The sequence below is a fragment of the Patagioenas fasciata genome, chromosome Z, assembly GCF_037038585.1.
Source record: "Patagioenas fasciata isolate bPatFas1 chromosome Z, bPatFas1.hap1, whole genome shotgun sequence".
Taxonomy (NCBI): domain Eukaryota; kingdom Metazoa; phylum Chordata; class Aves; order Columbiformes; family Columbidae; genus Patagioenas; species Patagioenas fasciata.
The window spans coordinates 34,370,785-34,442,873 of NC_092560.1; the positions used below are offsets into that span (position 1 = coordinate 34,370,785).

A 72,089-nucleotide genomic window follows, 5' to 3' on the forward strand; every position below is an offset into this window, starting at 1 on the left:
AGCTATATGTATTGGCATTCATTTCTCTCTGGGCATTACTAATTCACTAATTATACTTGCATGCTCAGTAAAGGGCTGAACATGTGCCTTAAAGAGCGTATTGAAGACCTCAGTCACAACGCAACAGCTGAGGTCTAATACAGTTGCTGTTACCTGTGTTACCAGCAGGGTGTACTTACCAGTGATGGATGGTGTAAGTACAAACTAACTTGTTACCCAGGATAAACGTGTACTGCCGTCCTAGAGGAAAATAAATTCATATCTTTTTATTTGTAAATTGAAAGTGTTAGATATGGAAATTATGGAGAAACAAGAAATACTGGTTACTGTCACTTCTCAGAGTAGAATTGTACTTTGCTTTTATTTATTTATCTTCTCCCATATATCTAGCCTGTCTTAAATGCAGAAAAAAAATACCTTCATGAGAAGGATCTCAGACAGCAGATCTCACTTTGCACCTTATTATTTTGCCTCATGTCTGCAATGTTCAAATCACCGTTAGAAGAGAGGAACTTTGGCAAGCAAAAATGAGAACAATAAAACTCTATACATTCTCTTTAGCATCCAAAATTCTAAGGCTGGTTTTCATCCTTCTCTTCTGTTCTGCCCAACAGAGAGGCTCTGTCTAGATTTTATTCACAAGCACATTAATTCAGAATTTATTTTCCTCCCATAACTAATTTCCCAACCCCTGTCCGAATGTTTGTCTTTAAGTCAACAAGTAGGCTTGACAGAGTTGAAAGGTCAATGTAATCTTTGGCATATGCAGTCACTGCATCAGCACAGCTGTCATTGCTGACACCAGCACTTCATTTGGATGGTCCAAGCTTGTCTCCAAGACCTGTTTTGACAAACTATCCCAAGAAAAGAAATGCCATCTTGTCAAAGTATTATAGCTTGTTGTGGTATCTAATAAACAAAGAATTTGCTTCCATGCTGTTCAGAAGAGCTAGACAGCTAATGGTCCCCCATGGAGATATTCTATGTCACCTTTTACTAGTGTGAAAAACCTGAACATTTTCCTTCTGTAGTTATTTAAGTATAATGGCATATGTCACAATACATTTTACCTTCCTTTCTCATAGCATTCAATTAGGGGCATCAGGAATAAAATAAACCAATAAATGAGTCAATCTGACCTTTTATCCTGTTTAAAACACCAAGCCTTCTAAATTTAAAAAAAAAAAAACCTACTGCCAGCAGCAACATGGTCAGGAGCAACAAGCCCATGCCAGGCATCCAGCACTTGCCCAGTCCTCAGATGGTGATTGCAGGCCACTAACTGGGCAGCTCTGCATTCCTCTGCCCGCCCTCTGGCAGCCAGCTCCCCCATGACAGTACTAAACCCAGTTGATATCATAATGACAAACTAGTCATTACTCCCTTAACGTGCCAGCTAACAAATTACAAAATTAAACTTTGGTAGCTGAAGTCTCCAAACCCAAAGAGTAATTATCATATTTTTCACACAATGGGCACAAATCGTGTGCTAAAGAAAAGAAACTCAATGTTCAGCCGTGGTTTTGATTATAACTTGCATTGTGAAAATATGAGGAAATTTGACCTTTCCTGAGCAGTTCCCTGGCACTGCTCACTTCTTCTTTCCTCCATGTGCCTCCCTGGCAAGGATCCTGGCAGAGAACCACCAGCCCAGGTGTTCTTAGCTTCTAAACTGTTTAGTATATAAACTAAACTATATTGTTTGTGAAGTACATAGAATACATTCTGCAGCACCTGTATTATACATGACAGTAGATCATCCCTCGTGGACTGCGAAACTTCAGGCTTACATTTTGCACACACGTGAATTTCTTTGTCAAAACAACCTCACAGTCAAACTGGAGGTGGTTGGTGAATTTTTTAGCTGCCTTTTCATGTGAAAATACAAATGGAGGTTGCAGACCAGAACTGACTGGGAAAGACCTCCCAGATACAGGAGGCTTTGGGTAATCAAAGCAGGAGCATATGAGTCCAGAACAGCCAGCTGGTCAGAGCATCTACCTGGGTTTGGCAGTACAGGGCATGGATTCCTGGCCTCAATCAGGAAAAGCAGAATAACACCTGGGTTTCTCATATGCTACATGAGTGCTCTCTTGCGGACATCTTTCCTTCTGTTTTTCTGCAGAAAAAAAAAAAAAAACACCTTAGAAGACCAAGTCTTATCTCAGCGTAAAATTGCTAAGATAATAGATTTCAAGATTTTATGGAGTAGGAAAGAAAAAATATCTACTGTGTAGGTTTTGTAAAAGATGGTAAGCATTCTATGGGGCAGCATGGAAGTGTTTCAGTCTTAGAGAATAAAAAAATTACTTGGTATGGTTTCTAAGATCAGTTTATAGAATTTGTCTTTACTGTTTTATATTGGCTGAAGAATCCCCAGTATTTACTGTTTGGAATTGCTTCCACACTGATGAGTTATCTCTGTCGATGTTTCATCCTAAAACTGGAGTTTATAGAGTATTCTGTATTTCCTTTGAGGCTGGCAAGTGTCCCAAGGAATGATACAGTTGTGAATTCACTGAAAATAAAAATAGCACTAATTATTTCAGACAATGCTGCTCAACTTCAAAAACTCTTGACTTCCAAACTCATGCATGCACACAATTTTTTATGCAGAAAGTAAAAATATTACTTGTGTGTGCATAACTTTGTCTGACAGTACAAACCTCACAGATAGCATGCAACTCCAAATACTGAGATTACAAAAAATAATTGCATTTATAAGTTTTTAAGGCTGTATTAGCTCTGTATTAGTTTTCTCCTCACTGTCACAGATCCAGATATAGAATGAGAATCACTCCAGAAGCAGTTCTGATCCCACCTGTCAATAATAAGCACCATAAGCACCAGCCACAAGATGTGCTCCGCAGGTGAAAGACTGATAAGCTGTGATCTCGATGCATGAGTATTGCGTACAAGAAAAATGGGGTTTGAACAGGATTTTGGCAATATATTCTACAGTATACATTTCTGCTAAGCTTCAGCAAAGTACAAGAAATAAAAACTGAGCTAGAAAAAACCCAGGGTGATAACTGAACACAGCGAGAAGAGAGGGAAGATATGCAACTATCAACTGTTTAATGGGATTGTTCCATGTATGATAATATGAAGAATGAGAAAACCATATTCGAGCAAAATAGCTGAATGCAGTGCATACCAAAGACTTGGCTGGGTAATCAGATATCTTGGTAATCTAATGGCCAGAAGAAGTCAAGACCCAAAAGGAGACATGAGCAGAAGATCGCTAACAGATCATTACATAACAGATCACGCATAAAATGGTGGAATCGGAGAGCTGGTTTGAAATTCACTGTGCCTGAAGAATGGAGTTCACAGTTTCATTCAGTATCACTGAAGAATGGCAAGTTCAATCTGTAGTTGTTCCGCAGGTTTCTAATGGTTTCTCAAACATTTCAGTTTCTCCAAGTACACGGCTATTTGGGCTGTACAGTGTGATAAAGGGTTGTTCATTTCTTACACTGGGAATAGACCTTTCTTTCCAAATACCAGAAATATCAAGCAGATTTCTGGGAAATTATTTCCCTGAGAACCATCCATCTGCCCACTCCAAACTGTGAGATTTCAAAAGTTTTTCTGTCCTGTCCAGCAGTGAAATAAACAGATTTTTCAAATATTTTCTTAAAAAGCTAACAATAACAGACCACATCCCAACAGTTAGAGGAATCAGGTGATCTTTAGGACACTCTCATTCAAGTTTGGCCTTCCCATTCTCTCACATGTTGTCTATCCTGGAGTGAGATTCTTTCAATATCTTCTTCTTAGAGGCATTTCACTTTCTACAAGTAGTTATTTAATTGAAGTGAGATTGAACTTGAACACTATATATGAAGTATCTTTTCCTCTTTCTTTTTTGTGATTTTGATATGAAGCTGCATGTGGCAGACTGTACTTTCTGAAAGTTTAGTCACACCTGGTACAGTCCAACGAAAATGCATTTTGTCCAAAATAGTCCTCACCAACTAGCACTCCAATTAAGCTGTGCCTCACAGAGGTGTCTAAGATGCCTGATGGGAGCAAGACTTGACATGAAGTGAAATACTGAAGGAAAAAAAGAGACTCTGAAGAAAAGTACAGCATGGTGTTCTCTGATTCCTTTAAAGCAATTTCATCTTCTCTATTTTCCACTTAAAAGATGGGGTCAAAAATGTGGACATTTTTCTTTCTTTAGTGCCTTGCAGTCATACTTAGGTATTCCTGATTGCTTCTTCTTAGAGAGCTAAAGAAACACAGAGGAGACCTCTGAGAACGAGTCTCTCTATTCCCTTAGCAAAGATAACTATGTGAAGCTTTTCACATAGAAAGGAACTTATATAAAGTATTTCATGCTGATTTTGGAGAGTCATGCCAAGAAATAATAATCCATGTGATATTAGATTCCCACAGCCCAAGAGCAGAACCAAAAAGGAAATATTTTCCTGATTAGGGGCGAAACCTTAGAAACACATTAATTATCTATACCTCTCTCACATACTGCAGAAGTGCAGATGGTTTCCTCACAAATGGTCCGTGCTCCTTCCCTCAAGTGTTCTTCAGATTCTAAATTTAACATCTTCTGCAAGTATGAAGCCACCTTTAAATAAAATTGGAAGATTTTAAAAGAAAATTTGAAAACCAGGGGAGAGAGATTTAGCAGGTGTCAAACAGCCCAAAACAGACACAAGAAAGAAACGTGATTATACTGGAATTTACACTATGAATACAAGTACGAGCCATGTCTACAAACATCAAAATGTTCCAAAATGAAGTAAATGCTTTGAAATTACTATGAAAAATGTTGTAAAAAAATGCCAGAAAAAAGTTCTTTATTCATTAGGGGTCACTGTGATTTGGTACTTTCCAGTAAGACTATGAGTCCAGTTGACCAACATTTTTGCCAGAAAGCACACAGAAAATCTGATGTATGGAAATGTTCCCCTATTTTTACCTCCTCAGGATCAGATGTGAATTTCTGCATTTAACTTTTCATGTTCCAGGGTCTTTTTAGAAGGCTGTTTCGAGGCAGTTTCCAGAAAGGCTATTTCAGCTGAGAAATGTCAGTTTTCATATCCTGTGGATGATTCTGGCCACAAAAAGAAAAGAGACTCAGGCAAGAAAACACATTTCAGTCCTGACTGCATGTCTGTTGTGGTCTCATCAAAACCCAGTTCCAGGATATCAGATTGAAAGACTTCCACAAAGGCAATGTGAGACCCATGAGAAACAATGGTAATTAAAAATAAAGGGAACTATGTAACAACGTGTTTAAGGAAATTGGGGAGGTTGGGGGGGAGGGACACGAACAAACACTATCCACAAACAAACAAAAACACAAACAAACAAACACCTTTGTATTTCCTTAAAGTTAAAAAACTAATTAGAAATCACTCAGATTTTCTAACTAGTAACAAATAGGAGCATTTAGAATTAAAGCTGATCTTTTTTTTTTTTTTCTGGTGACAGAAAAATGCCCACCACTTTCCTTAAGCTCTTCCCTAACTTCCAGAATTGGAATTAATGGAAAGGGTTCACCCATGTGACAGGTAACAGAGCAGGCTCTGCCCACAAAGTCAATAGCTGCTTGGAGCAGGTCCCTGGAGAGACATGGCCTCCCTGTTTTGGAAGGATGATCTGGTTGCCACCGTGGTCCTGGAGGGCAAAGTTGGTATGCACGCATGGAAGCTGGCCACTTACAGTAGGTGAAGAAAACATTTGGTCTCCCAGTTTCCATTCACTTCAGAGAGAGCAGCTACATCAATCCCAGAATGCAAGTTTTTCCTTAATCACTTCCAAAAACAGCTACAACTTCTTTCTAAAGTCATGGACCTCCAGAAAAAGCACACTAATCAAAATTCGCTATTGGCTTAAGTTGCTACAAAGCCAGGATTTTCATTCTCTGAACAAATAAGAAAATCTCCCCCTAGATCTGTGTATGTTCTCAGGAAAAGAAAAATACCATCAAATTCACTCAAAGCAGAAAAGGAAAACACATCAGTTTTGATGTTTCTCACAGCTACAGTAAAAGCTTATTCCTGTAGATATCAGGCACAAAATAATCAATACAAAAGATACTCTGCAGTCTGGGAAAGACTGTGAAGATTGATGGTTTGGTGTGAGATTTATTCACAAGTATATTCGCTGTTGTTTGAGAATAAAACAAGCAGTAAAGAAGTACAGTTGATACACTTGCACTATGTATGGTGCATTGGTCACTTTGGAAGACAGTCTGTTTGGACCTGGAAAAAGTTCAAAAATCCCAATGTCATTCTTACTGTCAGTCAAATTACAATTTTCTCCAGGACATGCAAGAAAGAAGCATGATGGTCTCTGCTTTGTATCATTGTGCAATTAATATATATAAAGAACAGCTTATCAAAGAAGTCTAATTTGGAAACCAGATGGAGAAGATAGTTTATATGCATTTCAGTGGCTAGTTATTGTATGATTTTATGAAAACATACTCCTCAAAAATAATAGCTATGTTAAGTTTAGTTTTCATTATTAGAAAGATGAGAAAATTTCCATCAATTTTATTGTCTTTTGAGCCAACTTGCCTCATGATCTTTCAAAGATCCCAGGTTGACTAGAAAAGCTCAAGGAATAATTGGTTTTCCTAATCTTTGATGATGCTCAGGTTGAACAAAGCAGACCTTAATGTAGGCAAAAAGAGGTATTTTGCAGCTTCTCTGAACCTGAAGGTTGACAATAATCTCTCACAAATGTCATGACAATGCTACTGGAAAATCTACCCTGCAGATTATTGATCACAATAGCTAGAAGTGCAATTCTAAATTCAGCAGAAAATCTTTCTTCACTGAAAGGAAGAAAAGAATATTTTTCTCTGTCTAAAAGAGAAAATTATGAGGGACAAAGGGACATGCTGTTATCTATATTTTGTCTAAAAAACTTACATCACAATGACCAAATTCATCCCCAATTTCATTGAAATCTCGTGACGGATGAATGCAGTGACTGTTGCAGTTTTTAAAGCCACCTTTCCATAAAAATGTCAAAAAACTATGCATTGTAGATAAAGAATTAATTTTCCACCTAACTACCAAAAATACCTAAGCCAACATCAAAAGCAAAACAATTACTATTTTTACAATGCAAAATCAGAGAATTAATATTCATAGTTATAATAAAACCCAAAATGCATCAATATGTACAAAGCTATTTACTATTTCATTTCAAGATTAAGTCTGCCTTGCTCTCCTTTTAGTATATGTCTTGCACAAGGAGGAACAATATAAAACTTTCATCTGTAACAGTTAAAGATGCACACTGACAGGCAAGAGTCCTAAAATATTCATACTTTCACTCAAGATAATGACTCTGAGAGCTTGAGAGTTCAATAAAATATTGTTTGCACAAAATTTACACTTAAGTAAGTAATTAGGGAAATAGATGTGACCTCTGCATTGATTCCAACTGTGAATACATGACTGCATTTTTCTAGGCGCACTAAAGAACCAGTTTTCAAAACAAGGCCATGAAGAGTACCAGATATTTTGTAAGCAACAATTTCACATGTCCCAGGGTTTCCCAATTACAAACTTAATTGGGATTATTAAAAGTACAGAATATCTCCCCAGTTGCTCCCAAATAAATCAATGCTATCTTCATCATTGACTTCCACAGAAAGAGTATTAATTTAAAATAAGTGCTTCTGAAAATTCAATTTCCACAAGTAATAACCCTTAAATAATTACAGGAAATCCTTGGCAGACTAATAGCACAAGAAAAATACAAAACAAAACAAACAAACAAAACATCCCTATTTTACAAGTAACAAAAACAACAAAGACAGCATTTCCAGAATGAGATGGAGGAATTTTTGCCCTCCTCCTTATCATTACAATGTAGAACTGCATCTTTACCCTATCTATGTGAAAAACTTTTGAGAATGCTCCCCACCCCTTGTTCATTCAGAATTTTACCTCATGGTTGGCAGGAAGCCCAGATCTTCAGATTTTGCTTGTCACAATGGAAAAGCTATAAGTAAACTGATATTTTATTAATTATGGTTTTGTGTTATACAAGGATTAACCAATAAAATGGGATGGATTTGCCAGAGAATCCAACCCAGGCACCTGACTTTAATCAGCATAAAGCATCTTATGGATTCAGGTCACAGAAGGAAAACTCCTCCACTTAAATACTGCCACAGTCTCTCACATAGGATCCATCAGACAAGCTGAAAAGTTACCCAAGAAAAAATATGTTGCCTTGTGCTTCCCATGCTCCCCACACATTAGGCCGACACAGTTTCAAGAAAGCTTGTTCCTGCACCCTGCAGGTCTGTGCTCATTCCTTCATCATAACTCAGAGATGACAATAGCAACAGTCATGAGAAACCTGACCCTTACATTTAATAACTATATAAGTTCTCCTGGGTTCATATGGTTTGTGCTTTATGGTTCCAATCTGCTGACACAGCCTTTCTAATTAAGCAGCAGAAAAAAAGATTAAACAACTCAGTAAAATACATCCTGTCCCCACACAGTCCAAATTGTGGCTTCCTTTCTTTATTCTGTATATCACACTGTGGAAATGTATTTTCAAAAGTGCAATCATTATCAGCCCTTTAAAATTTAGCACTAAATAGGCAGTATTATAGCAAAAAAATCAGAAGACAATGACATATTAAATCTTATCTCTCAGTAGTGGAGTAGGAGTTTTATTCATGAGAAATTTTAGAGTAGAAAGACAGAAGGAAGTACTGCTCCAACCTTCTACATCACAGCATAGGCCATGAATCTAAGTTCTTGTTTGAATTAAAGTGCACCAAAAAAAAAAAATCTCAAACAAACCGAACAAAAGATTTACTATACAACCTACTACATTGTTCCAGTATTTTTTTGCCATTGATGACACTCTTAATTTCAAATCCAAATTTGTCTAGTTTCAACTTTCTACTTTGGCTCTTCTTTTATAACTTCAACCTCTGCTTCTCACATATTTATTAGCAGATGTCTGTCCCTTTTCAGGTGCCTGCAAATGATAATTTCTTCCCTTTCTTTTTGATAACCCAACTCTTTCCTGGAGTGTCTCAACTTACAGAAACACTTTTGTGACTCTTCTCTGAATCTTCTCTCTTTTACACTTTACTTGTTCATTTTCAAGTCTCACAAATAATAGTGAAAAGATAATAGGAGGAAAAAAAAAAAAAAGCCCGCTACTTTGGAGACTTGTTTTAAGTAGAAATAGTCTTACTAAGAAAAGAATGATTCAGGTATTCTCAAAACATCTCTATCATTAACATGATCTGAGTTTTGACCCTTAGAAAATAGTCTGATGCATTTTATAGAGTAATGAAAAATCTGTTATACTAAACAGAGTGCTGAGCTGCAAGTGAGAAACAAAAGACTCCTTAGAAATGCAAAGCACAAAGGAAATGTTACGTAATTTGAGTTGGTTAACAGATCAAAAATAAATAAAATAGAAACTAGGTAGCAGTATCTAAAGATATCATTAAAAAATCAGGTAATTTATTAGCTGGTAAGTTTTCTGCCTCGAATCAAGAAAATTACACTTTGCAATTCTCACATTTTCACATGTAAGGCAGAAAGAACAAGAAGAGAAATCTTATATTTTTATGAGGTACAGCAAACAGTTTAACTGCAGAGGAGATGCAAATGAAAATTTCTAAATAAGATTTTATGTTATGTTATACTCAGAAATATACTCAGAAAGTGATCAGGGGCAGTCAAGCAGAGTGTAGAAACGACAAGACCATCTCAACAAATTATATTTCACAGAAATGACAACCACGGTATCATTTTGTACATTTGAACTAGTTTGCTTACATAAACTCTGCCTACTGTTGAGGTCTGTTTCTCAATAAAACAAATGTGCAAATGGCATGATTCCTGTTAGAAAAGAGTCCTTCATCAAGTTATATAGCTGCACAACACATTAAAATCCAGCAATCTAGCATTCAACACAATTTTTGCATCTGTTTAAATTCTTGTTGCAGTAAGCAAGACAAAAAGGGCTAGAAGTATACACATAAATGAACTGCCTTTTTTTGCTTTTATTCTGTGATTTCTGTGCCCTTCCAAGACAATCTTTAAAATGAACAAAACAATAATAATAATAAACCCAGCTAATAAAGAAAACTGACTGAATCAAAAAATACAGTGGAAATAGAACCAGATTGATAGTGTGGATTCCTTTGAGAATGGCAGTTCTAAAGGACATCTTCTCTACGTTATTTTTATATTTTCTGGATGAACAATTCTCCACAGATTCCTGGACAAATAGAAAAGATCCTCATTGCCATAGTTCCATCATTGTTTTGTTTTGTTTTTTTTTAAGAAATCCCAATGAACATCCACAGAAGAGTGGAGCAGTACAGTTGCTGTCAAAACAGTACTAAACATTTATTATTAATAACTGTAATGGCAATCAACATTTGACCTCCATAATTCCACACATTTAGTTGTCTCTCTTTGCTAAAACTAAGCGTATCTTCTCTGCTAAATTACCCCCTGCTAACACTTCATTCTTTCAGCAACCCATCAAAACAAAGTTTTCTAATAACCTCCATCTTGACTAGTTCTAGTGTCACCATTTCAGAGAAGCCACTGCCTTGGAGAGATCACAGAATCAAATAATGATTTTGGCTGGAAAAGACCTTTAAGATCATTGGGTCAAACCATTACCCTAAAATTGCCAAGTCCATCACTAAACCATGTCCCTAAGAACCTCATCTGCACATCTTTGAAATACCTTCAGTGATGGTGACTAAACCAATTCCCTGGGCAACCTGTTCCAATGTTTCACAACCCCTTCCCATGAAGAAATTTTTCCTAATATCCAATCTAACCTTTCCTCAGAGCAACCTGAGGCTGTTTTCTCGTGTCCTCATTACTTGGGAGAAGAGAAAAACACCACCTCACTATAACCTTCTTTCAGGTAGGAGTAGAGAGCGATAAGGTGTCCACTCAGCCTCCTTTTCTCCAGGCTAAACAACTCCAATTTTCTCAGCTACTCCTCATAAGCCTTGTTCTCCGGACCCTTCACCAGCTTCACTGCCCTTCTCTGAACTCACTCCCACACATCAATGTCTTTCCTGTAGTGAGGGCCCCAAAACCGAACAGAATATTCAAGATGCAGCCTCACCAGTACCAAGTACAGGGGGAAGATCACTTCCCCAGTCCTGCTGGACACACTGTTAGCAATCAGGACACATAACCACGGTCCTGATTGCTAACAACACTATTCCTGATACAAGCCAGGATGCTATTGGCCTCTTTGGCCACCTGGGCACACTGCTGGCTCATGTTCAGCCAGCTGTCAATCAACACTCTCAGATCCCTCTCTGCCAGGCAGCCTTCCAGCCACTCTTCCATGAGCCTGTAGCATTGCATGGGGTTGTCGTGACTCAAATGCAGGACCCAGCATTTGGCCTTGTCAAACCTCATACAATTGGACCCAGCCCATCGATCCATCTGGTCCAGATCCCTCTTTATGGCCTTCCTAACCTCCAGCAGATCAACACTTCCACCCAACTTGGTGTCACCTGCAGCATTACTGAGGGTGCAGTCAGTCGGCTTGTCCAGATCATTGATAAAGAGATTAAACAGAAGTGGCCCCAACACTGAGGCCTGGCCAACACCACTCATGACCAGCCACCAACTGGATTTGACTCCATTCCTCACAACTCTTTGAGCCCAGCCATCCAGCCAGTTTTTTACCCAGCGAAGAATATACCCATCCAAGCCATAAGCAGCCAGTTTCTCCAGGAGAATGCTATGGGAAATAGTGTCAAAGGCTTTACTGAAGTCTAAGTACACAGCATCCACAGCCTTTCCCTCATGCACTGAGTGCGTTACCTTGCCATAGACGGAGATCAGATAGGTCAAGAAGGATTTGCCTTTCACAAACCCATGCTGACAGGGCCTCATGGCCTGATTGTCCTGTACTTATTTTGTGATGACACTCAGGTTGACCTGTTCTGTAATCTTCCCCAGCACTGATGTCATACTGACAGGTCTGTAGTTCCACAGATCCTTCTTCTGGCCCTTCTTGTAGATGAGTGTCACATTTGTCAATTTTTATTCAACTGGGACCTTCCTGGTGAGCCAGGACTGCTGATAAATGATGGAAAGTGGCTGGGTGATCACCACTGCCAGCTCCTTCAGTACCCTTGGGTGGATCCCATCTGGTCCCATAGGCTTCTCTGTGTCTAGGTGGTGTAGCCATTGCTAACCATTTTCCCTTAGATTATGAGGGCTGCATTCTCCTCCTCATCCCTGTCTTTCAGTTCAGTGGGATTGGGGTACCTGGAAAATAACTGGTCTTACTATTTAAGACTGAGACAAAGAAGCCACTGAGTAACTCAGCCTTTTTCTCAGCCTTTGTCACTACCTATCCCCCTCACATCCAGTAAAGGGCAGAGATTCTCCTAACCCCTCATTTTGTTGTTAATTTATTGATAGAAAAAAAAAAAAAAAATTTCTTTTATGGCAGTAGCCAGATTAAGCTCTGATTGGGCTTTGGCCTTTCTAATTTTCCCCCTGCATAACCTCACAACATTCGTGTTGGCCTCCTGGCTTGCTTGCCCCTTCTTCCAAAGAACTCTTTCCAACTATCCTTTTTTGCTGACTTCTAGACTGGTCTACAGTTAGTTATTTTCTTAGCAGTTGCAGTATTCTGAAGAGAAGCCAATTAGAATATAGGTATCAAAGGATGAATAGATTTTCTGTTTTCTGATGATATATTATAAAACTTCTCTAGCCTGTAATACCAATTTTTGCCTAGTGCATCACCTTAAGAGTGTAATTTGGGAATATGTTATTTGGGCTTGATCTGTTTGTGACCTTTTTCAGGCAACTTCAGAAAACCTGGAGGATCCATCTCACTTGTAAGTGTTGCTACGGTTTGAGATCATTAGTACAGATCTTCTCAGACATTCAGAATATAATGTAAGAAAAATCCCAGCATCTTACAAATGGCAAGGATTTTACCCTCAGGTACCCTGGTGTCAGAATAATCTTTGTAATTACTATAAATTAATCCAAACTTAATATTACAAATAGCATTATATTTCACTAGTAAGCAAGCTTTTCTGTCACTGCACTAAAAAGCATTACTACTTAATGAATACTTATTAAGGAAAAAGAAGGGTAGTTTTCACATGACTCAAGCTCCACCTTGCTCCCTTTGTTTACCAGTGACCACATCTGAAAATTTATCCAGCACAGAAAGATGTCTAGTGACTAAACAGTTTCCTGAAGTAAACATTTCATTAACCTTTCTAAAGTGAACAGTTTCTCCCAAGAGAGAAAGCATGTTTCAGATAAAAGATAAAAGAAAAGCAAAGCATAGTACATGATCAAAGGAGTTTTCATATTAAAGACTAGCTGTCAGATATCAATAGTGCAAAAACCTAAGAGATACAGAAGTAGGTAATTACATACCAGAAACTCCACCTTTTTGTTAGCATCCCAATCATAGCCAAATTCCACTAGGCAACCAGCTGGCTGGAAGCCACTTTTTATTTTTAGATAAAAGCATGCTACATCTAAGCTACACTTCTGCTGTTCACATACTCATTCACTCCAAGGACAGCAATTTTCTCAAAGTAGGGGATTCTTCATGTGTGGAGGAGCCTTTTAAGTAGCTGACTTCAGCCACTGTGGCCCAGATTTCCTACCATATTGACAGGGTGCTCAGCCACACCCTCGGACTAGGAAGGGAAATGACTGGCTCTCTGTGCTGAACCCATTCCACGCTGAAATGGACTTCAGGATACACCCCCTGACTACAGCTGCCTCCTAAATGCCTCTGTTTAAATGATGTACAGTCACATTTTCTTATTTTCCTCATAATGGTTTTATCTCCACCAGGGCCTTGTTCTTCTCCTGCTTAATTCTGAAGGGACCAAGCAAAAGCACTGACTAGAGAAAGAAAAGTGAACACTGAGAACTGAGTGTACACAAGGCTATTTGCTAAGTGAACAAATGGGAATCAACCTGTTTCCAAAAATCTTGTAGATACAAGAATCTCCAAACACTTCATGTAATAACTGTAGATAAAATATGCTCAGCCATGAGCATGATTTCTTTTTCAGAATCCCTCCAAAATTAAAAGCAAGGTTTTATCCTACCATTTTGTTCCCCACACTGGTCTTATCATCCTGGACCTTGGAGTAGCTCCCATTGTTTTTAAACATCTTCACTAGATGTTGAAAATGTGGGATTATGACATAGGAAACAGACAATAGTGGATAGGCAGGAATGGATACAGTTTTGAGACATTTGAAGCTGAGGGAAAAATAATGAACCAAGTGCAATGAAGGACACCAACACTGTGGTTTCAAGGAGTTGCTAGTATAGTCCAGGCTATTGGCAGATTAATTTATTATACAAGCTTCATTTTCAACACACTGGATGGTTTGAGGTAATGAAAAAACATTTAAAATCAAAGTTAAAACTAAACACACAGAACTGGAGAAACAAAAGAAATCCTATGAGCAAAGGTTACACTACTTCAGAACCTGTTTCTGTCCACTATCCTTCCTATTTTCCTGTTAATCTACGCTGGAGCCTTAGCAGTGAAATATTCAGAAGTATCCAGCCCCACTGAAATCCAATTTCTTTTTCTATTTTTAAAATTAAAGGTCTTGAATCAAACCATGATATATTATGCAATGAATCTGCAACAGGAAGAGCTGTATAACATTGCCAGCTAGTGGCCACTTGACTTCACAGCACATAACTCAATTCTAGCACAATTTTAATATTTTTGAAATGTAGTAAAACCTTTTATAGTTGTAGTTTAATAAGATGACAAATAAATCACAAACATATTCTGGTAGCTTAGCTATCAGAACCTAAAAATTTGCATGAAGGTAGCATTTAGTTCATTAATGTGGTAGTCCTGCATTTATGTTTTGTTTTCCAATTCAACAGCACATGGATATTTTTAAGACCGTAACAGCACTGATTCCCACAGTGCAGGAAACTGTGCTATAACTTAATTAATGTTGTTTAATTTTACTGTCTGTGCCATCTCTGAGCTATATATTCTGACACATGGATAATAATATGATTTTTTTATTATGAAAGGAGCAAGGAGATTGCAGCAGCAAGCATTTATAACAAGGCATGCATTTATAATGATTACTTTTACAATATAAATGATACATTTTTCTGAATTCTTTCCATAATCTAAGGTCTAGCTTCAAACAGGCTGTTTTGTGAAATGGCATATAAAAGAACATGCGAAATAGAGTAAAGGAATGGAAAGAGTGTATCCTAACATAAATGTCATGTCCTGCAAAAAACATATATGCTTAACTCTGTTTCTATAGATAGCCTCGCTGGCTATACTACCCTTGTAAAACTCAAGTTGATCAGCATTTGCATGTCATGATGCAAAGACTGTAGAGCAGAATACACATTTTGGAAGCAGATATTTCCTACAGGTTAACATAAGAAAAATGGAATTTTTAGGAAATTATAAAATAAATTACAACTAATAAAAATTTTTAAAGGCGAACCTACAATGCTATAAATATTTATCATCAAACAGTTCCTATTAAGGCATTGTTGGGATTCATAGTTAATATGCTAAAGGTATACCTATGCTACTGTTTGCAAGCAGTATAAACTTGCTTTTTTCACACTCGATCAACCAGGACTGGGAGCTACTATTGCTTTGCAACAAATCTGTGTTGATTCATCTCACCTTGCAGCCAGATTTATTATGTGGGCTTCATTTCTGAGCTATTATAGTTTTGGTTATGGGGCCCGGCTGGCGCACAGTGGGAGCATACCCAGATCATATTGATAGGAGGCACCAGCAGGATCAACCTGGTTTTGCTGTAAAGGACCAGGAAAATGTATATTAAAAACCAACTTGTTTAAGGTCCTTCCAGCCTCAGGACGTCAGTCTGTAAAGATTTACATACGCGCTTGATTTTATTCTGACTTCAGCAGGACTACTCAGCATGGATAAATACAAGCACAGCAGGCATCTTTGCAAATTATTCTGATAGCCAGGATAAGTACAAGGTGCCAATGGAGATAGTGAGTCTGAGGGCCAAGTCCACCATTGTCTGGAAAACTGTGAAGCAATTAAAATTCATATGAGGAGTATCCCTAGAGGAAAAGATCTGTCAATAAAGGCACAGAGGTACTACTGAGGATAGAATATCTGCCCTAAACTCAGAATCTTTTAAAATTATTCACTAACTGTGATGGAAGCCCTTATTTAGGAGGTGTCTTTAAAAAGAGGAGATAAAATAGATTTCATTTTCTACCCTGCGATAGTGACTAATGCAGCGAAAGGAAAATTTGTTCCCTTGGGGCTGCATCTATACTGGTGACTTGGTTCAGAGGAGTTTTGAAGCACTTCCCCTAATTGTCTCCATTTAACAGTCTCTTTTCTCAGAGTGGTTTTCCTGTACACTGAAAACATTCTTGGGCCCTGTACACAAGATTGTCTGTGTCACAAGATTGTCCAGTTAGCCCTTAAACCTTTTGCCTTTAGCTATCTCCAATACATGTGTGATGGAGACTTTTGGCCAATTAACAATTCTAGATTGGCCACTACCATCCCAGCAAGTGCCCAGGAATTATAGTTTTTTGCTAACCGTCACAGTGCACCATGGAGCTCCTCTCGTTCAAGTTCTCAGATTCTCCTTAAATATTTGCAAAATTATCCAGCTGCTGGGAAATGCTTGTTTTGAAGTTAGGTTTTCAGGCACCTGCATCAGTGCCCCACATACATTCTCCTCCAGCCGATGGATTCATTGTAGCTGGACCTTCCCTCTTGGGTGAGACATGGTGGCCTCAGTCATGCTGTGACCTAGCTGTTTGCCTCACATTTTCTTCCCCATCTTTCAATTACAGGAAGTCTACGTTGTTGGCAACACTTCTCTAACTAGTTTGGCGGTTAACTAACTTTCACCAGTACAAGCAGCTTGCAGAGATGTCTTTCAGGTAGACAGCCACACCATTCCATATCCAGTGCTCTTCACAGCTCTACAAAGACTAGCACATTTGTCACCTCTTGAATCACACTATGCTGTGCCAACATTGGCCACGTTTTATCCAATTCTGTATAATCCCTCTATAGCCTTCACTCTCTGTGGCATAAAATCTTTCAAATGCCAAAGGCTCATTGATCTCAACTTCCAGTTTTCACTCTCTGTCCCACATAATCCAATACCTGATCAGGGACTCATTTTTCTCCTTCCAACAGTAAGTGCCAGCCTATGTTTCCCCCTCATTCTGCATAGTTAAGACTTTTCTTGATGCAGGTTTCACTTTTGCACAGAGAGCAGCATTCATAAATTTTCTCTAATGCAGTTGCACATTTAGCTCATTTGCTTGAGATAACGGAAAGACACTAAAACCAAACCATTTCAGAACTAGCTATTGTCACCAAAGAATTTATCCTCTGACAGCTTCCTGCTTGGTGGCACTGCTCGATTTTGTGGACACAAAGCAAAGCACTCTCCAGCTGCCACCCACTCTATTAAAATGCTGTCAGTCACAGCAGGGGTTTTAACTGGCTCTTGTATTTGTGGGAAGTTTGTGTAGCAAAATTCAATGCAAGATGTTATGGAACAGGAAGGTGATTTCATTTAACAAAATTATCTCAAACTATGCATGCAAGAGCATACTAACGAGCGCAAAGGCACGCCAAAAAGCAGACTGGCCAGAATCACTTGGGTATGACATGGAGTACAAGCAACACTTTCTACCCAGCTCTCACACATATTGATTTATTTTTGGTTGACTGTGATACACTCACTAGGGGATGTGCTTTTTATAATTCTTCAGTGTGGGCACTCCTTGGGATCATGCACTGTGGAGAGTTTTTGGAAGAAAGAGGACATGGGCTGTGTGCTGTGAACAAGCCAGAGCTTGATGTGGCTGTGGTGCAGGCTAGGACCTGCACAGAAGGTTTTTCTGGAGACACCAAAGACAGAAGGGAAGTTAAGAGAAGCTGGTCTGCCCTCGACCCAGGCTGCAGGAGGGGCGCCGTCGCCACTGCGCATGAACAGTTTGTGGACAGTGCCCTGCAGCCAATCACCATAGTGGGGGGGGGGAAGAGTGACTGCAAGAGTAACCAATCATAGCCTGCGCTTGCCACGTGGCCTTTGGGTAAAAAGTATATAAGGGTTGTAAAAACGTGCTCTGGCAGACATTGATTTTCAGTGTTGTTAAACGTTCATTAAAGGGCATTGATGTTAAACTCATATTGAGCCCAATTCTTTGTCCTTGACTGGTCCGCACGTCGCATTCAAAGAGGCCTACAAAATTCTTCATTCTCCCACAATGCACCTCTGTAACTTGTCACACCCCTTATAAACCTTGAGCAAATTGCCTGAGACTCATCGTTCTTTTGTTTTCCTATACATGTATTTTATGGCCTTAGACCTCTCACTTTGACATTGTTAATATTTCAAGTTTTTTCTTCCTACCATGAAGTCATATGAATGTAACTATGTACAGTGTTCTGTAGCAATTAACACATACTATTCTTCAGCTGTTTCTGAGGCTTTAACATACTCTTCCTCCACACTTCAGTGATATCAATCTTAATATTTTTCATACGAATGTGTATCTGTTAATCATGTTAGTTTGTTTTCATTAGTTTTTCAGTAACTTAGCCATATAATCCTAGAGAAGCACAGCTCTCCCCATAGCTGACTCCTTTCAATTCCAAGTTCATTTAACACAACACCTGACTCCCACCAAAGGCAACCTGTTATTTCCCACATTTAATTATTAAATAGGAATGTGTTCTAATTTCCATCATATGATTTGGCAAATACATATCTATTGCATAGAGGGTGGTTATTTTTTAAATTAAAAAAAATAAGTTTCATAAAATCCAAACTAATCTGTATGCGAACAGAAAGAAGACAACTACCCAAGCTCACTAAAATGTTATCAAAATGTGAACAACAGAGACTATACTGCGTTGTGTATGAGTAGGTGAGGATTTTTAGTCCATCCACAGAATGCATTAATGGAACTGATCACAGGTATCACAACTGGCACTTTCAAATGGATCAACACAACAAGTACTCTTCACTCCCTCAGTCTTTTACTGGAGGTTTGCATGCAGTTGATAAAGCCCTTTGTGGTCCTTTCAGTTGAAGGGTGATGTCAGATATAATTGTTTTAGATGGTTCAATAGCTTTTTGCCATAATAAAGGCATTGTGTTTTCTGAAAGAGCTGACAAGAAGGTTTTAGACTAACATCCAAAAAGTACACTTGGTGTTTTATCCAAGCATTTGAAGGTCAGTGCCTTAAGGCACATTTTAACTCAAATAACATGCTGAAGTCTGTGGATGGGTGGACTACTTCCTCAGCTGAGATTTTCTCCTATGACTAATACTACTTAGGAATAAAGCGGTACATTCTTTTTACAAAGACACCTACACCTTCTTGAGACCCTGATGTGAAGGCTAGCACTGTGACAACAAAAGTCAAGATTTTCTGATATTTTTACTAGTAATAGCAGGCTTTCTAGGCAGCTGCAACTAGCAAGAGTCAGGCACTTCCAGTCCCTGCTGTCAATGCGATTAATCATCTGAATTTTGGCTAGTAAAGAAACGGTGCAGTCAAGGCTTAAGTGGCCAGCACATACAATGCTCTAAATACCACTACTGTGTGACCTTTTCCTTAGACTTTCAGATCTTTTTTTATGCAGGACAAAAAGGACATGAGAAATCAGTAAATTAGCTTTTTCCTGACAACAAGCATCTGTACACTGGTTCAAGCATGGGTATTTGCTGCTAGACACCATGATGTGCCTATCTGCTAATAAAAATCTTCACAAAAGTTGCACGGTCAGAAACAGGGTAAGAATTGTCATGTCAGGGGAAAAAAACATTAAAGCATGAACAAATAAATGAAAGACATTTTTACAGGACTGGAATTAAGGAAGTGTATCCTACTGGAATCAGCTGCAAAATTGGACACCTGAAACTCAACAATTGGACTCTCCTGGCTCCAAAGAAAAACATACCTGAAGTGCTAAGTTTTCCTCTGAGGAGATGAATGAATACTGGAAAAGTTCATTGTGCCCAGGGTATCATAGGAAAATGACTCTGTGAGATGGGGTTGAATTCTCTTATTTGAAAGCCAAGTTCTTCAGTTTTCAGAGGTCGAGTTTGGTGCGCAGGTTTTCCCATCAAATTTTGATTAATAGGATTTTTTTTTTTTTTTAATCTAGATGTATTTCAGATATAACCTCAGTGAAAGTCATTGATCAATGGGATGTCAAAGTATTCCATTGCAAAACTAGGTCTTACTACAAGTAAAGCATTTCTTAACTAATGACTTTAACAAAACCTTCTTGCAATCAGTACTAGTCTTTAGTGTCTCAACTTCCAGATAAAGCTTGCTCAGTTCAGGAGATTTTTATCAGGTTTGAAAACTCAGTTGTTTATGGAAGTCAAGCTGCTCTCTTTCCTACACTCTCTTCAGTAACCCCATGCTATCCCAAATGCACTTTTGTTATGTTTACCCTACACTTCAGGTAGGTCAGCATTTATGATAATTGTCTTAGAAAAAAACAGCAGAAGTTGAAAATCTCAGGTTGAGGTCGGATCTTTGTAGCTAAGGAAAAATAAATATCCTCTTAAAAAAAACAAAACAAAACAAAACCTCAAAAGGCACATATGGAATCTTTCCTGTTCCATTTTTGTAGTCCCTTTCCCAAATATAACTACATTCATCATTGAATAAAAGCAAATAAATTCAAATATATTTGCCCTGGGCTCCTTCCACAAACATAGAGATAAGCTTTTACCTTTGCGTATTTCCTAATAAAAGACCAAGACTTCAGCCAGCTGCTTGAGGCACCTGTGCAGAACTTTCTAATATTATTGCTGTATGGTAGCTTGATGTTTTTCTCCCCCTAGAGATGGGAGAAATAGGGCAAATGGGCTGGTTTTACTACCTTCAGTGATTGCCTAGAGTCATGTGTTGTTTTTCTTTTTGACACATGCTGTAATGTCAGGGTGGCACCAGCCCACTTTTGGTGAGGCTCTGCCCTAGGAAATGTTTTGCTGATAACACACCACCTGACACTTTGACCTTTATCAGATTTTTCTTTCTTTCACCTTCATGAAAGGCAGCTGCAGTGCTGCTGATGTATTTCATATACATATAAATAATTTCAGAATTACTCTGAAACACTAAAAATGGAACTCTTGATCTTGCCACATATTCTGGTTTCATGTGATTTGTATTAAAAATAATTTTTAAAAAAATCTGGATTCATTTTGAATTACTTGGTTCCATAATCATTACAACTTTTCAGTGCTCCGTATTTCCCAAGGTATTTGGCTAAACATGCCTTCATGTTTGAAAAACGAAAGCTAATTCATTGGCAAGGAAAGCTTGCTTCTTGAGGAAAAATGGAAACCCATTATCCAAGCACATTGCATCCTTAACCACTCAGTTAAGATTGCAAATTAGCAGGTCTGCAAACAGCTTTTCCCTAAGGACTGCACAGAGGCCTGCAAGGTCTTTCAGTGGTTGAAATGTGTGCCTGACAAGGATCTGCAGAATGCAATTGGCTTTTGGAGTCATAGTCTAGCAAATACTTACATTTCTCACTCCCTTTTCAGTTTTATTTCTCTCTCAGTGTTAACTAAACCATAAAATATAAACTCTTTTTTCTACACCTCTTTAAACATCGCATTTAAAGTATTCTACTAGCACGCAAATGCATGCTTAAAACTTGCTGAGATCACTTGTTGCAGTGAATTAAAACTCCCAACACATTTAAGCATGAGCACAAAATGTCTGGCTGGGCAAGCCTACAGAAGTTTGATGTTGCAGCTACATATAAGACAGTTACAGATGCAGTCAAAAATTACAAAATATAGTTAAATTATCATGCAGGTAGAGAGAAGGAAGACAGATAGAAAAACTGCTTTGGAACTTCAAGCAACATGGAGGGATACTGTATGTTTTCTTTTTTTTTTCGTCAATCCTTAACACTTCAGTCTGTTACAAGATGATTTTGTCTTGTTTTTTTGTTTGTTGTGGGTTTTTTTGTTTTGATTTGGTTTTTTGTGTAGTTTTTTTGTGGTCGTTGTTTGTTTTGAGGTTTTGTTGTTTTGTTTTCTTTTTTCCTTCACTGTTTTTCAGAGGGATGTTGCAATCACTGCTCTGAGGAAAGGCATCAAGTCGCCACAGAGTGGCAACCTCCGCGTACAATTAAGTATCTCTAACAGAAGAGAACTCATCACTTCTGGAAAAGACAGCAGTATTTTGCTGCAAAGCATAAAAATATGCTTTAAAATACTTTTTATCAAAGGTGGGAGGAGGAGAAAGGAATGAAAAAAAGCTGCCTGGAATACAAAATCTGCCTGTAAGACAGATTTTCTGGAAAGAACAATACAACCACAGCAAAGTTATCAAGAACATCAACACTTTCCATATGTGTAGAAAAGTCATTTGACATGGTTTGATGTTGCTTGCCTGTTGTTCACTGTCAGTTTTTGTTGCATCACGACTAAATAATGTCCTTCTGAGCAGGCTTTCTGCCTTTGTTTAGATGGCACAGAGCTACAGCACAGTTTACTTTACCGTCAGTTTCTTACACAATTATATTGATACATCAGCACTAAGAGATACATAAGGCAGCAATAAAGGGACATTTTATATACAAGGAACTTTCTGAAATCCATAAGCCTAAGTTCTCATTCGGACATGCAATCAGATGTGATCATCTTTCCTACCAGCAAAACCAATGGTTATAAAAAATATTCTGACTTCAAAACTGTTAGCATGTCAATCAGTTGATTACATTACCCAGCTCTATACCTCTTAGCGATTCAGCTACTGATCCAGCAATTACGTTCAAATTAAGAAAGGAATTTAACATTCTTGCTTTAAGGCACTGAAGCAATACTTAAGATAAAGGAATCTTTATACCAGTGCAGAAGAGACAGGCTGCAAGGGCCAGGGAGTAGCAATGCTAGACCTGGGAGTACATCTTGAACCTCAGTTATTCAAGAGTAATTGTCTAGAAATAAAAAACTGGTTTAATATTGTTCTTTCAATGCATGGGATTCAAGTTTTTAACATCTACTCTTAGATAAATCTCCTCATCATCCAGCTCCTGAAACACAACAAATGAGACAGCATGAAAATAAAGAGAGGACTAGAAATCATGCTCATTTTCCTCAATCATAAAAACAGGCTATTCTGCTTGTCTTCTCATCCCGGTTCCCAAACATTTTGATATTTACTAGAAAGTGTTTGAGTTTAGCTAATTTGGAAGATCCTTAACTTGGACGATCCTGTAAGTGGAGGCTTTTGGACCACATTAACAGGAAAGTCTGAGCATGAGATTTTATTTTTAACCGAATTATCTTCTTAAAGCACGTTATGATGACAGTATATATACCAGTTTGGTTAACACAATTGTTTAACCAATCTAAATCACAGATCAAGGTTTTAATATAATCTCCCAGTATGTTATCATCAAAGTACAGTAGCATCATATTTTTGTAACAAAGGCACGTACACAGCAGCATGAAATCTCTGCACAGAGGAAAAGGAAACAAGTGTGATAAGCACAGATTTCCCTGTCTTTCATCTCCCATCCCCTGGTCTTTTGGGGGTAAACACCGTATCAGATTTCACTTGGAGGAAAAAAAAAAAAAAAGCAGACAGACACATAGCACCAGAACAATTAGAACTTTTGTTTCTCTGGATGAGGGAAGCACACCTCAGCACACATGAAGACCAGCAGCTGCTCTAAAAAAGAATACCCATTACCTCCCTGAGGAACTGAGTCATATTTACACTACAACAAAAAGTACTCTGGAGCAGTGGTCTTCCAGCTGGGGGGGTGAACACCCCCCGCCACGTGCAAGGCAATCCACTGGCATGCACGAAGAAAATATCTGAACTTCTCTTTATTTTTAATCTAAAGATGTAAGAAAGAAATTAAGCTTTGCATCACATAAACAGTACACAAAGTACCCTTAGAGGAGAGTAGGTGCTTCACAATGCAGAGGTGGTTTGAGCCAGTGGCTCACTCATTCGTTTGCTTTCCCTGTATTGTGACATATTGCAGTTCACATGTACCCAGTTAAGTCCATCTATGGATTATATCATCCAGTTGTAACTAAACTAACCTTCACAAAAGAACAGGTGGCTTAAAAAGACTCCTAAAAAAAAAAAAAAAAAAAAGAACTGCAAAATTGAAGGTAATACTAGTAATACAAGCATAAACACGCAAGAAAATTGCAGAGCTGACACTTCTGCTCTTAGCATGATCCCTTCGTCAACCATATTGCAGGGTAGTACCAATGACAGTCTAATCAGATTTTAAAAAGTCAGGGAAAAAACAATTATCAAGACAACTATTTGAAATCCAAATATATATCCACTATTGCTAACAATGAACCTCATTTTATCATGCCTCTTGGTGTTAGCTAATAATAGCGTGAAGCCAGGAAGATTAGCAGGGCATTTCACAACTAATCATCCAGGACATGAAGACAAACCTTTCCAGGTGTTTTCAGTAATGTTTAAAGTGATAATCAGTCCAGCAACTTACAAAATTTCATAGAAAACATTGCTGCAGATTTGAAGAAACAGGTATTAGAACAAGTTATGAGGTGTCAGACGTTTTCCATACAACTGGAGGAAAGTACAGGTGTTCCTAACTTGTCTCAGCTTATGCTATTTGCTAGATTTTTAAAACTATGAAATACATGAAGAACAACTTCATTGCGAGTCACTAAAGGAAAGAAGTACTGGAGAAGATATATTCTCAACAGCAAAGAGTTTATTTAATAAAAACGTTTTATAGAAAAACTGTGCAAGGGTAACCACTGATGAAGTGTCTGCTTCAACTGGAATAAAAGGATCTTAGGGTAAGGCTACAGCGACAACAAAGCTAATTTACTGGACCACTCATGGGCAAGCTCATGCAGCAAAGGTGGAGACAGAAGTGTGTAAATGCTACAAGATGTCGTCAATGTGGTTAATTTTATAAAAACATCACCCTTCCACATTAGAATCTTTACAATACTTTGGAAAGAGATGGGGAGTGACCGTGAGTCTTTTGTACCACAGAGATTCACTGGTTTGTGGCAAAGTGCTTAAAAGAGTTGTCAAACTTAAGGATGAGTACGCATTTTTCTTTCACAGAAAGACAAGCAAGCGTTTCAGATCTGCTGACCTTTTCTGTGATGAAAAGGACCTGTCAGTACTACGCTACCTAAGCCAGTATTTTCGAAAAATGAAAACATTTAATCTGTCTCTTCAAGGTGAAGGCAACGTTTTAGCAATGAGTGAGAAAATAACTGCTTTTCTAAAGAAACCCATTGTATGGAGAGAACATTTTGAAAACAGAAGTTTGGAAATGTTTCCATCATCATGTGATTCTGTTGTGAAAAGCAGTGCAAAGGTGTCACCTATCAAAACTCTTATACCCACACACTTGAACTTGGAAACAATTTTCTAACCTGTTTAAAAATCTTCCAAATGAAGAGTTTTAGTGGGTATTCAATACACTTGTTAAAACACACACACACAAAAAATCAAGACCTTCCAGTTAGCTTACAAGAACAACTGACTCACATTAGGGAAGATGGAAACTTACTAGCTGAACTGTAACAAACACTTCTGCAATTGGTGGATGGGACTGAAAAATTAGCATCATGATTTATTAAGTACAGCCAGCAATACACTTCTTACAATTTGGATCTGTGCACTGAATTCTGTAGTACTCTTCAGATCAGCAATGCCCTTCCTCTTTTTCCACTTCTCTATCCTGTTGGATACCATGTCAGATACCAAACGGATTCTGAGTAAAGCTTGCTTTTCACCATGCTTGATGACACAGACACAATAGTACAACAGGAATTCAGGTACTGTAATCCAGCATTAAACCAGGATTAAATCCTTTCTGTTCAGAAGCAGGGAAGGCACAACAGTAAACGTGGAAGAACACACTCACACGTGAAACCTAGAAACCATAAGATGTAGATTTATTATGCATCAGGAAACTCATTAACTTAACCAAACTGCATAGTACAAAAGGTTTGTTATCTCTGCTCAATGTAGAACAAGTTTCAAAATATATATATTTTTAAAATTTGTTCAGTCAATACACAATCCTTTTAAAAAACTGTATATCTGTGCGTACCCCCATAACACTTATAAATACATGATTTACACAGCACCCCATTTGGAAAAATTAAAATGCCTTACAAATATCTACATATATTGCATACATATAAAACATTCATAGGAGTACTTCATTAAAGTTGGGTTTAATGGTCCATTTACACTGCAGCAAAATACATATAAATCTGTGTATTTTTCATAAAATGTCTCTAAAAATTAGTTCATTTGTAGCCATTCATAACTCCTTTAAAGCATCATTTAGAAAGGAAATTCAATATTAATACATCCATGAAACTCAGCAGGTAAGACAGTGATATGAAGGCTAAATAGGAATAACTGAGCACTAAGTAGCAGTTAAGGCAGGGGTGAAAAGAATTAATATGAAAGATTATTTCAAATGGCAGATAAAGTGACAAAATGCAATAAATATACATATTTCTTGTTGTAAACTACTCTGGCATCCACTGTTTTTCCTGTCTCAGAAGTCGGGAGTGTCCATATTTCTGATGCTGCTCATTTTATAATTAAAATTCTATTTCTTTTTTTTTTTTTTTAAATAAGCAAAACACTAATGTGACCAGTGCTCTCAGGAGTCATCTGGATTTGCTCTAACTGCTCAGAACTGACCTGGAATGTGTGTTTAAGACTTCAATGTGACCCTCACTGATCAGTAATGACTGTCATGTGTGATCATACATCCTCAGAAGTCACCTCAGTTTCATTTGTTAACTGCTGGACTCCTCATTACTAAATAATATTTGGGAATGTATCTTCAGGAAATCGAATTATTTTTGTTGACAACCACTATTTCAGATACCAGAACTATATAGATCAGTCCCTCTCACACTGTGAGGACAAAATGTGATATACATGCAGACAAAAGGCATAAGAAATGCAAAAAAAACCTTTAAAAGTTGTGGCAAAAACTAATCTGCCTTAAACCTGATTATTTTGCATACAACTTTCGGAACTGAACATTCAAACTTAAAGAAACATCCCACTGTGTCTGTATATTTGGGTTTCTACCAAATACTGGGATTTGACATAGGTCCAGTATTGGGTAGCATCACACCTAGTTGTGACCTGTCCTGCTAAATAAACCCTCCTGCAAGTACGATATCAACCTCAAGCATCACACAGCACGTGACTTTCCCTAGCACACAGCCACCTTCCTTTCGCAGGCCAGATACTCTGTACATCCCACCAAGATTCCAGAGCCACAGTTCAGTGCATGATCTGGTTCCACAGTCTCCTCAGAAGCTGGCCTTCATACACTGCTGTCTTGAAGCAATGGTTCAACATCCTCTTCACTACTTCGGTCGAGGTTGCTACTCAGAGCGCTGCTGTGTTTTCTGGTACTGCTGGCCTTGCTGTGCTCAGGAATAAATAAGGCAACTAGAAAAGCCAGAAGAACAATGCATGCTCCAACCAGGAAGGGTGGACCAGGAATGATTGCTCTCTGCAGGGAAAGAAACATCAAATTCATGAAGTTTTAGACATTGACTTCTGCATTAAAAACTATACCTTTTAGCAGGAGGTAATGGGAGACATATTTACAGTGACTACAAAGTTTACGCAAACAAGTTCATATGTGTAGTGCAATATGAATTTTCTGCATCTACAATCCCTAGGAATTCCTCACCTGATCTGCACAGCACCCTAAAAACCAGAAACATACACAAAATTACCAAATGACAATAGGATTGCCTAGCTGATTAAACAGACAATGACTCATGCTTCTTTGTAATGTCTTTTTTTTTTTTTAGGCAACATGCCTATTAAATCAGCAAGACTCGTCTGAAGAATAATAGGACAAGATTTCAACATCCAGAAATAAAAATGCTCAATGAATCTTTAACTTAACTTTTTTCCATTTGCTTCCACAGCTGACATACTTTAGAATCAAGTTAGCTGAACAGATAAACATCCCCAAAAACTAACATGAGTGATGAAACTCAGCAAGCTATGCGGTACATACTGTTCTCACTGCAGAGACGGGTTGCTGGCATGTATGAAAACTTAGTATTTGGAGTTACTCTCCCTTGTGTCTAAGCAGTTTATTTTAAATTTTAAAATACAACTTATCTACATTTCATAACCACAATTAAAAACAGGCTGTAAGAATAATTTAAAACCAGCTAAGTCTGATTACAAAACTCTACAAAACAGTGTCAGCAATCTAGTGATGCTTTTGTTTTTTAAATCTTAAACAACTTTTCTGTGTTTTTGTCAACTAGAACTGAATAAAAACAAGAAGATTACAATTGTGTACTTTTTTCTAACAAATGAAATGCAGGAAGTTATTCTAATATGAATTGGGAAAGTAGCTGCAATTAAGCATACAGTAACAGGATATTTCCCTTGCTTCAACTCTTGTTACAAGCAAAAGCCCAATTTTCCAACTGGTAGTCTATAAATTCGAAGTATATAATCATATTAACAGAATTTATATTAACAATATTACTCATATCTTCCAAGTGGTGCTACAGCCACAAGTACTCAAAGAATGTAATAAAATTCCATAAATTAACATCCTAATTTGCAGTGTAACAGCTGATTTACCTGAGCAGCTCTTGAATATGCCACTATTGCAGTTTCACTGAAGGGAGTAAGAAGTTTTGAAAAGCAGCCCTTGCTCACTACATTGCCAAGTGTTATCACTACTTGCCCAACACAGTCTGTGACCGCACTGTTTGCTGTAAGGGTTCCCTGTGGATCATGCCACCTCACTTTCCTCTTTAGGCTTTCCAGTTTTGAAAAGAGTTATTTAAATGGGAATTAAGAAAGATATGCTTAACTTCTACTATTTATGCTCAGGAGAGCAGATATATAATCTTGCTTGAATAGGTGCATCAGATCTTTTCTTTCATGGAAGAAAATCACAAATGTGACCTGTGGTAAAATTGCAGCTCTCCCACTTCCACGAGAAAAGAAAAAAAAAAAAAAAAACCAAACAGAAGAATAGGATTTTGCTGAATATTAAAGTTGTCCAGAGTAATACAAATTAATACTTAAAGGCAAGTAAAAAAAAATCCAGTCTGTACATTTGTATATATAACTGAAATATGCATCCAGACTTCCCTGTCACTACTGTTTGAATATGAAGGTTTACAAAATCATTATATCTAAAAATTTAATTTAGCATTCTGTCCATCATTGAACACAGAAGACCTTTATCTGAAATGTACAATACTAAATTACTACAAAGTAAGTTAAACTTAGGTGTTTGGGTTTGGAGTTTGTTTGTTTGTGGATTTTTGTTTTGTTCTTGTTTTGTTTGGTTGTTTGGTTTTTAAAAGTGGACAAGACAGCTTTCTCTCGAAGTAAAATTCGCAAACAGTTACACAAATTTGTTCTTCACATTAATAATTCTTATAATACCTATATAAACAACCTGTTTCTGATAACAACTTAAAAATCTACTTCTTGTAGTTGCAGTAACACCCAGTATTAGAGCAGTGGAAACAAAGGAGGAAGAACTCTTCTTAATTCACCTCAACAGCAACACTGGGTTGGATCCAGGTTCAGCATAGAAACAGTGTATTCTCACTTGAGTTCCTGTAGACCCATTGCTTTTGACAAGTAGGGGTAGGAAAAAAAACAACACAAAAACCTACAACAAAAACCCAACGTCTGTCACAGACTAAACCACATTATATAAATTAACTGCAATTCCACAGACATCTAGTATTTTTTAAAACAAGGTACTTGACCACTTAAACTTGCTATTAAAACACTTAATGAACATTTATTAGCATTTAATAAAACCAATAAAACATTTTTTAAACAATGTATATCTGTAAAGCAGCTTCTAGTTACCCATTTGAAACACTGAACAAAACCAAGGAAGAGGTAGTTTGTATTTGGGACTTGCAAATCCAAGGTACCAGTACTAGCATTGTAAACTCGGCACTACTAATTTCCTTGTCTAAACTTGGTGCATTCCCTGGTTTATATATCCGCTCATTTTACTTACATCAATTTTTAAAGCTATATAACATTTAAATTGTGGAGTTCTTTCCCACTGTTATATTAGACTTAAACATAAGAGTTAGTAGGAAAAAAATTGTATTGTTATTTTTGTGACTGATAGTTTTACATGTTAGGTTCCTAGTAACAGGAAGACATTTTAACAAAGCTTATGAGTACATACATAATTAAAAGTAAGAGCTGACACACTGAAATGAGAATAAAACAATCTTAATTGTGTAAATACTTACTGATTTTGCTGTATTACTAACTAAGAAATGTCTTATGTACTAAGTAGATTTTGAATAAAACAATGATGTCTGAAATTTTTTAACTAACACAGCTTCAAAAAATCACTATTTTGTTATATGGAAGCTTATACACTAGGCTCCAGTGCAGGAATTCGTTCTACCACAAGCTTTAGAAAACAGAAGTTTTGACTCACTTATCACTTACTGGAACAGTCATTGGCTCCACTGTAATACATCTGGGCTACTTCAACAAAAAAACAAATGGATATTCTTAAAGTAACAGAAAATACCAACGTTACTTGCAACTGGGGGAGGAACAACAAACATTTGTTTCCATAGTAACAGCCACCAGTTATTTACATATTCAGCTAATCTGTTGTCTTTCTTAATCAGCTTAATGACAAGCTAAGAGATCATCAGCTCTCTGAAAAGTCCATTCTTAGTACTTTGAAAGAGCAATGAAATCATAGCTGATGTGGTCAGGGCACTCAAGTGAACAAGAAAAAAGCACCATAAGATTCTCCAAACTCTGGTAAGCATATATTTGGTATCTCAGAAGCCAAATGGGAAAGAACAAACCAGACAAAAATGCAGGCCTAAAACAAAGATGGAAGGGACACAAGAAAAGACTGAAGGGAGTAACAAAGAAATGCTGTATAGGTTTGACTTATTCGCTCCCCTTCAAGTTTCATATAGGTAAGGATAGGTGACGAACAGCATTGTTACTGTCACTGAATTAAAGAAAAAAAACCAAACAAAACAAACACACTACATCTCAACTGTATCTCAACTGTATACAACATTACTGCCTACACCAATAATTACCCTATTCCTGTGAGGTTTAAAGATAAACTTGTTACAATTTACTGAGTTACCAAAAATTACCATCTCATTGTCAAAATTTCATGTTTCACTGTAATTCGGGACTACAGCTATGTTTTGAGTAGATATACATCAAAAGAAGTTAACTGGTTCTGTCAGAATACTGAAACAAAGCTGCTACTACTGGAAATATAAATAGTTAGCATCAAATTTAAATTATGAGTTACCTTTATAGTTCAATAAAGCTGACAAGTGAGAATTAAGTAGTTCAGCAATTAGATATCAAGATTTCAAATCAACCAAAAATGACAGATTTTTACCCTTATGAGTTCTATGCTGCAAACTTCACACCAAATTTTAAACTTACCTCATCACTGGGATCTTGCATTGCTTTTTTTTCAGAAGTCTGATCAGGTGGCAATTCATTGAGCTCCACATGAAACAGAAAGAAAATAAAGCCATACAGTGCCGGTCCCAGGCCATTGCACAGACCTCTGATTCCAGTTATTATTCCTTGGACAACACCTAATGAAGAATAAAAAGAATTGGACTTTTTTTAATCAAGAATTAAACGCTCCGATCCAACAGCTGTTCCAAAACAGCACTTCTCATAATAAAATCTTAAGAAATACACTGAAGGCAACTTGGCTAGACTAAAACAACACTCTGCATGACCATAATTCTAGCACTGTACCTGCATGCTCCCAGAAGTTTAAAGTTCTGTTAAAATTTACTGCGTTTCAAAAATTACCATTTTATTGTCAAAATTTCATGTTTTACTGTAATTCAGGATTACATCTGTGTTTTGAGTAGATATACATCAAAAGAATGAGTTTTGAACATGAAGGACTAAATTTACGTGCAGGTCTAGTATTTTTTTGTGTTAGAGTTCTTCCACCCTTACCCAAAGCCTACAACGAAGAAAACAGAGATTAAGTGTGATACCTGCCTAATTTATCTTCAGGTGACATTTATAGTAAAATATCTATGTATTAAGGATTGTTACTGGCAAAATATGCACAGACTAACGGATTTCTTCCCTTCACCCGCCTAAAACCAAGACTTATGTAAGGATCAAGTAACTTATTCAAGGCAGTAACTCAGCAGTACTGCAGTAAATTCACAATACTAGATGGGTTGCAGTTCTACATTAGAATATTTTCAGAGTTTAGTCAAAGTTCTATGGGTCTGCTTCTCCTGCAGCTTCATTAGGTGATTGTGACAACATGGTAAAAAAAAAAAAAATTTAATGATCTTACAGATCAAGATCCTACAAAACTCTATTTTTACAACATCAGTAGTCTCCATAACCCTTCCGTTCTTAAGGCAGGAACATGTAAAATGAAAGGAAAGAAAGTATGCCAAAAAGAAAGCTGTCCAAGATTTTCCTTTAGCTGTTACTATATAAGCTTAAAATCTTCATGCCACTAGGTGGCAAAACTGCACTCCAGAAATTTTTGCACTCCTGAGCTACTAGCAGTAGTTTCCTCTACGCAAAACAAAAGACTAATGACTTCCATCAACTTAACTATTCATTTCATGACATAACTAGCAAACTAGTTCTTTCAAAACTCTTCTAAATGTCTCTGTTGGAAAAAAAAAAATCAGGGAAATAGGAGTGATAAAAAAGCCACATAAAATACTGTCTCTTGCACCTTTCAAGATGTCTTCTAGAACTATGCGTCCTTTGTACCTCCCATTACTTAAGTTCAAGTTGTACAATGTTAAAGCAAGACTGATACTTCTGATTTATAGGTACAGAATTTTTGAAAGAGAACACTAAATCCAGTTAGTATAAACAAGTGTCATACTTCACGATGATTCTTTCCCTCACTTCACGTTAAATGAAGCGGTATTTCTGTTTGTTCGTTCCCCTTCACATCAAAACCAATTAATTTTTCTGTCTTCCCACATCAACTACTTACTCAAACTTCCTTCCCCTTGAAAATCTAAAGTACTATAGCAAATAGAGACAACTTTTCCACACAGAATAGAGCTTCTCGTATAGGCTTATTTTCATCCGGTAAAATGTGATTTTAGTTTTCAATAAAAAGCTAGTACTGTTACATTAATACTCACTATCTACTTAGAGAATATTACTTTTCATAATAGATAGGAAGGAAAAATCATGAAAGTCACCACATCTGTTTTTGTTGCTTCTGTAGTACTTTCACGGAAAGCTACAAGTAGCTGGTCAAACAGAAACTATGTGTTTTGCAATGCAAATCTGATAAATTTGTGTACCTCATCTCTCTCTACAAAGACTGGCAGACTTCCAAAATAATATCAAAGAAAAGCATTACTCATCAATATATTTGAAAAGTACACCTACTCTGCTTTCTAGAGTCATCCAAGAAAACAGTCTGATGAAACAGAAATTCATTCAATACTCACCTTGTTGATCTGACTCTGCATTTCGTGAAACCAGAGCACTGATTGCTGGGAATGTAATGCTTGACATTGCTGCTACAGCTCCTGCTGCCCACATCATCCTGTGTTAAATGCATAATTTGAATTAAAAATTGACTGACCATAGAATTAGTCCCCACTCCTTCAAAAAAGGGTGACAAGGGTACACTCATTTAAGGCTTAATGCCATTTCAAAGTACTCATTAAAATACCTAGAGATGGGAAATTATCTGGTCCGGATCTTCTTCCTGCTCCCCTCCCACAAAATACCCCAAGCTTGCTGGAATAAAAGTTAATTTGATTCCACGTGAGCTATTAGAGCAGAGGAAAAGAGGAGAGTGAAGTGATACACAGGCTTTCCCACTCCAAAGGCTGTACAGAGGAACAATTTCATGGGGTGGCCCAGTGAGGCAGTTCTCTAACTTGTATATCTCACTAGGAATTGCTCTGATAAAGAACAAGCATTCATAACTGTCAGTAGGACAAACTTTGTAAAGCAATGCTGTTCCAGTTTACAGTTCTAGTTCACTTCACTTACAGGCAGTTTTTCCAACAAAAGAAGCTCTAGATAGGTTCCAAGACCAAATATGTTAAGAGAATTACACATTAGAAAAGAGAAAAAAAAGTAGAGGTCCAATAACTAATTCGAATGGATCTAGTGGAATTACTGGAGAGAACATACTACTTACTAGTTTGTGAGTTGCAGAAAAAACTTTGACCACATTTATAAATATAAACCAGAATGGACCAAAATGGTGCAGACCCCTTTTTCAAAAGGGCTGTTAGCCTGCAATTTACACTATATACCCGGAAAATTCTACCTATATGTGCAAAATACAGACTAAACATCGCTAGCATAACGCAAACAAGAATGCTTAATTCACAGAACATGTTAGTAGTCATGATAACAGAATTAAAGATAGAATCTTTTGGAAAAACATTTTCAGTTCCTTCACAGGTATGTACCTATGAAAATGTGCACTTACCAAGGCTGAGATCCAAAACCATACCAAGCCAGCTGAAGGATTTGAAAGCCAAGGCCAAGGAGAACCGTATTTTTGTTGCCTATCGACCTCATCAAGATACTGAGAAACACAGTCTGCAAGAGAAATTGATTCATCCGAAAGTTATTTTTAAAAGCCAGATTGCTCAAGTAATTTCTTGTTCTACATCAGGTAGCTCAGAAGACCTTTCAACCAGTGAGGAATTTCACACTGTTTGTGCTCTTACTTCCCCTATATTAAGCCCAAAATACAGACAAGCCACATGAGCATTTGATGTACAGACACTCTTAGCTATTGAAGAGTTTCTACCTCAGGATATCAAGAAGCGTGCGTATTGCCTTCTCTGTGTACATTATACCTCAGTGGCTGTTTCTACTGTAAAGAGGCTTTCACTTCCACCTTTACAACTCCATTTCCTTACAGACTAGAGCGTCCTACAATAAATGCAATCATCAAATTAGGACAGTACAGGCTGGATGTGAGTTGAATTCACCAGTACTTAAAATACTAAAAAAAGACTGTTAGCGCAGGAAAAAGAAAAGAGTAATCTCTTTAGGTCAGATGAATTACTATGCAAATTTACAATTAAAACCAAAAAGTAAATACTGGGTTTTTTTTGTCCAAAGCCAAGTCCTTTTCATCTTTAATTACATTTTCTGCCAACTCTTTACACCACACATATGACCTTTTTATTTACACAAGGAAACTAGTCTTAAACATAGATGCCCTAAAGGAAGATCACTGTTTTTCATCTGTTAGAAGTGTTACTACTGATGGGGAAGGAGGTCTCAATTCAGATAAAACATCAATATACTCATGGCAAGAAGCAGACTGTTCCTAGTAAAGCAAAATCCATACAGACTGCTCCATTCAGTGCATGTGTTTTTCTTTAAAATGAGAAACTCAGCAATGCATCAGTAAAGCACCAGAGAAAAGGAACCAGGACTGCAGAGCAGAGCACATTTCCTCTCTCCTGTACCTCTTACACTAGTTTTCTTTTTCTCATCCTTAGACAAAGCTAGCTTGAAAGCTAAACAGCAAAAATACAGTAATTCTATCTACATGTGATCAGTTCTTTCTGGAGATATCCAACATGCCAACACAAATCAGTGTTTATGAAGCAAAGCTTGTTTCAATAACCTTCATTTTTCAAAGAGTTTGAAAATCAAAGCAGAATGTCTTCATTTTAACACTGAAAATCATGAACCAGAAAGACAGCCATTTTAGAGACTTTTAGCAAATACAGAGGTATGAATAAAGTATGATTGGCAAATGTGAGTGCACCGAAAAGTATCAGAACAAATCACAGAGCAAAGATAATGACTTGTATTGATAACGAAGGACACAACTGACACCAGTAAAACTTGTAAACACTGAGGAATGTGTTGTTTACATTAAAACAGTGAGACCTCCATTCTGCTAAGGATAGAAACAAGGTTACAGCACATTGTATATGCCATTCCTCTTCCTGTTATTACGAGACAACAAACTGTACCCATAAGGATAACCAAAAAAAATCACATCACAAAAAATGTTTGATTTCTAAAAGGCGCAAAGGACCTGTCCAAAAACCAGCTCACCGCTCCCAATTAAGAAGCATGAAAGTAATGTACCAAGGCCTCACAGCTCCTCGGCCTCCATGCTGAGCCTAAGTAACCCTGGACAGGCCATGTCAATACCTGAAACATTTTTACACTATTTGACAGCACGAGCCAACCTAGTATATTACTTTTGCTTAAAATAAATAACATGTTGCCCTCACAGAAGGCCTTGTATTAAGTAATCAATTTCCTGTATCATTTTTATCATTTAAAGCCAGAGTTCCAGAAAATTTACTGATCTAAGCTTAGCAAATGTTAGGCTCATTTTCTGATCCCAAAGTCCAGTATTTCTAACGGAAGCAGATTTAAAGCAAGACATTTATGCCAACTATATATGAACATAATCTTCAACGAATGTAAGACACACTGTCACTTCAGAGCATGTAAGAAGTTTATAGACAAGCTTAATAGTCAGAACAGTGTGCCTCGGCATTCAGTTTGTACTGTTTAATAAGACACTAAAAATAAAGCTTACCTGAGCCATTATAGACAGAATGCCTACCACAGCTATAAATGCTGCAATGGTAGCAGATCCAAAACCTATAATCTGAAGAAAAGCAGAAAATGCATAAAATTCATGTCAAACAGAATCCAGGACAATCACTAGCCAAGAGATATCCTCTTCAAAGACAACACTGATCCCTGCTTATAATTTAATCCATACAGGAAGTAACCACTTTCAAGAACAATCCTTACCTCAACTGCTTGCCAAGAAACCCACATGAGAAAAAAAAAAAAAAAAAAAAAAAAACCACACCAAAAAAACCCTGTCTTTAAAAAAAAAAAAGACAGAGGAAGTCATGTATCTGGAAATGGAAGTTCTCTATACCCTCCCACAGACACAATCGCTCTTCAACAGGCAAGATCTTGCCTCAAGACATACAAACTGCTGCACTGAATGGGGACAAAGGTCTGCATAACTTGATGAATACATGCTCAAGCTGTGGCAGTTTATGCATCAGGAATCAAGTGTTACTCAGTTCTTGGTTTAGCAAAGTCCCCTGTCTGTATTTTTTTAAAGCTGTACTTTCCCAGAAAGTTTTCTCTGCAAAGTCTTCAACAAGAAACAGGTCTTAGGGAATAGTTATTTAAACACCATTAGTACCATGTGAAGACATCAACATTTACCTGTCGTAAGTACAGAAAAAAGCTAGAATACTGGCCAGCCTCAGGCAGATAGGAGAGAAACACTGTAATGCAGATTGGTAGAACCGTAGAATCTTTCCTAACCTTTTTCAGAGACTGTAAAACAAAAAACCAAAAAAATTATTGGAACATTTATACAAAGTCTTAGGAAAGCAGAAAGAAAGCAGAAGGTGGATTCACTTTTCTTAAAATCTATTTTTACCCACACATACAATTAAAAAAAAAAAAAAAATCACACTGAAATAGGTAAGCTGAACATTAAGTTAGAAACAACCCCATTTTTTATGGTTTGTAGTATGAGTCTCCTGCAAAATTTCCATTTTATTTTTGAAGCTACTGTTCAGCGTCAAATTAAGCATTCACTGGTTCACTGAAAACAGCATAATATAATATTTAGGGAAATGTATCAGTATCTTCTAACTGATCTTCATAATGACCCATTCCAAAAGATGCTAGCAAATAATACAGCCTGATTATAACTGTTTCTCTTCCCAAATTATGAGAGTATTTTTCTTTGTATGTTTCTTACACTCGTTCACCCATAACATGAATCAGTTTGAGTAACAAATAAATTGCATAAAAAATTCTTCAAGTATGTCAGTCATCTCTCAAAATTTACAGCCAGTAACAGCAGGATGAATTTCATGAAGAACAATCCCTCTTTCCTCTCTTAAGGTACAAAGGTGTAACACAAACACAAATTGGCTGAGTAAGTGTGAATAAGTGAACAAGTTACTAGCAAGACTGCATGATATGTTTTAACCCTTTCTACATATGCCAGTAGATAAACCAAGCTTTATAGATCCATTCTATATTAAAAAGACACATAATCAAATGTGGAATTCAAGAGTCTGAAGAGACACTGCCAACCAAAAGTACAAAGCATAAAATGAATATGGAAAAGTCCTATAATACCAGGTTTTGGGGTCTGCAGCAGTATAAGAATTCAGTGTTTCTCTTATAATAAAACAGAGTAAGGATGTTAAAAAAGTAAAGCATTTTCCCTCTGGATTTTACACCAAACACTGTTTCCAATTCAAGAACCATTTAATCCATCAAGTCTGTTTTATGTTTTAAATGTAGTTAGATCCTTTCGTGCAAGAGCAGAGAACAGAGATTATGGTATTTTGAACAGTCAAGGTACCAATAAGATTAAAGATTTCTCAGGTTTACCAAATGCAAATATTATTAATCATCAGTGATTTATTAATTACTAATTGAAGTGCATCTTACTGCAAAAGGGTCTGCTTGTTCCCATGATATAGAAGCTCCCCATGAAGCAGGTCTCATTTTTTGTGGCAGAGATTCTGGCACAGCTAGCAGGATGAAGCAGATGTCCACAACAGCAACCAGCGTGGCCACTAGTACAACCTGGTTATCTCCATAGCTGGCTGACAGGTATGCTCCAATGGCAGGACTAGTTACCAAACTTGCTGCAAAGGTGGCTGATACCTACACACAAGAACAGTTTATAAACTTGTTGAAGTGGTCCTTCTGTCATTGCAGAAAAATGAAGTAATTTGCTCAACACCATCACTCCCACACCCAGAGGTGTGGTTTAATAAAAACAAAAAGTCAAAATTTAAGCTTAAAAAAAAAAAAAATCACTTATAGTAAATATGGGTCCAAACAAAGCTTTTCCAACCTCCTCCAGAGTCCACCATACAAGAGAGGATTTGCAGTCTGCAGCAAGTCTGGCTCAAAGGAAAACGGCTCTTACTTTCAAATGGACTAACATTTCTGTTTTGTTTTCCAGTTATGAGTTTGATGAGATCTCACTGAAAAAGTTGTCAGCACATTTAAATGCCTGCCTAAGTGAAACTGAGACTAAGCACTCTGGGTAATACATAGAGTAATACATAATGCCTTGGTTAACAGTTTGCATTTTAAATACTTAGCTACCACTGGACAGCACAGCAAACTAGGAGATCATTAGCTATGGCAACAACTTCAACAGCTAGTGTATTCCTTCCTACGATGTTGTAGTGACATGCAGCTTCTAACAGATCACCAATTATATTTACATACAGCATAAAATGATGAAAAATCACGTGCTGCTAAATTTCACAGAAGAGGTTAGAATAAAGCTAGTTTGTTCAGGTTTTTTAATTACTACTCTTTTCCAGTCCCCAAAATAAAAACACACTGCATAACTATTTTATAAAATAAGTAAGAATACAAGCTAGAAACCTAGCTTTATATCAAGCTAGAAAAAAAATCCTAAGAAAAAGGTCTTTATCTCTTCCTAATCAATTTGTTATACATGATCAAAACAAGTGCAGTTTTGTCTTTCACTTCATCGAATTTCAGACCCAGTTTTTTCTGTTAAAACTGTTTGAAGGCAGGAAAAATATATGCTCTGAATATACTTATGGCCCTCTTTATAGGCAGGAGAAATGAAGTGGTAATTCCAGAACTTCTAAACCTGTTTTGTGCTCTGCTATAAATATACACATGCTTGATTCAAGAGAACTAAGTCCTTTATTTTCTTAAATGTTAAATCATCATCTGAGGAATGATACATCCCTAAGGCTAAGAATAAAGAGAAAACTTAAAAGCTCAAAGTACGGTACAGTCAGCCAAGAATCACGTCCATTACTATCTGTACAGTGAAAACAGATGCAGAAGATGAAGGGATAAACGATGTTCAAAGGCTAAGGACATCCATCTACCAATGTGCTTGCAAAAGCCAAGCCAACATAGATATTCAGGAATACAAACTAAGCAGGAACTATATTATCACTCAAAAGGCTAGTTTGTACTAACTGAGCTATTTTCTTCTTCTCTTGCTAAAAGTCCTTCTATATTAAAAAGAAATTACAAACGAAAAGTGCAATTTATGGGTGGTGGAAAGATATCGCAAGATCAAGTTTTAAATATCTCTTATTGCATTTAATAACATTTCTTCTTGTGCTTGCAGAACTTAAAACATGTTTTGTTACATATGCCCTCTCCACAGTTAAAATTGTTAAATTACTATTCTGTTCCTATAAGCAAGGAGCAGTCTGTGCATCACTAAAAAGTCTAAATTAGATTTCCCAAACCCTAACGCAGTGTCTTGATCATGGTTCATTCCTTTCTCTATCAACCTCATTACATTAATCAGGAAACAATGTGCACATCAAAACACAAGTTCAATATGAAGGTCATAATCTGACCTTTTTTTCACGTTCAGTGTATCTTACCAGTCCATAAGCTGTAGTTCTTTCATGTTCTTGTGTTACATCAGCTACATAGGCAAATATTACAGAAAAGGTAACAGAAAAGATTCCAGATACTGAAATCATAGCGAAGTACCACCTAAGGATTTAAAAGCAAGAATTAGAAAGTTTAAGCTAAGACTTCTTACTTTTCTCTTACTAATCAAGCAAGTTTGTACTCAATCTATGAAAACTGTTCCTCAAGAACTAATGTAGAGGTTTACTGGAGACAAATGATTGTGCAGTCTCACTTAAATACTGGAAAACATTGTTTCAATTTTTTATATTCTACTGTCTACTTTACATCAGCCGAAAAGAAGTGGCCCCTTCAGGACACAGTACCTTTACATTTTCACACAGTCAAAGCTGAAGAAAGGTTAAGTTATGCAAAAGGAATTATCTTAGAACTCTGTTTCTCAATCAGTTAAGGAATAAACTATCACATACAATGCTTTGAAATCTGAACTCTGAATACACTCAGTGTACAAGAAGTTCTTTTGTAATCCTCCCAAGTTTCACAAAACATGTAAATGAATCTGAACCCAAGTCAATTCCACCCAGTTAAGACTGCAAAGTTGCCTAGTCAAAGATTTAAAAGATCTTTTTCACAGCAATTGAACTTTTCTGTGGTCAATAAATTCTAAGGCTCATTTAGCTTTAAAAATATGCCTATTACCAGCACTGGCAGTCCTCAGGGGAAACAGATGAACAGCTGAGCTTAAAAACGAGTTAGACAGGGCTATCAGACCATGTCAATTACTGTTATACTTGCGTGAATAAAGTAACTAATTCACATTCTGTAATTTCTACTTTTAAGATACGCAATTTTAACACCCCTTAAACAAAAAAGCTCCAGAATAAAGGAAAGTGGATTTCCCTTGTCTTATTGTTGTTCTCCCACTTTCCCGAACTATTCCTCTGAATTTCTGTTGTACTGACAAGCTCTTACTGCAGTCTGTACTACTTACCATGGACTTATTCTCATTAATGGAATTGGGGCACAAGTGAAGAAGACTGTAAGAAGGAGGAAATATTTTCTTCCCCATGCATCTGACAGAGCACCAATTAGCGGAGCACTGAGAAATGACAAAAAACCCTGTGACAGAAGAAAAACAATTAATGTCTGTATATACATTTCCTAGTTTCATTTCAACCACAATATAAAAATGGACTAAAATTGCAATTTGATTTGAAATTAAACACAAAATTGTACATAACTGAAATGGTACACATTTCTTCTGCAGACTACTTTTCTATGTTTCAAGTTTTGAATCTATTAGACCTGAGTGCATTAAAAAAAACACCACAGAAGAGGCATGCATTTTTTCAAGATCAGTTTTATTCAATATAGAAGTACCACAGACTGCAAAAGTTTCTTGATCTCCAAAACCTACAGCCTAGTTTCACAAAAGACATCTTCTTAGATTCTATCAAACCCAAACCCAAATTGCCCACTGATTTGGACTGTCCTAAAGGAGAATTTTGGGTAACCTAACTGTTCTCTGAAGCAAAATAAACAGAACACTTATTGTTTTATACTACATATTTATTATGTACAGGACCCTTGCAAATTGCAAGAACTATGAGGACAAGCTTGACACCTTGAGACACTGGAACACCATAATGATTTTCCAGTAGCAAAAGTCAGACTTACAGCTACAGTTGTCATGGAAAAATACTGACTAAGGATCAAACACTAGATTTTTCAGGATTTCATAAAGTCTTTGATTTAGGTTTCAAATATGTTCTGTATGACACCAAAGAATTAAAATAAGCAAGGCCTTTCACAGGTTTGTTGACTGCAAAACCTCCGTAACAGATACATTTTCCTTTCCTCCTCATTAGTGTATCGTTCCTTCATCAACCCAACTCTGCCATAAATCCAAACATTAGAAGATACATGGTCCTGTAAGCACCTCAACACACCGGAAGTCTATTCCGGATAACTTTAGTTAACCTCTGGTATTTAAATATAGTCACCTTCAAGTTTAATATATGTGTACATACTACTATACTGAATCACTATTCAGCCAAATCACAATTAATAACTCTGATTTCAATGATTTCAGTAAGTAAATTGAAAGCAAAAGCTATAAAGCCAGACTATCAGATCCTAGGAAAGTTAGATGCCTTAGTTGAAATCAATGTTTTTGCTTCTCAGTCAGATTTCAGTAGAATATGAACTAACGTGTTCTGCTGTCACCCAAAACACTTCTGATGTTTCATAAACAGCATTTTAAATAAAATATTGGACACTGAAGAGCAAGCTTACTCTGATCTAGGCTCCCCTGGTTATCACACCTCTTAGAGCAATATGTACATTTAGACTATGATAGCAATGCACTTTTCTACTTATATGCTCTGTAGAAAATATATCAGGAATTCTTAATTTACCACTTTTAAGTGATACTCATAGCTACAATGCACTGAGAATGGAGTTGAAAGAAAACACTAAGAGGAACATGACCATTGTTTTTCTAAGAGAGAAATGCAAAGTTAACTTCCTCCTTTAGTTTGAGACATCTCAATACCCCTAGTGCATGGTGTTCTGCCAGATCACCATGACGTATGTCAAGACAGCAAGTCCATCCCAAAGATGTCACGTTCTTACAGCTAAAAACAATGCTTTAGATTTGCTACAGAATACAAAGCTAAATAATTTCTGGCTGCTATAAATTAACACTAAGTGCTAACATAACATATGTTATACTAAGTGCTTTGAAGCCTCTCAGTAAGACAGTTAGCAAAGAATAGACTTTCAAGTTTTATTTAATGCTTGAGAAATGGGCAAACTTTTTTTGTGGCAACAATCCAGCATGACCACTATATGACTGCAGTAATGTAAGTAAACTATAAGCTGCCCGGCCAGGGGTGGGGGGAAAGGGGGGAGAAACACATCACCCACACACCACAAAAACCCTGCAGAAAAATAGCTTTTATACTATATCTTGGACAAAAATCACAGCATTTAAGTGCTTCATTTTTTATCTCAATTGTGTCATCATGGCTGCATTAATCTGCTTTTGATATAAATCATCTAACATTAGGAAGCAGACATCAAAAACCTAGCTCCGTTTTCAGAAGGATCCTTATCAAGATTACAATAGCTACAAATGGTATCTATCCAAGTGAGAGGAATCTAAACTTCTAGAAACATTTCATTTATTTCAAGATGCTACCATTTAGCTGTAAATCTTGACTTGAGCCCAAAAACACAACCATTACAATGAAAAAAATAGTTAAAGAATTAGTTACATTCTCAGTATTCTGGATGTTCTTACAGAGAATGCAAGAGAGATAAATTACAATGTAGGAACACATAGACTACTTAGGTCAGAGGTTTTAAAAAATCTTACCTTAACACCTTGGATAAGACCATTCATTAAAAATGTGTGATGGGAGAATGTTTCATGTAAGACCTGACAAGATAAAAAAGCATTATTTGAATCAGGAAAGACAGGAGAAAGTTGACTCAAAGTTTAAATTTGACTTGTATAAACAGGATAGCTTTATCAGGACTTGATAAAAAAGTATCTTACTCCAGAACTATATTTGTCTTTGTGATAATATTCTGAGAAGGTTTAATAACAATTTATTTGCATAAATTCATCTGCTGGCACAGACTGCACTGTACTGTGGAGACACCTTGGTTTGAGGTACTTTGCTCAAAATGGGGATCACTGTAAGCAAAAAGCATCTCCACATGGTATAAATCAAAAGGCTGACTAAATAATTGTTACTAATTAGGAGTGAAAATGTGATTCAGCTAACTTACTCAGTCAAGAAAAAAACAATGCTATATTCACAACTGCCCAAAAAAGCACTGTGAAAACTGTTTCTGAACAAACTGTAAATATTCATTAGTCACATAATCAGAAACACTTCTGATGAACAAGCAGATGCTTATAAATACTAACAGCAGTTTTCAGTGTTTCATGTATCCTTTAACTACAGCTATGAATTCATTTAAGGTGCTTTACTAGCAGTCTTAATTCAAGGGCAAGTATGTTAATCTATACTAAACAGATTTACCATAAATATGCAAGAGAGTTAAAAGGCCACACAGGTCCTATTATGTCAATTTAAAAAGTTGTTCCAATGATCAAAGCATGTACACACACATACTTCAAATGTATTTGCTGGTTTTATCTACAGATAAGTGGCAAAAACTACAAAAAGTATTTATAAACATATTGAGAATGCCACTAGCCTGCAGAAACACCATACTTTAGTGTCACTGAAAAGTATCAGTATCACTTTTCAAGGATGACTGAGATTCTCAAATCGTAAGTTCAATGAAGGTGATTGTTCCCATGTTAACTACTGATGAGATAGTTTTGCTCATTTTCACCTGTTTTTCCTTCTGGTCTCATCTACTGTTTAGATACTTAAAACAATTTTGCACTGGTTTGACCACTGATCTCATGAAACTAATTAAGAAAAAGTAGTCACAGTTCAAATTAGAGATCTAGAAAGCAGACATCTTCTCAGTTAAAAGAAAAAAAAAAAAGGAAACTCACAGAGTCAAATATATTTATCTTTCTGTAAAGTTTCTTCCAGGGACAAAACCATGGCTGATATCGGTTCAAGCTTTCAAGATTAATTTCCGTCACTTTACAGGCACAAGAAATTAAAGTTGACAAACTGGTAGAGGAAACTGCCTTACTCAAGTTCTACCAATAAAAGTATCTACATATTGAAAAAAAAAAGATTATACTGAATACAGGATATGTCATTAAGGGATCAATATTGCTTATGGTGATTTACTAATGCTAGCTTACAACTCCATAAACAAGAGTAGTGAGTCTAAGTTTTGGGTAGTGAGCAAAACAGCCTTTGTGCATTTTATAAACACTTTAAATCTTTTCTTCTCCAAGTATAGCCTCATGTAATAACCACTACAGCTTTTCTGACAGATGTCAAAAGAAGTGGAAAAGTAATCTAAAAAATGTTTAAATAATCTCAGTTATCATAGCATACAGTTTATTTTGACAATACACAACACAAAATTCTAACCTTACTGAATGTTGACAATGACCTGGAGAATCATGACACAACCACAAAAAACCTGAGTGATCATGAGCTTTGACCAATGGGCCAGAGATTTCCATTTCTGCCCTGTCTAGCAGACAAACCTGCTTGAGCAAAAGTGGGCAGCTGTTACTTCAAAGGCTGAACCTTGCTCATAAGAAAGTTCCACATGTCTTCTAGTACTGCTGTCTGATCAAGAAGCCAAGGTAGGTTACCACAAGACAGAAGGGTGCAGGGTATTAAGCTAGATTTGAAATTATTTAAATCAAATATCAGTCTTCAGGGTCTGCAAAGCAGATTATAAATAAAGGTGATCACCCTCAAGAACACAGAGGCCATTTACACCTGTGTAAGGTAAGTTACACCATTATATGTAGCCCAGTGCTTCAAGTTTTCAGTTCAATGCAACAGCCTCATAAGTATTCAAGACCACATACGAGACAAACACAACTTTCAAAATACAAGACATTCAAGGCCATAGCTGTACTGAATCCACATATTTTAGACAAAGCCTTTAGCTTTACATGAGTAGTATTTCATCACACTCTATTTAAACACAATACAAAGATACATACAAATTTCAAGAATTAACATTTTAGCTGCATGTGACAGTACAGATTCATATGGAACTATTTCAACCGAGTACACTGTTGAAGAACCCACCTAACAAAGTTTTATTAAATTATGGACTTTTCTGAAGCCTGCACAAGAACTGTTTGTACATTATCCCTTTAAATGAGAAGTGTCAAGCTAAATCAACTTCAAGGCGAGCATTTCCATTAAAAAAACAAAAAAAAAAAAAAAAAAACCCAAACATGAAAGACTAACCAGTCAGCCTTCCCATATTTTGATGTGGGCAGAACAGCATGATAGGATGGTAATTTAGTGTGACATCTACTTCATGGAAATTTGTTAACTGTTTATATGGACTTTTTTATTATTAAGCTATGTTAAGAAGATCAGTGATTGTTTTTAGGACGGTTAGACAAACACCTTTCTAGAGCTATGCAGATTTTATTTGGAGTTTGGGGAGGGAAAATAGTTAACTCCAAGTACATTCAATTCCACAACACCTTGCTCATCACATATTCGAAGTGCTCTCAGATATTATCTGATGAAAAACTGGACTAATAGACTTCTGACAACTTCTCTCATGCAAGTTTGTTTTCAATGAGTAAGACCCATGTCTTCAGAAGAAAGGCTTCATATCCTATTACCAAACACTCAAATTATTTATTCTTCCAGAAAATAACTGCATTCCAGAACAGATTAAATACTTATAAAATCTATTTATTACATTAAAGCCTTTACATTTTACTCCAAGTTGCATGCTGACAAAATGCCTACCCCATAATTATATACAAATTTTAATAGACGATGCATAGTTTATCCATTTGGTATGACTGGAAGACAAATTGAATAATTAAGTCTTAAAAAGAGCCAGAATCATCAGAGACTCCTCAATACACTGAATTAATGTTACTCTAAAAGGCAGAAAAAAGTTAGAGTAGTATAGTATTTTGCTGATTTATTTTCACTATCTTTTAGTCTTTCAGCAGTCCAGATCTCAGCTGTAGTATAGTATTACCGCACAGTGTTGAATGTTAAAACTCCTGGAATTCAGTTAAAAAGGCAAGCAGAAGTGTAAAACAAATTAAACCCCCGATATCTAGGAATCAGCAAACTAACGTTAGTCATTCCTGCCATGGCAGCTGATCAGTGATACTTACCGTTAGCATTGGAGTTGTCAAGAGCCCCCAGGCAAAAAATTCTAGGAATATGACCACCACCGCATGGTATACGCTTGGCCGACCAATACTTTGTTGCTAAGAAAGAAAAACACATGCAGTTCATTACATGTGCAAAGATGTCTTGCAAACATATTTTGAGCGTGACCAGCTTTCAGGATGACCTACTACCAAGCCTTTGGGAACAACAGTAAGCCAAACAAGGGTGGAGAAAAGCTATTACAAAACAACTAAAGATCTCTAGGGAAGTTTAAAAAGTTTGTTCTCGCAAACTCCTGCTGACTGAAGAAAACCATTTTCCCTATTCCTGGCATTGCCCTGCACTGCTCTCACCTGCAATGTGCCTTCAGGCTTCCTCCCCTATGAGCACTAATCACAACCCTTCCACTGCAGCAGGATAAATGGTGTAACTTTCCCTGCTACCTCCACAAGTGTCAACAAAACAGATCTTGATTTAAGATCACATCACTGTTACAAGAGAACAACGTACATGACCAGAAGAGCACTGATTTTCGTATTTGAAACTGTCAAAGTAGGAGAAAAGAATCACAGAATCACAAGGAGCAGCTTAAGCTGTCTGTACAGCCACTTTCTGCTGACCAACTGATTTCATGCTTGTGTGTGCCCAGACTGCAGACCCAGTAGTTATCCTGCTGGTCAACAAGGAATCCCAGGAAGAATTAGCAAACTATAGAAATGCTCAGGATGCTGCCATTCAAGACCCAAGGCCTGCATCCCAAACAAGAGATGTGGAATCTCTTTATTCAGATGAATCCTTCAGAACTCTTGGGTAAAGCAGATTGAGCCAGAACTGCTGCTTTCTTTCACTTGTATGTGCCCTTTGCCATAGTAACTGTTTTACAAAGTTTTTTGTGTTCTAAAATTACTCTTTCCATTTCCCCTAACACTAGTTCTGTAGAAGATTGTTTTTCAGCTTTTCTAGCCAGAGACGCTATGCTCCCACAGGACTGACAATTCTTAGAAAGGAGCAGTACAGCGCTCTCAGCTGGTACTCCCATGAATACTTAAAGTTTACCCAAGTACAAAAGGACATTCCTCTGGCACATTGGATAATCTAGTAACACAGGATTCAGTTGACAAGACATCATCTAGTGACAAGTTTCAACCTGTGTCATTTCAGCAGGTGAAGAAGAGGGAGAATATGAAGCACAGGGTCTTTCCACTGAACCCAAAAACAGTCAAGACAGCCTTCCATGAAGGTAGAACAGAGATGCATTTGATGTTACTACGCTGCTCAGTACCTTTACTCTAGATATATAAGAATTACAGGTTTAGAAAATGCTTGTATTACAAGCTTTATTCAAGCTAAAAGTCTATAGTAAAGATTTTTAAAGAAACCGCTACTAACCAAACACCCTAAGTGTCCAGATATCTAATAATTTTTAAATCTATCAGAGTTTATCAAAACCTGTAGCAGCAAACTCAAAGTAACCCAGACAGTATTTTTTCTAGCAAGCAAGATTCAAATTACTTTCTACATTGCAGCTTGCTTCAAAGCTTGAGGATTTGAATAAAACAGTTCTTTCTCCTGGGAAATAATATGATAATATCATAGAGCAAAGATCACCTCTGGGAGTCTGATAACTTTCAAGTATTATCAATATTGCTCTGCAGGTTGTCATGCAATTTTTCATATCTAAGTAGCAAAGATTCTAAAGATTATAGGGGCGGGGGGGAATCTTCCTCATGTAAGAAGTCTGCAAGTACTTCTACAGAATGTAATAGGATAACGATTTTAAGAGCATTTTTTTGCTAACATATATCCCAGTCCAAGTAGCACTTAACACAGATTACACTGAAGCCTGATGATTCCTCCTACGGCAGTTTCCTCTGGAAAAGGCAAGTTTTGCAGCAGAGAGCAGGTAAGGGACTCCCCAGCCTTTCTCCTGCTTCACATCCCCCCCTACCTCTATATCACAAAGCATTACACTGGACCATGAACCTCTGGTTTGCAAACAGTTCTAATACTGCTAAAAATGATGTTTTGGAGTATTTGTGGGGTTTCGGTTTGTTTGTCTGGTTTTTTGTGAGTTTTTGTTTGTTTTTTATTAATGTTATCATTACATGCAAATTTGAGCTGAGATTTACATGGTTTACAAAAAAGATGATGTACATACACAGACATGCATTTTTTTTCCTCAGAAGTCATCTAAAAACTCCTGTGAAAGAAAAATACTTGTGTTGTACTAAGCCTAAATGAGTATTTCCTGGAGATTAAAACAGTTTGCAAATCATTTTTGGCAGTACCATGTAGCTTACAGATAGTTGCACTGAACTACCTAAAAAAAAAAAAAAAAACCACACACCAAAAACCAAAACACTCTACTCTATAGCCTTTTGAATTCAAGACATAACCTAGAAAAGGAGAATTTTAATCCTGAAAGGAGCAGGCACCTTTCAAGCATTCCACAGATATTCTAGTAGCTACCAATCTATGATCCACATAGACTGTTGTTAATGATTTTCAGTTTTCTTTACAGAGCCCCAAACCCTAAATCTCTAGGTTAATTCAAGAACACTTGTGCGAATGGCTGCATCAGGAAACTAATTTCATGCAAACATGCTAATTCAGTGACATTGTCAAACAGACTAAGGTAGATAGATACTTATTGGATGCGCATCTTTTCTGTAGATCCTAAAAACTCGTATCGTAAATACTTTCAATTTTTAATCAAGCACAGAGTTATTTTCAAGTAAAGAAAATAGCTCATGACTGATGATATACACAGCCTGGACCACTGATAAAGAAAGGAACAAAACTATAGTTTCAGAATCATAGAACTTTCTAAAAACACTTTCAAGTTGCTTTTATGATGGAGGTAGCTCAAAAGTAATGAGTGTGGCTCATTCCTATAACGAGAAAATACCTCACAACAAAACACAACTGCATGCAATTTACATAAAAACGAACATGAGTCACACATGCAAAAAATGCTTATGAACTTGAAGTACAAAAAGTTTACGGCTTCTTGAACTAGACAATATGGGGACAACCTACTGAATTCTCCATGGTTAAAATGACTTAAATAGAATTTCAGAAGTAACAGTCAATATACAGGTTGTTTTCATCATCCCTCATGCCCAAATTTTTAAGTTTTTATGTAAAAACTAAGTGCCCTTAGGAAAGTCTTAAAATCTGTTATGGGCTTATAGTCCATCCGCATAGATCTCCTTCATATGACAGCCCAGTGTGTGGGCTGAGAAACTATGTATGAACATTACAATTGCTTTCAAATGCAGCTGCTTGTCAGGCTATTATACTGGCATAATCAATAATGAATAAAACATTACTTAATCTCAAGTGCTTAACAATAAAAGTTTAAGGCCAAAATTAAAAAATCTGAAGTCCTAGAAGGTCTAATAAAATATCTGCTATTACTCCAATCTTGCACTCCTGCCAGTCCTATGTGTCTTTTTTCCCATATACAAGTCTAAAAACATTTTTTCTTTGAGGTAGAATAAACCAAAAGTTCATTTGAACACAACAGGGAGAACTACTGGGATGCACTACAAACTTTTTTAAAAACAGAACACAGTTGTTGAACATTAAGAAACCCAAGAGAAGATTTCAAGATCATAAATCCAGCTGGAGAGGAACTGTTTCTAGAAAAGGGGAAAATTGCAACAGTATCTGTAAGAATACCTTATCATAGATATTTTGAAGGAGAACTAGTGTAATTCACTCCAAAATATTCCACAGCAAGATGCAATTTTATAGCCAGTCCCAGATCTTCAGAGAAAAGCTAGAATTGACAGTATTCATTTATTCACACAACTTTTAGATGGCTATGTATCTCTTAATTAAAATCTGTAATTTAACAATCAAAATTGTTCAAATGGCTGCAAAGGCACATTAACATTCAATTTCAAAAATGCTTAACTGTTTCTCTTAAGCAATGTGCATATTTCAGAACAAAGCCACTTCTCACTGTTCAAATCTTGAAGTCCTCCAGAGCACCTTTTTGAACTTCTCACATTGATGTGCGCCATGTAGTCCTGCCAGGAAGATGAAGAAAAAGACTCAGCTGGATAAATACAGCATGCTTTTTTCCTCCCACGAGGGTGAAGCAGCAGAGCCTACTGCCAACACGTGTTCTCCATCCTCAAAGGGTTTCAATATCCATCTGACAACCTGTTCAGGCCTGATCCTCACAGCTGATCCTCTTGATCTGAGGAGTAAGAGATTTCCCTGAAGTACCTTTCCAGTAAACCTGTTATCTCTCAGGCAGATAACAACCAAGCTGAACTTCTGAACAATCACAGGAACTTGCCTTTCTCCCCACACACCCTCCTCCAGCAAGTTCTTTCCCACCAGGCAGTACCGTCTCCCAGGACAGCCTGCTCCTTGTTTGTTCTGTCTCAGTAATAGTGCGAACAGCACTCACTGTCCTTCTATAATATGGAAAGCAACATTCAAGTGCATTAGTATGAAGTTTTCTTTCTTTCAAAAAGGGTCTACAGAAACATTCTCCCCCTACAAAACCGCTACAAGTATTTAACTGCTACAAGATTGGTTTGGGTTGTTTTTACACAGCCACCTGCACTGCTGTCCACTATGCCAACTGTCATGTTTTCAAGAAAACAAAGAACTGAACAGAATCAGTAAAATATTTTGAGAAACATGCTTCCATGTATGAATCATTCAGATCTCGAAAGTTGTGCCAAATTACAAAGTGCATTCCCCTCTTCACATCTATCTTCTCTGCTATTTTCTTTGTTTACCTCCAAAACGCAACCATTTCAAATGCAAACCTTTCCTGGGATGCTTCACTACGTCGCTATTTAACCATTTTAGCTTATTGTAGCACAAATGTTTTGCTACCAGTCCTTCTTACTACATTATGGATGTTCTTTTCTCTGCACGTATTACACAGGTAGATCTCTAGGCATCTTGCATGTTTACCTCTTTCTAGTGCTCAAACGAAAGTATTTAGGAACCACCTTAATTCCAACTGTTCCCCACAAATGCCCCACTTGTTGGAACGGGCAAGAATTCACTCAAGTGTAAAAAGCAGCCTCAAGACCTTAACAGGGTTTGTTACATGAAAGGATTATGTGTGCAAACCCCAGTCTAAGACATGTTACTTGTATGGAGTGCAAAAATACACCAAGTACAAGTTCTTTTAATCCACTCTTTAGCATTTTATATGTGCCTTGTGAGCTGGAATATAAATCATAACTAATACAGCTTATATGTTGTCTAAACTTGTATTTCAGTTCCAAAAGAAATACCTTAAGCTGAACTGTACCTGGACAGTAAGATGATGATGCATTCTCTCCTGAAAAAGCTACACTAAATCATATTCCACAGGTCTAGAGTATCAAAACCACAACCCACTGAAAATGGAAAAGCCTGCACAGATTTTGTAAAGAGAAATTGTGTCTTAAAAAGTTCCTGGAGTTCTCAGAAGAACACGTATGTGTAAGGGAGCATTATGTGCATTAATAAGCCTTCTGAAAATTCAAGTAAAACTGCTCAAGAAGCCACAACAAAGGCTCTCAAAGCAAGCAGAAAAATAAACACCACCAAAACAAATGAACAATCTGTTTCCACAGCAGAGTGAAGTTACCAGATGAGTCCCAGGGCTCTCTCCCCAGGCCTACATAATTCAACACATTCATCACTGAGCTGTAAAAAACGTGAAACATAACTCACATTAGAAGAGAGAGGACAACAGTGAAGAACATAATAAGTTGATGGAATCAACAGAACTAATCAAATGGCAGACGAAAATTAATGTAGATAAATTTAAACAATGCAAACACGGAAAAAAAAAAATCAACTCCACATATAGTATGTCTACTACTTAGGAATGCAATCCTGGAGAAAATAGTTTCACGAAAGACACCAGGTTAGCATTCAGCAATAGTTTACCAAAGTATATTCAAAGATACACTGTTAGGAAAAAATATTATCATTATATTACTGCATAAGCATGTGATGTGCCTGCCTTGCTCCTCTGCTCCTGGTGTTCTAAGTATTTTTATTAGATATAAGTAAAGATCTTTCCTCATCCCATGACTGCTTGTTTTGTTCAGTAGCTTTAAAGCTAAATACATTCTTGAAAAGTCTATTTAACAGAAGCACAAGAGGCCCATAGAAGGACAAAGAACATTGTCAAAGGTATGGAGGAATGCCGAAGCAGGTTCCTCCGAGCTGCAGTCAAAACATCTGCAGAAAAATACAACTGGGGTTTATTGAACTGGGAGTGATGGAAAAACAACTCTCACTGCCTTCTTACACTACAATACAAGAAAATAAGTAAAACAGGACCTGGCTCTTCACACAACTTACTCTCAGGGTCCAAAATGTCATGTCAAATCATTTTTTTTTCTGCTGGGAACACATTCCTCTAAGTTTAGACTGGACAAGCTTATGAAGCAGGAATATTCTGAGGTGCATAAAACATGGAAACACCATTTCTCATCCAGTTTTTGAGGCTGAGGCCACCAAGGATAGTGTAAGTATCCAAGAGAACAAATTACCGTATGCCCCGCCACATTCTGAAAGCTCAGCTTTAGACAGTACTGCATTGTCTAAATAATCTCCTTCTTACAGAAATAATAAATAACCAGCATATTACGCTACACCAAATTGTAAGCTGATTTATCCTTTGCTGAAGTTTTCTTCCTAAAATTTTGACGGATGTTCAACAAAGAGAAATTCCTCTAAAAGGAACAGATTGCTTAGTTAATCCCCATGCTTCTCCATGGGACATTTACTCAAGCTCATTGCCCAGTGGTTAAGTTTGGATCTTCACTGCTAAAATATCAAGTCTTATTTATATAATTAAGTTTCTATTGCTCTAGCCTAGCATACTTCTCTCCGGACACAACACCTTCCCAAATGCTGCTACTGATCCTCCAGGTTCCAGCGAACTCAGAACAGCAGAAGTGCCCTCTCAGCACAAATATAAGCAGGAGTAATTTTTTTTTTTTAAAGGTAGCCACTAATCACTCCTGGTAATGGTTCAGAGTTCAGCCTCAGTGTTAATTTAACACGACTGGAGGATTCAGAGTGACACGGGCAACATTGAGAACACTACACTTTATGTCTAATTATACAGATTTAACAGGAAAAATAACTTTTGTGGAGGAGAATACAGTGCTCCAGAAAGCACTAAATACCAAACTGTCAATTTGAACAATGTGCTTATTGCAAGCAATTCAATATAAATCCTACAAGCAAGAAATCTAAGAAACCAGCTTACTGGATTGAAAGGTGTTTCAGTAAAGTCTCATAACTTTCAATCATGCTGCCTCAATTTCATCATGCTCTACTTCTTATGAAGTATTAAAAAAAATTGCTAGCAGTAAGGGTAAAAACCTGTAATTCTTTGGATATATACCAGTTGTGTTTCACTGTGTAAAAACAGTTAAATGAATAAAGGCTGGCAAACTTCAAAGATGCAGTTTCAACCTTCAGAATGCTTTGTGTTTCTAAAAAACACAGAGGTCTTGGGCTTCATAATATTTTACAGTGTCCAAGAACATGAAACTAATGTATGATTAGTTCTCAAAATGGTACTTAGGTGTGTTTTCTCCTTAGATATCCTATTTAGGGACTTCTTACACGAGCACTTTATTTAGTCAGTACAGTATGGTATTTTGCTAAAAAGCTCCCTCAGTGTAGCATTATTTTACTGAAAATAGGCTGCATAAAAATGAAGTACACGGTATGAATATTCTAAATCTCACGCTAAGTTTTATACTACCAGTGTTCATAATTCTGATGGAACAAGACTGCATAACTAGTAAAAAAAAGTCCATGGAATCACTTGCTTCAACTTCTGAACTCACTAAAATCCAATGGAAACTGATTTAGCTCCAGCAGAATTTACTTACACATACTATCGTTCTTATTAGTTTTGAGCAAGTAACTCAATTAATAAAACGTCATTTGTGCAGCATTCATATTTTAGTTCTTCAAATCAGTGACGCCAATACATTCAACAGGATGTTAGTTACAGACAATTCAAAAACCAGAAGCTTGTTCTCTCAAGCTGGAGGAATAAGGGAAGAAAGCCTTCCAAAATCTGACAAACTTGGCCCTATTCTTCCACTTTGTCCTACCAATCTGATGTGACAAAATAATCAGAAGAAAAACTAAAATTAAAACATCCTTCACAGACCGAAGAAGCAGCTCACCAAAATTTCATTTCTGTATTTACTTTTTCTGCCAGCACCCAAAAGCGCAAGCTCCCACTTTTAAATGTCAGTGATGCAATTCCACCGATATCAAAGGGATTTCTGCAATTACATCTAAAGCCATGACCCAGGCCCTCATCTTTTAGTCTGAATAAGCTCTTTCAACAAAGTCTAGGCAGAGACAGTGCTAGCATTATGACAGCCACATGAGAATCACAGGGAGGTACAGGAACTGCAATAACTAAGTAGGAAACAGACCATTCTGACATAAAAAGTTGTGAAGCAGACCTAAGGTGATCTAAGTACAACTCTCATACTGCTATACCAATGTAGAGAAAGTTTCAGCCTCATGTCTTTCTCTCTTGTAGCAGACACGTTAACAGGTACACAACATCCCTTAAGGGCACAACTAGAAGTGAGGGGCTGAAAAAAAAACGCAAAAAGCAAAGCCTGAGATCACTTTATAAATTAAAAATTGACTTAATTTAGAACGTATATTTTCAAACTATAAACCAGCATATTTGAAGTACTAAAAAGCATTATTTTAATCCTTAATGCAACTTTAACAAACATTCCTTCCATTAATCAGAAACCAGATTAGCACCGTTGTCAGTTACGCATTTATCTTCCATTTGAGTTCTACTCTTCTTCAAAGTTAGACAGAGATATCAAAGTCTTTTTTTTTTAATTGTATACCTGTACTCTTAATTTCCTACCTTTTGTTCATATTTAAATAAGTTTATCCATTTTTCTTCTATATAATGACATCATCCTTTATTCCTTTCACCACATAATCCATGCTGATAAAATTGAGAAGTTACTTTTCTTAACAAAAAAGTTAACAGGCCTCTTCTAGAGTTACTTTCCTATTATGACTTCAGATTGGTTCACTGTGTCACGTATGTCTAAAGACCTAAGTGGGAGGTGCTGCACACAAAGGTAAACAGCAAATATACAATACAGGAGACAACAGTTGCACCTCTGAAGGAGTCTAACCTGCTTTTGTAAGACATAATGATTTCTAAAAGAAAACTGAAAGGCTTGAATACAGAAGTGATCAATTACAAGAAGTGTGAATCAGTCACTTCAGAATTAAGTTACATAACTTATTTGACCAATGAATTTCATAGAAGAACATGTTTTTACATCTTCTCTAGGTTAATCCCATTTTAACAGTACCTTAACACCTTCACCAGATATGAGTAAGGAACAAAGGACCAACTGACATCAAACGGATGGTTTCAACACTTTTTTTTTACATTCTTGAGCTCTAGCCATGATATCACATTAATGCTACAGTATTTATGCTCAGCTAAAGATATTACAAGTTCATTTCCTTCATATTAACATAAGACAGTAAACTATCCTCTCTCCAATAGCAAAGATGCTTAACTGTGCAAGGGTAGGTGGCACATACTGCAGATAATGGCACCGTGACACAAACTTAACATTGTTTTAAAAACTTTTGGCATAAGCAATGCTTTTAGCATATCTGATTTTCTGAGCAAACTAATATTATACATTATTTGTGTGTTCCTATAGGTTCTTCTACTCATATCTTACGCTCTAGGCTCACTACCAAAAAAAAAAGAGATGAGTTATATCATCTCAGCTCAAAACACCTTGTCTGAAACAAGTCACCTGCCCCACCTACTGCAGAAAGCTCAGGAGAGCTGATTTTAAGGCATCTTTTGAGTGTGCACGTACAAAGGGAAAGGCTTAAGCTATTTGAAAGATGTTTCTCCTGGAAAGCAATTACACACAACTTTCCTAGAGATGCTTTTGAGTAAGCATATGGACTACTCTGTTCCAGCTCTTTTTATTTGCACAAAGCCATCTTAATGCTTGATTTAGTGGGAAGAAACGAAACAGAAAGAGCAGTAAGTTATTAAAATTGCATAATAACTCTGCGGTTTCGGTTCAGCAAGAGGTGCCTCCTAGAACTCTAAAAGGAAAAACTGAGCTTTACTTCCAGGCACCTCGGATTTACATACTTTGAAGAGAGCTTATTTACAACCACCTCCTTACAGGTGTTGCCTCTGCCCGGTATAAACTAGTTACCAACGTCCCGGGGACGCTGAGACCAGTCGGTGCGGCCGGGAACCGGTCCGGCCCGCGATGCCGCCAGCCGCAGCCTGCGGGAGCCCAGCACCCGCCGCACCCCGGGACCCAGAGAGCAATCAGGGCCGCAGGGCAGCCGGAGGACGGTCTGGGGGAAGCTGGCCTCTCACGGGAGAGGAGGCGCGGTGTGTGCCGGCCGACACGGGCCGCCTGGCCCGGCCCGCACCGCGGCGGCATCCCCAGGGCCGCCACCACTCCCCGCGGACCCAGCGCCCCCAGACTCGTCCCCCACTCACCGCGCCGCCGCCGCCCGCCTTCGCGCCGACCCTCTTCACCAGCATGATGCAGCCGCCCCGCCTGGCGGCACCGCCGCCCTCCCTCGGTGGTGGTGGTGGTATTGGTGCCGCCGCCGTCTCCTCCTCCTCTTCCTCCCGAGCCGGGGCTGGCGGCGGCTCCGGCTCGGGGCTCATCTCGCTCCCACCATCCTCCCGGAGAGGCCGGGCCGGAGAAGCAGCCGGTGCGGGGCGGGCGGGGGCCAAACTCCCACTCCCGCCCGCAGCCACCGCCTCCGCCGCGCCGCCTGGGGGGGGGGCCGGCCGCCGGGCTCATGTGACCGCGCGGGCCCGCCCCACCGCCTCCGAATTGGCGGAATCGGTGCTGGCGGGCCGGCCGGCCGGCAGTCAGGCGTGTGGTCGTCTTTCCGTCCGGCCTTTCGGATGGAGGCTCGGGCGCCGCCGGCTGCACTGCTCCGCAGCGGTGCACCACCTTTGTTAAGCCTTGCTGCGCCCGGTGGGCCTTCGTCACCAGTGAAGCGTGACTGCGAGCTGGGTTTCCTCTCACCGAGGTGCTGCGAGGCCAGCAGGTTATCGTTATCACAAGTTATTGTTAAGTACGGCTGCTTTCCTCTGAGTTCACCAAATGTAGTATGTTGAGGTGATGTAGTGCTGACATTAAATATTATTACTCCAAAAAGACCATGAAAAACCAATACAGCAGGCCCGTCACCAGTCCAGAATAAGCTGTTGACCAGGGAACTGGAAGTGTGCTTGTGGCCAACACTGAGAGGCCTTCACCCTTCTTTTTGCCTTGATATGTTACTGGGGTCAAGGCGTTATTTTCCCTGGTACTTTGGGTGTTCTCTGCTAAATTCCAAGCAGATTACAGGATTGGAAATCTTCAGTCTGCTAGAATAATAAATGCTAATTTAAAATGCCATTTTGTATTTGCTGTGTGTCTATTTCACCAGTGAATAACAAGCTATATACTTGCTAAATACAGCGCATTGTGAAATTTATTTTCCATGGTACATTACACAGCAATTTAACAAGTGTTCTTTTTTAGTAAAGTAGCCTGTGTTGACTTGAAAGCTTCTAAATGACCTCTTTTTGAAGCTGTTTTTTGTTTAAAGGAGACATAAGCATTTTTAAAGTGTGCAGAAATTGGCTTTGCTACAGGTAAATGTTCAAAGAGCAGACAGAGAAGTAAAGCAAAAAAAAGAAAACTTTATTCGAGTAAAGGGAGAGCCCACAGGAGTCCCTATGAGATCTGTCAAAACCAGGGCTTGGGTCAGCAGGCACAGGCCCCCAGACTTATTCCCCAGTCACAAGTGGTCCCTCCTCTTTTTTCCATTAGCTGGGGCACTCAGGGGGCACAATCTTTCCGACATGCCCACTTACAGACCCCACAGACACCCCCGGCAGCTGTTATGTATTCATTAGTGTCTCCCAGCTCACTTATGCATTAAACGTGTTGCTATGTCTGCGCAAATTATCTTTCTTATATAGGGATTAGTAAATCAACACACGTTCTTTAAAATTACTTTTCCTAGCCGTCCCTAGCCAATTATGTCCAGAATTTCATGCCTTCTTTCTGCTTTCTTTGTTCTGGTAGCCTAAAAACTCTGACAAAAACCTTTTGTTTCTTCAAAAGTAGTCACCACTATGAAATTTGATAATATTTGTGCTTTCTTTGAAGACTTGAGCATTTTTCTATTGACTTGAAAGCCAAGGGACTTCTTCCCTTACAGTTTTGAATGGTTTGTTTTTTTCTTTAATTAACAGGCTTCAAAATACTGAGTATTTTTTAAATTCCATTTCCTCAGTTAGAAAGGTATGAATTTCCAAGCTTAATATATCCTCTTTTGTAAGGAGACAGGTTCCTGGCTACCACATCAGGTTCATGTAAAAAGCATTGCTTGAAATCATAATTGTATTTTGAAAATTTCATCATTAAAACTTTTACATATATCACTTCGGTATTCCACTTTATATACAATACATATACATATATTTAGGAAAGATATTAGAAATTGTATAGATAATTTTCTGAATGCTCAAAAGTGGTTAAAAAGGAAAACAGAATTTTTGAAAATATTAGGAGATAACTAAATAAGAAAAAAGTTGAAAATACTATGTCAAAATATCATGAGTCCATGAAGTCTCTATGCTGTTCTCATCCACATCTCAAAAAGGAAGTATTTAACCGAAGAAAGTACAACATAGATACCAGGATGAGCAGAGCCATGGAATGGTTTCAGTATGTGAGAGATAACTGAGGGAAGAAAATTACATGATAGCAATTATAAAATCCTGACTGGTATGGATAAAGTGTCTGTTATCATTACTTGGTATATTCTCTTCAAATGCAGGAAGAGGAGATACTAAATGGAATGATCAAGTAATAAGATTAAAACAAACAGAAACAAGTGTTTTTCCAGGCAAATTGTTATTAAATCATGGAACTCATTTCCATGGGACATTTTGGTTCGAAAGTACAAGTAGTTTAAAAGGCAATTAGACAAATTTGTGGAATAAAACCCCATTAAGCAATAGAAAGTCCCTAAGCTGCTGGCTGCATGAAGATGAGTGAATTTACTGGAAGATCCCTTTGCCTTTGCTTATATTTTCCACTCATTCCGTAGGCACACACTAATGTCTCCGAACCAGGATATGTGGAAGTTTAGTGTAGCTCTGCATTATCTACTCTTATTTTAAGGCTCGAGTATTGGCAGTCTTACAGACTCAGGGTCTTTGAAACAGAAATCACAATAGCCCTCTCTGACCAACTTCACAAGTATCCAGCAGCTGATCTGACGGAAGAACCACTGCCCGGTTTGTGTGACTGGGTTGTCGAGGTTTAATTGCAAGGCGGCAATAAACCATGGCAGATGCTCTCTGTTAATCCCCCCACCCTCTCCAATTAGGAAAAAGAAAGTCCTTGCTAAGGAAAGGTGATAGGAAGGAAAAAGGGAGAGAGACTTCAAGTTAGAAAGGTTTTAAAATGCTTTACTAATGCTGCTAATAAATAGAGAAAATATAATACAAAATATACAAAACCAATCTTGAATTTCCTGGGGTAGAACAGCTTGGCCCATGTGAGTTGATGTAGCTCCAGCAGCTGCAGGGCAGGCACCCAGAAGTCCTGGGTAGGACTTCACACCAAAATGGAACTGGATCAGGGATGCAGGGCCTGGAAGTAGGCCTGGGATCACAGGGATGACAGGCAGGTCCTCTTCAGATGCCGGCCATGGTTGAAGAAAGCGAGACCCTTGTGATCTCCCTCTTTTATAGGGTGTATGACGTATATGGGGTGGAATACTTGATTGGTCAGTTTTAGTCACCTGTTCTGTCTGCCCTTCCTTGCAAGTACACCCCTCTCAATTATGGAATGTTATCAGAATTCTTAGCTGTTATAGCAATAAATCTAAACAGGAACCTCTCATGCGCTTGATTGATCTTATCAGTCCAGAGCACAGTGTCCGAAAAACATGCAGTTAAAGATTCAGAAAAGTGCAGTTACTTAGAAGGCACTTAGAAGAACTTAGCTGAAGGGAAAATTCACTAAAAGAGAACTGGTCTTGTTTCTAAGAAAACCAGGACAATCTTCTCTAGAAAATTGATAACAATTAGTATGTCAGTGCTGATAACCGCTATTCCTGATCAAAGAAATACCAAATATAACAATCATTAGAAACAAAAAAGTGATGTCTTTGACTGAACCCAACTAGGCAGAGCTGGAGAGTGATCACTGCAGCTTGTGAGAGTGCTCTGTCTTGGCAATGTGCTGATGAAGATACTTGGTGAGCTGTCCATAAAAACAATCTGAAGACTCCCATCAATGAAGTAATAATGTTGTTCAAGAAGCGCGCCAGCTCATTCTGTCTGCAGGGTAGACCTGGTTTCTGCATTCAGTGTGAGCTATGTGTTACAATAATGTGAGCTATAGGTATCATGGACCAGAACAGACCCTCTGCCCTCTACTCCATACATCACAGCTCCTGGTGGGAAGAGTTTAAAACTGATGAGCCATCTCTTCAGTTTCTTTGTAAAGGCAGGAGGAACAAAACCAGTCAAATGTGCTCATAGTGCAGTTTAGCTGGTACACTGCCAGAATTCATCACTGATGAAATTCAAATTCATTATAATCCAGTCACAAACCTTTGCTAAAGTAAGATGACCTTTGTTATGCTCTTGGGCACCCTTGTAATTTATTAATTTCCTACGATCACAGACAACTTCGAAGGAAGTCCATGCAGCCCAGGTGTTCTAGGGACCATCAACTGACAGTACTTCTGCATTGTACTTTTTGACATATAATCTGTTGTGTCTCTTAAAACTAAGTACTTTGACTTTTTTTTCCACAATGTTACTCTAAGCTTTTTCAGAGCTTATCCAGATAATACAGTAGATAGTTCCCTGCATGCATCAACCCTTTGTTACTGATAATCATGACAGCAGAAAAGACAGCATAGTTTAAGGAGAAATCTTGTGTAGATAAAACCTGGGAGTCACCCACTTTTCCTTACTTGTCTTTACTAACACGAAGTACTCAAAGTCAGAGTACAGAACAGATGAAATCCTATCACCTATTAGAAAGGAGTCCCACTAGATGGGGCTATGGTTACAGAGGAAGAGTATTTTCGAATCTAGTTTGAAGACAGGCATGGTTCAAGTTACCTACATTTTTCTGTGCAATTAGAATATATTCTGTTTATCTCTTCAGTTCACCAGCAGATTGTTTTTACTATTCTTACATTCAGCACAAGCTATTATAGCTTTATCTGAATAAATTATTGATGTGTTTGGGGCACTTTTGTCACTGGTCATAGATTTCAGTGGCCGAAAATCTGTTACATTTCTGTTTGGTTTTGGTTTGGTTAGTTGTTTTTTGTGGGTTTTTTTTGTTTGGTTTTTTTTTTTTGGTGATTGTGGTTTTTTGGTTTTGTTTTGTTGGTTGGTTGGGTGGGTTTTTTTGTCCCTAGCACTACTGCAGAACCATTTTATGTGCTACCATATAGCAATTGCAGGAAAAAAACTCTGGCACAAGTCATCCTAATTTGGAATTAGTAACATCAATGGTGCCATAATCTATGAAACATTTGGAACAGAAGTCTTATTTGTTTGTTCGTTTCTATGAAGGAAGTCCGGTTAGCACAGGGGTGCTCTATAACTGTTAAATTCTCATGAAGGCAAATAGTAAATAATTGCATTGAATGTAAGCAATAATTATGTTCTCAGATCCTTGTTACTGTTCAGTTTTAGAAGAAGATTCTCAAATGAGAATTAATCAAATGTCGTAACTAAAAGGAAGAATGCATACACATTAATCCAGTGAAAGCAAATTGAGATCAATAGACAAAATTAATTTTTTATGTTGCCTGATCTATGATTAAAAAACTGACATTAATATTCAGTTACCATATTTGTTGTTTTTATGCTTAGTGCACTTTCATTCCTACATAAAATTAATTAATAATTATAGTAATGCCTTTGCAGTCTGCGCTTTAAGAAGCATGATAGAAATCTCAAGGGTCATCCCCATTCTAGTGAAGCTATTGAATTTGTTTAGTACTAAATCATTTCTATCCACAATTTTTAATATAGTGAAATTAAAAGTAATCCAGTGATACTATCAAATATTCTAAGTTCCAGTAAGAGGTACTAGAAAATCAAGCAAGTTTTAAAAAATTATCTAAAACTTATCAAAACTCAGTTTTAAAAAGTGACTTAACATGTCCCTTCACTAGCCATAGTATGAGATCTGATTTAGTTCAAATTTTGAGAATAGAATTTCTGACAATACACTGAACGTACAGATCATCAGTCCTTACACTACGAGTAAAAACAACAGTTACAACAGGTCAGCAGAATACGGGAAGAAAGAAAAATAATAAAAGAGTGGGTTTTTTGCTTCACTTTCAGCTCATTGATTCTAAATATTTAAACTTTTTTTCAACAAAAGAGATTTCTAGCTTGGGAGATGTCAAAAGTACTGTTATTTACTGTATGAAACAATAACAATAAGCACATTCTTCCCAATTCTATAAGTGAAAGAATTTAGTTCATCAATTTTATTTCTGAATGTTCTTGCTGAACTTCTTAAGATTTTTTTCTCCCATTGTTCAAAGATGGCATTAGCAAGTAGAAACTGGATTACAGAAGAAGCCATTGGAGAACATCCAGTCCCAAGATATATTAGTGCATTCACCTGCTGCTTTCCAGATGTCTTGCAACTGCATGTCTGCACTACACTGTAATTCAGCTTTGATGAAACTTTAGTTTGTGTTGCTACATTTGCTTGACCCACAATAAGAAACTGAGGTTTTGCTTAGAATTGCCATTTTTATTTCTTCTCTGTGCTTGAAGTTTAACCTTAACTAAAAATCACTTGACCCTTGTATATTTTAATACCTTGGGATTTTGATGTTCTGCAGGTATTTTGTAGATCATGCATTTAGTACAGCTGCTGCACAATTAAAGAGTTTCACCTCATAGTTTGATCAAAATCTGGTTTTGTTTCCAAAAACTCACCTGCTCTTACCTCTACCCAAGAGCACTTACATAGTGAAATAATATATATGCATAGGCCCAGAACAGTCTTAAAGGTATAAACTGTTTGCATACTGGTTTGAGTCCCTTCTGAATGAAGAATCCCATACCACAGATTATTGTACTTTATCAGTCACAGCAAACTAACCTCCAGGAAAATCAGGTTCAGAAAAAATGGGTTACTGAATCAGAAAATCTGTATTTATAAACTTTTTTTTCATTCTGGGATAAATTTCATACAAGAACTGTGGCTGCTGCAGAGCGTCTTTTTTCCACGGCTCTGGGGACCTGCCAGCTGCTTGTAGGACCGTAACACTATCACAGCGTACTAAATAAGGCATAGAGGTACAGGGAGAGGTGTTTCATTATGCTTGACCAACCTCATAGCCGTTTATGAGAATGTAACAAGGTGGATGGATGATGGCAGAGCAGTGGATGTGGTCTACCTTGACTTCAGTAAAGCCTTTGACACAGTCTCTCACAGCATCCTCACAGCTAAATTGAGGAGGTGTCGTCTAGACAATAGAGTAGTGAGGTGGGTTGCAAACTGGCTTAAAGAGAGAAGCCAGAGAGTGGTGGTCAATGGTGCGGAGTCCAGTTGGCGGCCAGTATCTAGTGGAGTGCCTCAGGGGTCAGTACTGGGGCCAATATTATTCAATATATTCATTAACAATTTGGATGAGGGAATAGAGTGTACTATCAGCAAGTTTGCTGATGACACTAAGCTGGGAGGAGTGGCTGACACACCAGAAGGCTGTGCTGCCATCCAGCGGGACCTGGACAGGCTGGAGAGTTGGATGGGGAATAACCTGATGAAATTTAACAAGGGAAAGTGTAGAGTCCTGCATCTGGGCAGGAACAACCCCAGGTTCCAGTATAGGTTGGGAAATTACATATTAGAAAGCAGTGTAGGGGAAAGGGACCTGGGAGTCCTGGTGGACAACAGGATAACCATGAGCCAGCACTGTGCCCTTGTGGCCAGGAAGGCCAATGGCATCCTGGGGTGTATTACAAGGGGGGTGGTCAGTAGATCGAGAGAGGTCCTCCTTCCCCTCTACTCCGCCCTGGTGAGACCCCATCTGGAATATTGTGTCCAGTTCTGGGCCCCTCAGTTCAAGAAGGACAGGGAACTGCTGGAGAGGGTCCAGCATAGGGCAACAAAGATGATTAAGGGAGCACCTCCCTTATGAAGAAAGGCTGAGGGAGCTGAGTCTCTTTAGTTTGGAGGATACTGAGGGGTTACCTTATTAGTGTTTATAAATATATAAAGGGTGAGTGCCATGAGAATGGAGCCAGGCTCTTCTCGGTGGCAAACAATGATAGGACAAGGAGTAATGGGATCAAGCTGGAACACAAGAGGTTCCACTTAAATTTGAGAAAAAACTTCTTCTCAGTGAGGGTAACAGAGCACTGGAACAGGCTGCCCAGGGAGGCTGTGGAGTCTCCTTCCCTGGAGACATTCAAAGCCCGCCTGGACACATTCCTGTGTGACCTCACCTAGGCGTTCCTGCTCCAGCAGGGGCATTGGACTAGATGATCTTCTGAGGTCCCTTCCAATCCCAAACATACTGTGATACTGTGATACTGTGAATATCCTTGTAGAAAGGTGCAACACTCCTTGGCTGAACGGCAGAGGACAAAAGTGTGCTGAGATCTGCTCATGTCCCTGCCTAGGGCTGCCGCTGTCAAAGACAGGAGAGCCACCAACTGAAGCAGCTGCATTCTGTTGCCACTGGTAGCCCCTGCCTCCCTGCCTGGGGCTCTCCCAGTCTTACACCAAAGCTGTCCATGACATGCCTCCTAATGGCAATGAGACACATATCCTGGGGCAATCATGCTGGCTACCACCAGCATTCTGCCCACTCATGCATTGTCAGTGCATCCCTCAGGCTAGTGCCAGGAGCTCAGCCACAGAGCACCCAGTGTTAAAGGGCACAAAGCTCCATTTGTCCATGTCTGTGGGCAGCTGCTCGCTCCCTCTAAGACCACCATGGGCTAGTGGTTGGTGCTACCTTATCTGCACTGTAAAGTGTTGGCAAATGTACAGCTCAGGGGTAGAGGAGGGAGAAGACAGGAGTGCGCCATGGTCTGCTGGCTTCCTTGTCCAGTCATCCAGCTGCAGTAGACAGCAGCCACCCTCCACCACCGTGGGCAGCCCCTGACCTCATGCCCTCCCCTCCCTGTCCACCACAGAAGGAAACGGCATGGAATGAGAAGTGGAAAATAATGGTCCTATAGTAAAACGCAGGTGGATAGGATGCCAGGAGGTCCCCTTTGCAACCTCTTGCACAAGGCAGCATCAGCAAGGATGTTGGGAGATTCTGTGGACCCATGTGTGACAGCTATGAAGCATCCCCCACCATCCTTTGCAAAAGAAATGACTCATTAACAGTGTCTGTTATGCCTTAAACAGCTGGTTTTTGCAACTTTGGACAGGAAAAGATAGGTGGCTGTGAAGGCAGACACTATATTTTCACCTCAAGGTCTTTGACAAACAAAGGCATATTTTTTTTACATAAAGACAGTTCTATCAAGATCTCAGTCCTCATTCCTGGTTAATTGAGGTGATGAAGATGGGTCATCTAGTGGACAATCAACCGCTAAGAAAAATCATGAACCACGAGCTACCCCTAACTGACAAAACAACTCACTTGTAGTCAGCACTGTGACCATCCCACTAATTTTATGACCACCAATTCATTTCTGGTACTATCTTCTTAATTAGCATGAAAAACAAGCAGAGGGAGGAGATGAGCCACATTCTCCTATCTCACATGCAAATGGACCAGGTTATAAAAACCTCCTCAGCTGAGACACTTTTTGGTCTGTTTGTGTGGGTTTTTTTATTTGTGTGTATGTGTGTGCTGTGTGGCATTAATGAAGTTTTGTATCCACCACAAGCTGGAATAACAGAGAGGTTATCTGATATCTTCACTTATTTCTTTCCTTTTCCTCTCTCTCTCTCATTCTCTCTTTCTAACTTAATCAGGGAAAGGCAGCCTTGGGCAAAGGGTCTTGGGCAGGGGGAGCACATGAAGTTCTGGGTGGGAGAGGCTCCCGCTGAGGCTTGGAGGAGCTAGGGCAGGGCACAGAGATATGGGGCTGGGCTGGGATGTGCCCCTGTCTCTGTGTCCCCTTGGATGTGGGGTGCAGGGAGTGAGGGAGGGAGAGCAAGAGGGGAAACCCACCCAGATCTCCTTGGCATCTTCCCAGTGCTAAAGCCATCTGGGGCGAAATGCCTGGGGCAGGCTCTGGAGAGCTGTCAGGGCATCCTTGGGGAAAAGCTGGAGTGCCCAAGTCCCCAGCACCCCCAAGACACCACCAGGTTAGCACAGGGTACCTGCAGGACATGATCATGGTAGGTGGAAGAACTCTTAAGGGTCTTCACCAGTGCCAGCATCCCTGGCACTCTCGTTGTGCCCCACGGTCCCAGGACCAGCATGAAAGGGCCCCGCAGCACCACATGGCCAGGCACAGAAGGAGCGCTGGAAGGTGCTGCCTTGGCACAGTGCCCACAGCTGCTGCTCAAAGGGCTTGAACAGCCCCATGCTGGCACTTGGAAGTGGGAGCCTGGGAGAGCATGAGGGAAAGACCTCCTCTTGCAGCAGAGCATCACATTGCTGCTCTGGTTGCACTGAAGTGTTAAAAAGCAGGCACTTTTGTTACAGCGCACTGAACACTCGGAGTATTGTTCCTCCAATCGAGCATGCACAATTTGCACTTCTTGGTACTTATTACATACATCTATTGCATATTCATTTGTTTCTACCATCTAGTTAACGTGTTAAACATAAAGTATTTCCATAACCCCGCCCTTCACTGGCAGTCCATCTTTGGTATTTGAGGATCTTCATCAGGGTCTCTAGTGATCCCTGGTGGTCTTCGCAGCCTGGTGCCTCCCCAGTGTCAGATTCTTGACTTAATTTTTTGAACATGCATTTTGTCATTTTGTGTTGCTACTCAGCAAAAACCACGTAGCTTTTTCCTAATTTAGTGGAACATTCCACTTTCTCAGCTTGCAAGCCAAGGACAACCCACTTTGCCTCATGTCCAGTCTCTGTAGAGCTATTGTTTCTCTGTTAGGCTTCTGTTACATTATGCCTAGTCTTGCTACATTATGCCTAGGGGTTTCTAAAAGATTTTTGTTCTTATCACTGCGAGTGGTAACTCGCAACTGTTCAGGCCCACATGTTTAAAGTAAATTGTGTGTAATTCTGTGATCCATAGCTATAGAATATGGGTAATTTCCCATTTCTGACTAGCAGTTGTGGAAGCAAATTTCAATTTGATTTGTCTTTAGTTTGTATACGGCCATAAGAGTGACATGCATGAGTATTCAAAATCTTTGTAATGGACTTGTTTCAGACTGATCTGTGCAATGATGAAGATGTGGTTTTCATCATTTCTATGAAGAGCTGTCAAGTAGATCATGTGGAAATATGATAATCAGTTCTTATTCAGGAATAACATGTCATTCACTGTGAAATGAAGAAGGTATTGTACACTCTCTGCCTTTGTTTTCTTTAGGAGTTCTTCCAGGGGTAAGCATCAATTTAGTTTTTCTCCTCAAAGGAGTTTAGGGGTACTTCTTCATATGGTGCTTTAGTGTTAAGTACATGAAGATGTTATAGCTAAATTAAGCAAACTTAGCTAAATGTCATTTTAAATACTGTAAAAATGTCTGTGCTGATTTGACTGAAAATGGGTTAATTTTCTTCATGCAGCCAGAAACCTTTCTTTTTCATAGCTAGCATGCTCATAGTTTGGACTTAGTTTGAGAACAAGCAGATAACACCCTAGCACAGAGCTAATGTTTTTAATTGCTCTGGTCTGAGAGCCAAGGACATTCTAAGCACTTTGCTTACAGGTGTGAGACAGTGAGGCAGAGATGGGGCAGAGCTTGACTGGCATCCAGATTGATCAATAAGAGTATTCCATCCCATTAGTGTCATGCTAATTATTTAAGGAGAGTTGCTCTTCCTGGTAGCCCCCCTTTTTCCTCTTCTTCGGCTATCTCTCTGGTTTCTCAGGTGCTTTCTCTTGCATGCATTGTTTTTCTTCTCTTCATTCTTTTTATTGGAGCCAGTGGGGAGTTCAGTCGGGACGTTTAACCTGGCCTTTTGCCATTTTGCAGAGGCCTCCAGGCTTTTCTGCCTTTTTCCTCTCTTCTCTTTCCTTGAGATGAGGTACTGGGACTGGACTGTTTCCTGGGACTGGCTGTTCAGCATGTTCGTGAGGAATTGCCTTGAGTATCTTCTATTTGATATATCTATATTTACTAGTAGTGTATTAGCATTTTCTTATTTTATTAAATCAAAGTTTCTCCTTTTCCATTTGAATCTCTCCCCTGTTGGAGGGGTGGGGAATGGGGTAAGTGAGCGGCTATCATGGTTGTATTGCTAGCTCAGGTTAAAACATGACAATGTCGTTCCTAATGAGTAGCAGGAATGATTGTTGAGTTGTTAGTGTAGTCAAAGAAGACATGAAAGATTAGCATGCAGATGTTTACAAAAATCATATTCCTGATGAATTGTAATAACTAGTTGGCTTGAATGTTTTTATCTGATGCTTGAATTGAAATTACCTCATAGTAGGGGGACTAGGGAAAAGTCAGCTGAACATTAACATTTTCCCATGTGGTATTGCCTATTTCAACTTCTATATCAACTATAAAACAGTTGCTCAGTGCAGCAATTCTGTATTGCAAAACATAGCATGCATAATGGTTCTTCCTGCATAGTCACATATCATTTCATTAAGTATTAGACACAAGGGTGAGCTGAATATTCCTATTGTTGAGGAACTTAGTGATTCAGGTAATAATATACAATCTGCCAACTCTGTGGACAATTTTAAAAGTAAGCCCATTATTATGGTCTCGGACTGATCCGTTAGAAGGATTAAAGGAACCAGGACCCCCACGTGTAATTCAAAATAGTAAACACCTTCAGTCTGAAGACTGGTGTTAGCATCAAGGAAGCTACATGGGAAATCTTGCTGGTTCACATCAGTGCTTAAAAGAAAAAAAAAATAATTAGACCACTGTTTAAAAGTCCAGAAACTCTTTTAACTGATTTCTGATGGGAAACTACTTAAAGTTTAGGTAGATTCAGTTTAGGTGTCTTCAGTTACTCTGTAAAGAAATAACATGTTCAACAACACTTCAGGCATGCGGCAAGGTTGACATTGATGCCATGTTTCCAAGGCACTCACATGCCTATCACTCTGCTAGGCATTTGGGTGTGTTTACATTTTAGGACCACCTGGTAATCAAAGGAAAAGAAACATTGTTGCGAAAATTACATTATGAAAATATTACTCCATCAAGTGACATCAAAGTTGTGACAAATAAGGGACACTTTTAATTATTACTGTTCTCTATTTTAAAATTGTCTCTACTATATACATATATGCATATCTCCAGTGTTCTCTATGTGTTTTAGTAGAATTATTTAAAAAACAGGTTAAAATGCTGAAGAATCCTTGTCAATGGGAAATGGCAGATTAGTTACTGGTGTCAGCACTAGAGACTCAAGTGCAAGAGTTCAAACTTAAACAGAAAAAAGGAAGATGTTTTACCTTTGTCAACAGACATCCTACTTCATTTAAGCTAAGCCCTGGGTTAATTGACTGGGTACACATGAGGGATGGAAATCAAAATGCAGCCTTAACTGTAGTGGACACTACTTAGTCATTTTATATTACGACACTCACTCAACCACAAATAGCTGCAGTTCAACAGTTTTCAGCAGCTTGTATAATATAGGAGAGTCAATTTGAAGAAAAGAAAAAGGTCAAGAAGGCAGAACACACTTAAACCTGAATTTTCTGAGCAAACAGAAAGTGTGAATGTGGGAATGGCAGGACGTGCGGCTCCAGCCACACAGAGGATAAAGGAAGATCAATACTAACATGACCATCTTAACGGTCGAAGAACTAATACTAACTGACTAAATAACAGCAATCAGTCAAAACAAGCCGGCCTTGACAGGTTACACAGTATTGTATGTTTGTGAAGGAGTGATAGCCCAGGCCAATAAGAATGATATCTTGGACCAGAACACCACCTCTGAGATGTATGGTATGTGAGTGTTGGGCCTGGGCATGTGTGTTTGGAATAATATTTTTTGAAAAAAAATCCTGTTTAACCTCTTGGTCCAGGCCCGTATCTGTAAAGCTAAAAATTGAGAAAGGCTGATTAAAGAAGGCTCAGCTCAGGTCAGCTTGGCCTGGCTCTGCTTTTGCTGCTAACAAGAACTCTGTGTACGTGTGTCTGTATGAGTGTATGCATTGTTTTCATCACCGCATGTAAATGTAAAAAATTCCAATGTATATAGCTGCAAACCATATATTTTCTCTATTGGACTTTCAGCTAGCATTGCCCTTATACAGTTAAATCTATCTGTTGCTGGTGCTACTGTTCCTCTGCTTCTCTGGTGTTAAGCAAAAGTTTATTGAGCCATAACGTGGCCTCAAGTTTACTACTAGTGGGGTAGAAAAGCAATTCTTACTGTGTTAACTTATCTGTATCCCTTGACCTTACATATTGCATATGTCACCAATTAGGGAAGAAGAATTCAGTTTTCACTTTTTAATACTTTTACTAAATTAATAGAACATGAACTATAATGGTAATTTAAGCTGTATGAAAGGGTGTAGAGGTTGGAGCGTTCACAGTGCTTCACATTAAGTGGAAGATTCACACATTGCCAGGC

The 72,089-nt window shown here is 38.1% G+C and overlaps 1 protein-coding gene across 2 annotated transcripts; it reads right to left on the minus strand.

Moving 5' to 3' along the window:
- Window positions 1-25,980: 25,980 nt before the first annotated feature.
- Window positions 25,981-58,138, minus strand: MFSD14B (major facilitator superfamily domain containing 14B). 2 transcript variants are annotated; one of them, XM_065860514.2, is made up of 12 exons: window positions 57,844-58,138; window positions 47,300-47,395; window positions 43,895-43,957; window positions 41,507-41,634; window positions 40,524-40,638; window positions 38,572-38,790; window positions 37,321-37,434; window positions 36,668-36,739; window positions 34,574-34,686; window positions 33,573-33,670; window positions 31,546-31,703; window positions 25,981-27,595 (listed from the first exon to the last, which is right to left on the minus strand). In XM_065860514.2, the coding sequence occupies exons 1-12, from the start codon at window positions 58,015-58,017 to the stop codon at window positions 27,404-27,406; spliced, it is 1,542 nt and encodes a 513-aa protein (XP_065716586.1). In that variant the 5' UTR covers window positions 58,018-58,138; the 3' UTR covers window positions 25,981-27,403. The 2 variants fall into 2 exon arrangements, with proteins under 2 accessions (XP_065716586.1, XP_071658203.1); XM_071802102.1 differs by lacking the exons at window positions 47,300-47,395; window positions 57,844-58,138 and adding an exon at window positions 45,059-45,454.
- Between the last annotated feature and the right edge of the window lie 13,951 nt (window positions 58,139-72,089).

Excerpts from the sequence above, each read along its gene's own strand:
- MFSD14B (XM_065860514.2), bottom strand. The coding sequence starts at position 58,017 with ATGAGCCCCGAGCCGGAGCCGCCGCCAGCCCCGGCTCGGGAGGAAGAG. Across the intron at positions 43,958-47,299 it reads TGACAACTCCAATGCTAACG|GTCTTACATGAAACATTCTC; the intron begins GTAAGTATCACT and ends TTATCTTGTCAG. Across the intron at positions 33,671-34,573 it reads GGTTTTGGATCTCAGCCTTG|GATGATGTGGGCAGCAGGAG; the intron begins GTAAGTGCACAT and ends CATTTAACACAG.